Source organism: Aplidium turbinatum, chromosome 1 (genome assembly GCF_918807975.1).
Source record: "Aplidium turbinatum chromosome 1, kaAplTurb1.1, whole genome shotgun sequence".
NCBI classification, from domain to species: Eukaryota; Metazoa; Chordata; class Ascidiacea; order Aplousobranchia; family Polyclinidae; genus Aplidium; species Aplidium turbinatum.
In genome coordinates this window covers 20912086-20968327 of record NC_137472.1, presented here as the reverse complement: position 1 = coordinate 20968327, position 56242 = coordinate 20912086, and the positions used below count along the sequence as shown (strand labels likewise).

General features: G+C 39.3%; 1 protein-coding gene across 2 annotated transcripts; it reads right to left on the bottom strand.

Annotated features, from left to right (window-relative positions):
* Positions 1–2503: 2503 nt before the first annotated feature.
* Positions 2504–54160, bottom strand: LOC145769454 (cadherin-4-like). Of its 2 annotated transcripts, none has more exons than XM_082581099.1 (16): positions 54029–54160; positions 53690–53750; positions 38861–38970; positions 25696–25884; positions 25457–25568; positions 24854–25078; positions 19040–19212; positions 17831–18031; positions 17276–17439; positions 16421–16563; positions 15885–16124; positions 15496–15649; positions 14829–14959; positions 8999–9135; positions 8665–8805; positions 2504–7291 (listed from the first exon to the last, which is right to left on the bottom strand). In XM_082581099.1, exons 1-16 carry the CDS (start codon positions 54062–54064, stop codon positions 7082–7084), a joined length of 2427 nt encoding a protein of 808 aa, XP_082437225.1. In that variant the 5' UTR covers positions 54065–54160; the 3' UTR covers positions 2504–7081. The 2 variants fall into 2 exon arrangements, with proteins under 2 accessions (XP_082437225.1, XP_082437233.1); XM_082581107.1 differs by lacking the exon at positions 14829–14959 and adding an exon at positions 14464–14570.
* Positions 54161–56242: the final 2082 nt, after the last annotated feature.

The following is a 56242-nucleotide window of genomic DNA, read 5'->3' as shown; positions in this document are numbered from 1 at the left end:
CTTTGTGTTCCCGAACCTCTTGAAAAGGTTCCAGGCCTCTAAAATTATCCGGGGCTTGGTCCAAAAGTGGGCTACACCCTGAACCTCTCTGTCCACAGCAGCTATGTGTACGTTAAATTTTTCTCATTTGATCAATTAATCTAACAGAAGTTCGGTTCGAGATCTTGGGTTGTAGGTTTTTAGGATTGCTTTTACTGAATGTCGTGTTTGAAATCAGGCATCAAAAATTATTTTCACACACACTCAATCCCAATTTGAAACTACAAGATAAGCCTGAATTTACTCAAAAACGTCAGAGTCGATGGTGGTCAAAGTTAATACTTTACGAGCAACAAAAGTAGGCCATGCTAAATTACCTATAATGTGTGGGGTAAAAAGTAGGAGGGATAAAAAGACTGAAGAGTTGATGAATACGAGAGGCAGCATACCATTAACCGACTTGCAAAGGAAAATGGAGAGGTTGAATGGGCATGTGCAAAGAGGAAGAGAGTTTTTTTCAGATAGGCATTGCACAAAAAGTGCATTGGCTATGAACAGGGCCGGGTGTGTACCATCTTAGGCCCCCCTCCGAAATATATCACGAAAGCGATGGCTATATTTTGCCGCTTATTTCAGTTTATAACCTATCTTCATTAACACTGAAATTTATCAATTTAATTGTTGATTAACTAGGCTATTTGAGTGAACAGAGTTTACTTCGGAATATTGCATTATATTTTGAAAAAAAATATTTGTTCCTTCCACAATTTTGAAGTACGGTAGCCTAGTTTCTGCTGTAATAAGAAGCAAGTGAGAATGAGGTGCTGCTGGTTAGCTTATCAAAAAAAAGTTGATTGTTAAATAACCACGATGCACTACTGCGTCTGCTTCCTTTGGTTGTGCATGGAATGACTTGTTGCAACTTTACAGAAAAGCAGACAGAGTCTGCTACTCTGCTCTAATGCCCCTTCAAAGCTTTTACAACATCTTTAAGTAAAATCAAACGAATTGTTCAGCAACAGGGTTCCACTTCAAGTTTATGATTGAAAAAAGCTTATTTTCTTAAAATACATAGTCTATTTTTACGAAATGATCAACTTAATTTTAGAATTTTAAGCGGAGGTGTAAACGGATGATAAAAGTTTTAAACATACTTTCTTAGCCATTTTTTGTAACATTCCCGGATAATTCTAATTTCGTTCAGAAGACCTGGTAATCGATCTATGATTAAAAAAAGAGGCTGGTACGCAGGTACACTGTTTGTTACATTAAGATCAATTTTAGACGATTTCGATTTTTTGGCCTATGGGACCTGCTGCCATTATGGAAAAATGGCCAAAACTCACTATTCCCGAAGAGGAATCATGGGGCTTTTTTTTGGTGACACCACATCACCAATCGAATCTCCTGACAAAGTTTCAGCCTAAGATTATTTTTTTCCGGGTCAAATCATTCAGCGACTGGAGTATGATTGGCTGCATCAGAATCGCTTTTATGTTTTAGCGTACACTTCGGAAAAGGAGAACGCAAACAAGACAGGCCTCGAAATTCACGGCGGACATGTCCGCCGTCACAGCATGTGATGTCCGCGGGAAGTACCATGTAGATCGGTCATATTTGTCCGCCGAGAAATAGCACAGGAACTAGCGATACAAACCGTCATTGCATAGCACAAACAATTGTTGCGAGAATATAATTTCCCGCGCATCTACAAAATGTGAATACTGTAACCCTTAGCTTCCATTCAAGCAGGAAAACTTTCGATTTTTACGTTGCTTCAACGATTGATGACATTGAATCAGCGTAACAAAAGTGAATTCTTCGCTAAGAATCGATGGGAGTACGGGTAGGCTACTTCTAAACTAATCACGCGCAATTTAGTTCAAGTTTTACGTCACAATGTCTGGCTTTGATCTCCGAGCAATATTGATAAGGCAAGGTTGATTACAAAATTAGATTATACGAGTAATCTATTACAGCAAGATGCAGCAAATTTGTTAAGTTTTGGTATTACAGTAAGAAATAGCCCAGGAAAAATTCACTTTCGCTCACATGACACGCAAATAAACTTAGCAGAAAATAGCAGCGTTAGTGTAGAAGTTTTCCGACCCTTCCCAGAGCATTTTGGCGCAAGAAGCCACACGACCTCGTTCGGTACAAGTTAATCAGTTATGCGCTCTGACACTTCAAGCGCACGTCGTTGGTCTGATGAAAGCCTTTCAAAGTGACTTCACTGAAATTTTAAAAAGCCTTCTAAACCGTAGCTATAGTTCTCAAATGGCGAAGAATTATCAAGATAAAGTGATTAAGCATGACGATCGACGTTAAACTAGTGTGTCCACCGTGAGACTAAATTTGTCCGCCGAGATAGCTGCTCAGATCGGACACGTTTGTCTGCCGTCAACAAAAACGAATTTCGAGGCCTGCAAGATCGTGAAAAATAATGATAGGCTACTTGTATTCACATTTACGCACTGATGCGTTACCCCTACTCCAGCGAGGACTTCACTGAACAATGCTGCTATTAACTCGAAGTTGTTTTATTGGAAAAGGCACAAATCATTGAAGGACACAGCCTCCCACTAACTTCGGGCAGCTAAGCAACTTGGATCTAAACACCGAGACTATATGTACAACCTATTAAAAAGTCAGCTTTCAAATTGCATGAAAAACCAAGGAATTTCAAAACCACCTGTAAAATTGTACAGTAGAATAGAATTGAAAGCTTCTGTTTGGTGCTGGTGCATACTTATTAGGGCGGGTCACGAAATCACTTTTTTTTGATATCCATCTGCCTCGTACGGATTTTGATAGATAGACACCTAAAACTGTTGTATACAAAATTTCAGCTCATTTGAACAATGGTTTAGGATGAGGAAATCGCGTTTAATTTTTGCCGAAAATCGCAAAATTGGGTAAAAATGCGAAATTTTAGATTTTGTTCAATCTATCTTTTTCAAGTGAAATTTATTTGCTGTGGCCTTATACTTATTTTTTAGACAGTTATGGACTTGCTGAAGTAAGTTAGAGCTGCAGAGATTGCATTTTATTGTTTATTGTAGTAGTATTAAACATTGAATTTTTTTCGAAAATTACAAAAAACGCAAAATTTTGAATTATGTTCAATCTATATTTTTCAAGCGAAATGCGTTTGCTGTGGTCTTATACTTATTTTATAAGACAGTTATAGAATTACTGAAGATAGTTGTAGCTGCAAAGATTACATTTTATTATTTATTGCAGTAGTATTAACATTGAATTTTTGTCGCACATCACTAATCTTAATTTTGTATTTTTCAGATTTATTAATATTTAATTATTAAGTAATTGTACATGAAATAATACCTACAAAACTGTATAAACGGAAATGCCGAGAACTCTAAGAAGTACAAGATATAAAGTTTGTCATATTGTCGGACCATCTAAGCCACTTCCACTGGCTGAACTGCCTACACTAAGAGATGTTTTTAATTACTTAAATCTTTTGAAAGAGAGATGTGTCGGGAATTTTAATGAGATAAAAGAAATTGAAAATATCATTCAACCCATTAAGAATATGTTTATCAAGGCTGGTTCCAACATACCTCTCAAGGATGATAAATCCATTCGGAATAAATTGGTACGTCACAGTAAAGATTATAGCAGTTTGAAGAGAAAAAGTCTAACCGCAAAGAAGAAGAAATTGTTTATGGAACGATTAGATAGAATTGTAGATATCATCAAATGTAATTGTCCGATTTGGCTTTGTAGTGATTATGGTTGCGATGGTTGCAAATACAAGGCTCACACAAGATGCAAATGTGCAACAGATGCTAAACTCCCATTAGTAGACCTTCATTTTGTTATGGATCAAAGACTAAGAAATTCTGATAGACCTAGCAGCTATCAGATACAGAATATTCACCGTGCTGAAACATCACATCTACAAAAAAAAAATTATTCTAAAGCTGTGGAAGGATCACGTCAATCAACGCAGGCATATAATAACGAGCCTATTGATAGTTTTTCTGATTCATCAAGTTTGGCATCAATTGTGAATTCAGAATCAGAATATGAAGCAGATTTTCCAACAACATCACAGAGTGAAGAAAAAAAGAGATTTGTAACGGACTGGCATCAAAACATTTTAAGGACTACCGTGATCGAATCGGAGAGATTTGGCATTTCGAATCGCGCCACAGCAGCCATCTGTACTGCGCTCCTTGTTGATTTGGGCGTGGTCACGAAAGATGACACACAATTAATAATTGATCACAACAAAATTAGAAGAGATAAAGAAGCAATAAGAAACGAAAATGTTCAATCAGCTGTATGTCCATTGCAATATGTTTTACATCAGGGCTTATTTTTTGATGGGAGAAAAGATCTAACAATGGAGAAAAGGCATGAAACTGGTGGACACCATCTCGTAAGAAGAGAACATTATACAATCGTAAAACAGCCTGGTGGAGAGTTTCTAACACATGTGACTCCAGACAGTGGACGCAGTCAAGATGTAGCTAATTGCATATATGATGTGATCAAAAATAAGAATATGACACGATGTATGCATTTTATTGGTTGTGATTCAACTAATGTGAACACAGGAAGATTCGGTGGAGTAATTGCTCTTGTTGAAAAAGAATTAGGTCACAGATTAGTATGGTTGATTTGTGAGTTACACACAAACGAACTGCCATTTCGACACTTGTTTATTGAACTGGACGGGCCAACCACTGGAAATGAATCATTCAAAGGACCTATTGGTCGTCTTTGTAAAAATGTTGAAGATTTGTCTATCAATAATAACTTCACCCCAATAACTGTTGATGCTGGGCTTCCACTTCCAGAATTACCTGGCGATGTTGTTAAAGATTTATCATGCGACCAAAAATATTTATACGAGATCACACACACCATTACAACGGGACAAATTTCACCACATATTAAATAAAAAATTGGGCCACTAAATCATGCTCGCTGGCTTACACTTGCATCCAGGGTTTGTCGTTTGTATATAAGTCAACACAATTTGAATGAAAAATCTAGTGAGAATCTTCTACACTTAGTTAACTTCATTGTAACAAATTATGCTCCATTGTGGTTTAGGATCAAATGTCAGCCACTCTACAAAGATGCTCCGTGCCATATATTTGAATCACTGCAAAGAGTTAAACTGCTTCCAGAAAAAATTCAAAACATTGTAAAACCTTATATGCAAAGAAATGCATACAGTGCCAATAGCGAGAACCTCCTTCTGGCAATGATCGCTGACAATGACCCAATAATACGAGGAAAAGCGGTCGATACTATAAGAAAGATACGTGGTCAAAATAGATTTGGAGATGACAGTGTGAGACAGTTCAACGTACCAACACTCAATTTTAAAGCGGAGGATTATACCAAAATGATAAACTGGGAAAATCCAACGGAACCAGTTTTAACAACGGAGCTTGGATCATTTCAGTTGGAAAAAATCAGAAAGGTTCCATTACTGTTTGGTAAAATTGCGAATCACACCCAGTCAATTGAAAGGGCTATTAAGATTGTTACAGAAGCAAGCAAAACCGTTTCTGGATTTAGAAGAAGAGAGGGAATGATTCTTTCCCAATTGAACTCCCGAAAACTCCATGCATCATCTGAATCAAAGCAGGATTTTATGTCACTGACAATGACAGCCAACACTTGACACTCTAAAGTTTACTGTTTTTGATATTTTCGACAAAAATTCAATTTTTAATACTGCCGCAATAAATAATAAAATGCAGTCTCCTGCAGCTATAACTATCTGCAGTGAGTCCATATCTTCCATAAATAATAATTTAAAGTCATGCTTGACTTTAAAAGTATAGATTGAAGACAATCCAAAAGTTCGCATTTTTACCCAATTTTGCGATTTTCGGCAAAAATTTAATTTTTAATACTACTACAATAAATATTAGAATGCAATGTCTGCAGCTCTAACTTACTTCAGTAAGTCCATAACTGTCTAAAAAATAAGTATAAGGCCACAGCAAACGAATTTCACTAGAAAAATATAGATTGAACAAAATCTAAAATTTCGCATTTTTACCCAATTTTGCGATTTTCGGCAAAAATTAAACGCGATTTCCTCATCCCAAACCATTGTTCAAATGAGCTGAAATTTTGTATACAACAATTTTAGGTGTCTATCTATCAAAATCCGTATGAGGCAGATGGATATCAAAAAAGTGATTTCGTGACCCGCCCTAATACTTATCCACGTGTGGACCAACAGGAACAGATCCATTCATTTATTAAACATCCCGCCACCAAGTGACGATACCTGCCATTGTAATCAGATAGGCGACAAGCGTTAAAACAAACAGAAAGCTGATACAAATCGCATCTAGCTTCATTAGTTCAATAAAAGGATCAAGTTCTGCAATTCAATTAATTACAATAAAAATAGCGACAAAATATATTGAGCTAGCAAAACGTCACACTCAACAAGCACACAAAGCCTCTTATCTAAGCAACGCAAGACAAGGGCACGTTTAGTTTAAGATGTTTTCGTGGTCTCGACTTGTTAAGTATAAAGTAACTGATTATTATCATATAATCACAATTCATCATATACAAAAACATAACGCAAGATACAAGGAATTATTAGATTGTCGTACAAAAAGATCACATACAAATAATTACAATCGGATATATCGCATGGCCGTACAGTGGTGCGGCGTTGACAGCCGTGAGTGAGCTTCGGATCAAATTCGTTAAATATCGGAGGCAAACTTGTTCTCGAACTTGATCAACGTTTTCACCGTCCATCAGACTATTTCAAACATGGCCCTGTGTCGTCGCACAGGGTACCTCAAGTAGGATCCTAAGTAATTTTTGGTGAAGGTTTTAATCGCAGCGAGTTGCCATTGAAACGACGTAGGGAATGGGGGACAGACTTACAAAAGAAATAACTACGCCTTTGTTTAACCATAAGCTGCGCTCCTTCGATGTGTACGGCTAAAGTGTGGTAGTACTAAAAAGAGTGCTTAAAGCGGTGTATACACGGAGTTCTTGAGAGATTCGCTCATAGTTTATCGGGTTTTTAAAAAATGTCGGAGACCATTCACAAGATACAGCGCAGGTCACGTAACAGGTACTAGTCGCTTTCTCCTCCTCCGTACATGTCTGCTAGCTTCTTGAATCTAGGACCCCAGTTGTTGAGGTAATCATAGTCCTGCGATGCATCGGTGGTTCCGGAGTTGAGGGAGCTCAGGGAGCCAGCGTCACTGCCTTGGCCTTCGTAGTCGAATACAAGCAACGAGTCGAATGGTGGTGCTGTGGGGTCGTTGTCAGCTTGCCGTTTAGCCTGAAGCAAACGAGTGTGACGTCACATTAAGAACGGTGACAAGGTGATCAAAGTTAAACATCAAGAACTCGCCCGCTATGACGTGATCCAAGTCGCACGCACCAAAACACTTAATCACGACGTAATGTCAAACTCATAGCAATGAAACTTTAGTAGATAAACCACTATCAATATAACCTTGTCAGACTGTTTCATCCAAGTGAGAACTTTAAAAATGTCTAATTCTTGTAAAATTCTCCAAACGAAACCATTCACTAAGAATGAAGCACATTCTCAGTGAAGTAAAAAAAACTAACAATTCTGCACCAAACCCAAGCTGTTCAAAATTCTCTCACAAATGCCAATGCCGAAGACACTTACAAGTTTATGTCAGACATTGTCCATATTGCTAAAATGGGCGAAATGCAAAATAACTTCCTAATATGGAGTCGGGTACATCTATCAGCATATGCCTATGACTCCACAGACGTATTTATTAGCGTGATTTATATGAAACCAGGTATGTCGCTAAATGACCTGGCCATATAATTACAGAAGCAAACCTAATCGCCAAAAGGCAGAAAGAGTAAAATTCTCCATACACAAATATAGAGCGATTCATTACATCACCACCTTCCAATGGTAGGCGATTGTTTGCTTTTGCTTCGTCAACCTCCATTACAACGAACTAACGTTTCTCAGTGTGATATGACGGCACTTTCGTCATCGCCCGAACCACTCAACCATAATGTTTCGTCGCTTGAATCATTGCGAAACTTCAACGAACAATGTAATAACTGTGTTTGTTAAATCGACGTCTTCCATTCGTTTATTAACGTCATATCGTTGTGATGACGTGCCGCACATACACGTTCGCGATGCAGCGCACTTTGAACAACATGACCAAGCCAAGACTTTGGTCTCCAACCATGGAGTGTTCGTTAGCGACCTGAGAGGCTTTGTGCTAAAGTACTCGACTGTAAGCAGCCGCCATTAATTCAAACTTTCTTGTTTACACAGGACAACGTTAAGAGACAACGACACAACGTCTTTCCTCGGGTGCGATTCAGCCAAGAAACTCGATCTTGTAACCACAGCCTCGACTACACTGTTCTAGGTGGTGTACGTTCTAATCTACAATACGGAACTTCGTAAAGTTAAGCTTGCAGAAAGAACGTTGTTTTTGTCATATAAGCTGTTTCGAAACCCACAGTTGAAAAACAACCTTACGTCGCAACGAGCATAGTATGACGAATTGTAGCTGTGTACAAGCCACTGAACAAAGTGTGCATTATGACGCTACAAGGAATAAAATGACATTTATCGTACACAAACATCAAAAGGCTTTACTGAGATCGCAATCGCATGATAAAAAGCACTTTGTTAAAACTCACGTCATTGATGTAGTCGCCGATGTCGGTGTCTGGAGGAACTCTTGATCTTGGTTGGGGTTGTGCTCCACCTAATGGTGGTTCATCTTGACGCTTGGGGGCTATCAGCGGAGGAGCTTGCAAGGCGCTGATGTCATAACCGTCCTACATACAATGATGACGCAGTTAAAGAAATAGGTCTCAAATTCGCAAAATAATAACGCGACGACTACGAGTAGTCTCTTCGTTTCTGGCAATTTCATCGGCAACGGAGCGGTACACTGTGCATTTTACTGTTACAAGTGTATTCTGTGGGTTAACAGGGAAAACACAAGCACGGCAAGTCCATTGTACTAACATTGTCTTCTTCACCGCCTCCCTCGTCGTGGTAAGCTTGGAGGTTCTCTCGAACATCGTCCTCATCGTCAAGCAATGGAATCTTGCGAGCGGCGGCCTCGTTGCGACGTTTGTAGGCGACAACCGCTAATACAATGACTGCGCAAAAGTAGAATTAATTGCCTGGTGATCCAGCGCAATGCGTTACTTCAACCACCCATCAGACACCATGCAACAACCAACGCCGATTAAGAAACAAAAACATGTGTGCATTCTTGCAGTAAACATTCCATCGTATTGGCACTAAAATCCAGTGTTAATGATGGAATGAGGATTTTGGTATTGTTCTTCTGCTGTTGTAAGGTTGGTGTTGCGTAATAAATAGCCGTGAACACTAACGGCAATCAAAGTGTTGACTTAAAACTTTTGTTTAAGATGGAACACTTACACTTACAGTACCGAGAAGTAGATTACCGCGGAGTTGTCTGAAAATGTCTTCACAACCACAAACAAAACAACCGATTAATTAGAAATCTGTGCCAATCAAACCATGCACAATTGAGCAGGTTACAAGGAAATGCTTAATTATCATTATTGGAGATTGGAGTCATTTTTACAAAACAATCATTTCGGTGAAAAGTTTCCATGAAATATTTTGTTTGCAGAATGATAGATGATTTATACCTGTCTTGACTTGACGTTATGTGTTCTATATATATTTGTTAAAGCTGATATAAAGCTATTGAACAGAGCATTTATTTAACATTCTAATGCTATGAAGTTCACAATGCAGGTCGAACAATTTAGGTTAGAAAAAACACTCACAAAAAAATAAATTGAGAAAAAAAGAAAAGTCAAAAAATACTACAAGGTTACTGGTTTTACTGTTTTGAAGAAAACCCAAGAAACACTTTTAGTCCAGACTTTCAAGACCCAGTTTTACAATAGTGAAATCCCGGTTGTCCGAAAAATGAGCTGCGACATGCCAAACTACTGTAGATAATGTCGTGTGGGGAAGCCCCATTAAGTTACACTGCAGTGTAGTTTCGACGAAATCAAGCAAACCACATATTACTTGCAAATGCTGTGAAATGCGGTATGTATGTCACCAAGCGACAAACATGTCGGAACATGATCACAATAGTCCGGCAGAAGTATGACTAAACCTGGAAATTTTATGTAAAGTTTTTTTTTTTATTGATTTTGGTAGCCTAGAGTCTACTCTTTCAGAATTTGCCGGGTGCACTCCGCGCAGCCTTGAGCGTTTTGAGAAATTCAAGATGGCGTCCAAAATGGCTGCCGTTTCAGATAACTCCCTATAACTCAGTTAGTATTTGACTTAGGATGATAGTTTTGGTGTCTAACCATATGTTTTGAGGGGCAAGGAATACATTGAAACTATTTATTTGACTGGTTGGGGATTGCATCATGTAGAAATGCAATAATGCCGCCAATAGGGCTGCCATATTAAAAAATTCAAACAAAAACAAACAAATTCACTTGTATTTGGTCTAGAATGACAATTTTGGTGTCTATCCGTATGTTTCGTTGACAAGGAATCCATTTAAGGGATTAAGACAGTTGCATATGAATTACATCGCAGGAAAATCCAAAATGTCTGCTGATATATTTGCTGAATACTTATAGAAAATCATTATTTTTGCGACTTTTGCTTGTGAAATACCATCTAACATATAACATCACTCACAAATGTAACCATTAGTTATCACAAATGTTACCATTAGTAATGTACAAGCCTCTCTCACAGTCACAAGACAGTCAGTTGTGGTTATCATCTCGTCATTAAGTCACCTAGTCCATAAATCTGTGATGTTGTCCAATTGAATTAAAATGCTAAGTAAGAGTCTGGCTGAAACCTGCAGCATAACACGCACAGAATATTGCACATTTCAAACCAACCCTTGTGCAGCTGCAAGAAAGCGTTTTGCAGGGGTTGTCACTCTTGCATCCACATCTGATCATGACAGTTTCTGGGGTGAGTTCAACATTTGCGGGAATGAGGACCGGTTGTAGCGTTTTAAGTTTCGAGTCTTTCACCCATCCGTACATTTCTGCATCAAGTTCAGACGGATTGCTGTCTTCCAGTGAACGCCACACAATGGCTTGGTGATGGGCCCTTCTTACATTCTCTTTAAAGGCCTCACTTGTAGGAGGAAGGGAACAAAGTTTTGGTGGTACCGCGGAGGCCCGACCCGTTTTGGATGCCCATATCCTCCAGCGTGCTTCGGACATTGATTTACTCGTAGTATATGGACTGTAACATGCTGACATGAATGTGGTTGCCTGCGCAATCACTGATTCTATGAGAGAATCAATGACCCCTAAAAGTGACAGTGAGTGACCATCTTTCAGAACCTTCAATGCAGTACCTTTGCCAACCCCACAGCAGCATGCTACCGTATCACACCCAGTAAGAGCATGGGGCTGACAGGAGTTCATTCACAAAAGACACATGCTTCTACGGTTTTTTCAATGTCAATGACTGTTCGTTCCTTAATTGGTGATTCCATGGTGATACGATTTTTCATGCTTCCAGGGTGATAATAATGAAGCAAGAGAACGAAAACGTCAGTGTCATCGGATATCACAGTTATATCACTCTCTTCATTATTTCGAGCAGACAGCATCACCTGTTGGACAATGATATTGTCCGCTTCCTCATGACTACTTGAAAGGTCTGTCCTTCTGATCACTACACCACCATGGCTGATCTCAAGTGGGGCAACGTCCTCAACAATCACTATCAACTTGTGAGTTTGGGTGTATTCATGGAATGACTCGTCTTCAATCAGAAGTTTGACAATCAGGTTTATCAACTGCTTCTTGTTTTCGGTCACCGTCAATACAGTCTTTTGAGGTGGTAACTTGGTGTTCAACTGCAGCTCGTGGACTCGGCTAACTCCAGTGGCCCTAGCACTTCTGGTGACTCTCTTAGTACTGTAATCGTAGTACCGATCGAACACTAGGTGAACGTCCCCAACTTTTAGTCTCTTGGCAATGGCGTGTTTCAAGTTGTTTGCGTAGTCTGTAGTGGTGCCCTCTGCAGGCCAATAAATCACCCAGAGTAGGGCTGAACCATCAATCACAACTACTGAAGTGTCACTTGCTGTTGTCCGAGCAGATACCTCAACCTGAAACTGTCGCTTTAAGGAAGACTTTGATGTTGCAGCTTTCATTTCTTCTGTGGAGTCAAACATAGACGTTGGTACTGGGGCCACTTCGTAGGATAGGACATCTTTTATGTCAACATCACGCCCACTAGCCTGTTGGCCTATGACCCTGGAGTAGATGACATTCATGTCGTACACTTTACTACCTCCCACATTCACATGTTTCTTTGTAGCCATCATGGTAGTCATGGTCTTGTGAATTGTTTCATGTAAGCCATCAGGTAAATTCTCTCCAAATTCGCACATCTGTTTGAATCCTTTCTGCACAGCCTCCTGCATATTCACTGCCGGGGTTCCATGTTGACCAATTGCAATGTTCACTAGATCCTCTGGATGTTTCTCGGGATCAAGTGGATCCATACATTTTTGAAGCTTCGTCCTGATGGCTTGTCGGTCCTTGTTGTCATTCTTTATCCGTGCCTTCTTTTTTTCCTTATGCCCACTTCCCTGGTCTCCAGAATCTCCAAGCATTTCGCCCAGAGCAGCCTCCACAGTACTACATGTATGAAGACTCAATGCCCAGATCTTGAGCGTGTCCGGCTTCAAGGTTATTCCTATGATGCCATTTGGGGCATGGCCATATCTCATGAAAGTAGTTTCTATAAACATATCACACCATAGGCCATTCTATAGTCCGCGTAGGTGCCTCATTACATGCTCCCCTTTCATGAACCGGACTAGTACCTCTTCTGGGAGGGATTCCATTGCCCTTAGGTAGCACATCCTATACCTTGCATAATGCACATGACCAGCGGCAAAGAAATAGGGAAGCATTTGTTTGCATGCCTCAAGATCCAACAGCCAATCAGAGCCCCGATGCAGTCTATGAAACTCATCAAAAAGTGCATACCACCCAAGCGCGGGATGACATCTGAAAACCTTTCTGGGTAAGCCCACTTCACATGTAATGCAACTTTATATAGTTGTAAGTCACAGGTAAATAACACAAACTTTTGGTCAGCATTATGTGTCACCTTTTGAGCTTCCACCATTGTTGTCATTATTATATCTGGGTGGCATGGCACAGGATCAACCAAAGGCAGGTATGCCGTCTTAGTCTTAGATTGTTCTGTTTGGCCTTGATTGCGTGTAAGAGCTGTGTTGTGGCCATTGTACTCGGGACAATTCTGTTTCTGAACATCCTGAAAGAAGGCGAAGTCAGTTTCGTCCGCTCTTTGTTTTAGAGTAGCCTGTTGCGTAAGTAACTTGAGTGAGAGAACTGTTCTAACAGCAACACTCTCGGGCATTTTTGGTTTCTTGGAACCATTGTATCTCTGTATAGTGACATCACATTCTATTGCCTCCGACATCTCCTCCTTTAAAATTCGTGGCATTGTCTCTCTATGGTATCGATCATCATCAGATGGTGATTCAGGATGTGTAACCAGACCAGCTAACGAGTGGGTGGAAAGTTTTCCGTTTTGCGACGAGATTTCAGCATCAAAAGTATCGACAACTACTTGTACCAAACCGTCTGATGCATCAGATATGCCAAGACAGGATCGTTCCATTGTTGCAGCTTTCACAGCTGAACGCTTAAAGCGTAATACCTCGTTATAAGAACACTTTCTTACTTTCTTACTTCTCTACTTACTTTTCTTATACTTATTTCTTTATACTTATTATACGATATTTCTTACAAGCCTGCTGAGACGCAAGTTCGCACTTACCAGTCAGAAAGCAAAGTGATTACGTAGCATAGTGGGAGTTCGAGATTAAGAAATTTACAGTAAGTATATATCAGGCAAATATATCAGCAGCCATTTTGGATTTTGCTGTGATATAATTTATATGCAAATGTTTTAAGCCCTTAAATGGATTCCTTGTCAACGAAACATACGGATAGACACCAAAATTATCATTCTAGACCAAATACAAGTGAATTTGTTTGTTTTTGTTTGAATTTTTTAATATGGCAGCCCTATTGGCGGCATTATTGCATTTCTACCTGATGCAATCCCCAACCAGTCAAATAAATAGTTTCAATGTATTCCTTGCCCCTCAAAACATATGGTTAGACACCAAAATTATCATCCTAGGTCAAATACTAACTGAGTTATAGGGAGTTATCTGAAACGGCAGCCACTTTGGACGCCATCTTGAATTTCTCAAAACGCTCAAGGATGCGCGGAGTGCACCCGGCAGATTCTGAAAGAGTAGACTCTAGGCTACCAAAATCAATAAAAAAAAAAAACTTTACATAAAATTTCCAGGTTCAGCCAAAAAATTGGATTTGGCAACCGGACTACAAAGATTTTTAAGTTAAGATCGGACACCAGTTAAGACATGCACTTACTGAGAAGTAGAAGTATAGCAGCTATTATTGCGATAAGAACGCCAACAGGGAAACCAGCAGCTACCGGCACAAAAGTGTTGCAATCAGGAACGAAATCTTTGTTACAGCTAGAAACGTAACATACGGTTAATGATCACGGCATTGCATTAGAATACCAAGTGCTTTGTTACAAATGTTATTTCCATTCAACAGTGCCTTGTTGAACATTGAGCATTTGTGATATCACATTGCTTGAAAGTTGTTAAGGTGATGAACAAAGTAACATATCAAGTGCTGCCTAGTCATGCGTGTCAGTGATTATTATCGCCATAGCAACCAACTCAATACATGCCCTGGTTCGAGGCAATCCGAGCAGCGGCACTTACTGAGCAATATCAGAATGACCGCTATAATGAGGACAATGATGAGCACATTTACACCTCCAGGTGTAACAATAGCGCCGGGACTGTCGTCGCATGTGAACCTCTGTTTCTGGCTGCCTTCCACGGTTTGGCAACTACACACCAAAAGAATCGTGGTCATGCATCGTTGGATGACCGGCATGAGGTGGTTCACGAAGTGACACACAAGACTCACGAAGTGACAAGAACAAGCCGGAAGGTGCTCGGTTGTGACCACGAGCAAGGTCGCACAAATCGGATCCACAACGAACGGCAATCCATGCATACGCGATGGCATCTGTTCGGGTCAACTAACGCTTTTTCCTCAAAACCGTTTAGCGAATAAAATGTTGTCTTTCTTTAGTAGCACGATGTCGGCACAAACACAAAATTTGTATCCTGGCACTTCAAACAATCTTTGCATAGACTACTTACACAATCTGCAGATAAAACGAAACAAAAAAGTGCATACTGCATAGCTACAATCACGAGAGGATCAGGATCATCCATTTACCCACAATATTAAAAGTGTAAGCCCACACATTCGTTGGCACGACTTAACCCTTCCAAGCAACACAAATAAATGAAAATACAGAATTCGTTGCACCATTCATGTGAGTAGGTATCCCAACTCATTAGTTGATCAACTGACCTGCACACCCTCACTGTGAGGGTATAAGTGCTGGTCTGTTGTATTTGCCCACTCGCAGGCGAGTCCTTCAGTTCGATAGGAATCTCATAGGGTTCGACGGTAACTTCAAAATCGTTTTGAAATGTTTGCACTTTCGCACCAGTAATAGGCGTCACTGCAATATAGTGAACATATGCAATATGTATCGTATAGATATATTGTGGAGGGTGAATACTGAATACTTTAAGTTTAAAAAGACTTTACAAACCAAACTTTTATGAATCCGTGTTCGTTTAGGACTACATTTAGTGAAATCACCATCTTTATGTGTATCATTACAACAAAAAAGCTTCCCCATGACCAACCACGCCACAGACGAAGTGGATTAAATGCGGCAACTGTTCACTTACAAGTTTCTATGAAAAACGGCGTTGGGTTGTTCGGATCTTCAATTATCTTGATTTCGTATGGAGACCCGTTGTCCGCCGAGTCCGGGTCCACCACATTGATGATAGTGATGTTACTCTTCATCGCTGAGCTGGGATGCTCACACATAACTGCGTCCCAACCGGTGCCGGGTTGTGGAGCGTTGTCGTTCACGTCGCCGATAGTTACAATCACAGATGCATATGAACTTGCAGGTACAGAGTCTTAAAGTAACAAAGAACATGTACCAAAGACAGTTATAAATAACTGCTAAACAATCATTGATGTTCAATAAACAATCATTGATGTGAATACTGAAAAGTTTGGGTGTTCATCAGGACAATCGTTTCTAGCACTAGCTATATATCTTATCAGATGAACCATAACATTGCAGCAGGATTTTAGATGCAAAAAAGAAATGCAGTAAACTCTAATCTGGAAAAGGAAAAACAGACTTCATTCACTGCATTGTTAATGCTAAGAAAACATAGTGCTTAAGCTGCTGTGAATATTGACTTACAATCGTCGGTTGCACGAATTCGAAGTGTATATTGGCTGGTTGTCTGATTGACAGACGGATGCTCGCGATCGACTGGATTGACAGCCGATATCACCCCTTCGTCCGAAACCGCGAACCAATTTTCATTGTTTTCGATGTGATACCTACATAAACGATAAGCAAATGTTCTTTAAGACCACCACATACAGTACACAACCAACTTGATCGCATCTAATGTCTTGATCAGAACTGAGCTGTCGTCTTCGATACCAGTGATCCAACTACTTTGTATTTTTATAGTATCCTTAGAATCTTAACAGTTTTCGCAGAAAATCAAAATTTACTGTTTTCTTCACGTCTTTTTGGAGGAAACTTAACTGCAATAAATGAAAATGTATTGAAGCATAAGCAAAGTGAACAGAATCCATTCTAACCTACATTGCATGATGCTACGACATAACTAAATAAAGGCAACACTAGCAAACTAGAAGTGAAAGAGCAGTCATATGATGTTCGAAAGAATGCAGTTATCAAGAATGCGCTGTATCTTCGTAAAAAATTTCATGGCATGCCTAAACATGATCTATGGCACCCACATCCACCGGGCATTAGCCTGGATACGACGAAAAACCGAACGCATAAATTGTACAACTATCTAAACTAGCTGCCTGTCTTGGTACTATTGGAAGTGAAGCCCATCAATGCACTGGTCTCAAAAATATGACTTGAAATTTTACTTGAAAATTTTTAGCTTAGCTGTAATTGGCATGATTTCATCGCTTAGTAGATTGAAAGCGTTACAAGTGGTCGAGAGCAACGTCAAATTTAGCAACAAATCAACAGTCTGTGTGATCGTTTTTCAGGGATGACACTTACGAAACAATCTGCACGCCGCCAAAGTCTTTATCTTCAGTTACCACTGTCGCAATGTTATCTACTGTTTCTTTGATATTTTCGCCGACGGAACCAGAGTAGGGATCGCCCTTAAACACTGGCGGCTCATTTTCGTCAGTGACTGTCACAGTCACACGGGTTGATGCCTGCAACGATGAAACAACCTCAATTAGCGCAGGTAACAAAGTTACACTAAACCAAGGAATCAGTAAGTTCAGCCCCATGAGATGTCAAACTCAAAGCGATAAAAATATTTGCCTCAACAAAAGGGATATAAATTAAAGAGGTGCAACCAGGTACAAGAGTCCATTCCTTCATTGAGTGCCAAGCAAGAACAAGATTTAATGCTACTTTAAAAAGTCTTTGATGTAACCCGCCACAACGATTCATGTCAACTGATTCCGATGCGGACATCTAAATCTAACTAATTAACAGATCCAACCTCAAACATACATACCAAACACTCTACTGTAGTTGTTGCAGCAGTCAACAAGAGCTACACTGGATACGAAATGTACGACCAAGATGGTGATTTACCTGATAAGCTGTATCATCTGGGTTGTCAGAGTCTTTATTGTAAGCAACAATATCCAAATCATACTCCACGACTCCACTTTCATAGTCGAGACCTTGCTCAAGTATAATCTCGCCTTTGCTTTCACCTCCAGATTCGGAGCTGGGCATTGAGCGAACAGAGAAACGTCCGTCAGAATTGCCTCCAACAATCTTGAAGTAACCCTGCGTGAAATTGTTTTCAAGAGGGTGAAACAGAAAACTAAAAACGAGATATTAATAAAATAATATAATTCGAGATACAGTGGTAGTAACTAGGGTTGTGAAGTCGGGCAAAAATGTACGATTCCGATTTCTCGGTTTATTACTGGCTGACTCCGGTTTCAGTGTTGCCAGATTTTTCAAATTTTTTAAATTTTTGTAAGAATTAATTCCTCGTAAGTTGTGATCAAAATTGAAACGGCTTCTATTTTCTGGAGAAGTGTTGAACCGCAATATAAAGAAGAAACAATATTTTGAAAAAAGGTACAGTATTGCAAATTTTTTTTATTGTTCATCATTTTGTATCAAGCGGAGTCGGCCTTCTTTTGACGACTCCGACTCCACAGCTCCGGTAGTAAAAGCGATTATTTAAATTTACTGTACAAGTAAACATTTAGTCCATAGTGGGCTGGCTCATTGTGATTTAACTATGACTAAGTCTGGTTGTACGCAAATAATTTTGCTGCAGCTTCATACTGGAAGTTCCGCATGCTGGAGACTTTTAAAGTTTGATCCAACGGCAGAGGCCATGCTTTTAAGTTATCAGTTTTACATTTTAGTTTATAAAGAGTTGTCGCTACCCTACTCGTAAACTATTTCATTTTCAGCAACGGGAAATGCATTGACCAATCAATTGCATCCAATATCGTGTGGCCAGATACTTCTAAACCTATCGGCCAATAACTTAATTAAGAAAATTAGATTATGAATAAAATTATACGTATTTTGTATAACAAATGAAACGTTGACGTAACGATGATACCAAGACACTATTTGAAGGTTCATTTCCACCTACTTATAATACACACTTCTCAAGTAAAAGCAAAAATTCGTAGGATACTAAACTGAATCATTGCTTTACTTTTTTAGTCAACCTGCTTTCTAAAAACATAGCGGTAAAAATTCCCACAATGGACTCACATTTCTAATTTAAACCAATCAATTTCCTATGTTGAACAACAAAAAACTTACTGCTGCATTAACTCCCTCATCTTGATCAGTAGTCGATACGGTAGTGACGACCGATTGAAGTGACAAAAGTTCACCAACTTTTTCGGAATAACTCGATGAGCCAAACACAGGGGCATGATCGTTGGAGTCAGTGATGGTTATGGTCACTGTTGCTTCCGTTGCATGGCGAATAGCTTTTCAATCCAAGTGAGTGTGTTAGCAAAGTTGTTTTGTTATAGTTCAAGTAGCTCACTATGCAACCAAAATGAAATCAAGTAGGCGCGGACATAGAAAATAATCATAGGCGCCGGGTTTTGAAAATCGCCGGGGGGCGAACTTTCTAGCCGACTGATTGCTTGCATTCAAAATGCTGATGTTTGTTTGTCAGCATTGATGTCTGTTTGCGTCTATATGCCATTGTATATCGCCAAGCTTTATAATGTAGGCTCAGGCCTTAAAATTCACGGCGGACATCGGACATGTCCGCCGTCACAGCATGTGATGTCCGCGGGAAGTACCATCTAGATCGGTCATATTTGTCCGCCGAGAAATAACACAGGAACTAGCGATACAAATCGTCATTGCATAGCACAAACAATTGCTGCGATAATATAATTTCCAGCGCATTCTAGCGCGCATCTAGAAAATGTGACTACTGTATCCCTTAGCTTCCATTCAAGGAGGAAAAGTTTCGATTTTTACATTGCTTCAACAATTGATGACATTGAATCATCGTAACAAAGGTGAATTCTTCGCTAAGAATCGATAGGAGTACAGGTACTTCTACAGTCTACACTAACCACGCGCAATTTAGTTCAAGTTTTACGTCACAATGTCTGGCTTTGATCTCCGAGTGATAATGATACGGCAAGGTTGGTTACTAAATTAAATTATACGAGTAGGCTATTACAGCAAGATGCAACAAAATTTGTTAAGTTTGGGTATTACAGTAAGAAAGAAAAGACCCAAGGAAAATTCACTTTCACTCACATGACACGCAAAAATAAACTTAAAGAAAAAAGCCTGTGAAACTTTGCACAGCAGAAAATAGTAGCGTTAGTGTAGAAATTTTCTGACTCCTGCCCAGAGCATTGTGACGCAATAAGCCACACGACCTCGTTCGGTGGAAGTTAATCAGTTATGTGACGTATTGACCAGCTACACGGCGCTTTGACTCTTCAAGCGCAAGTCGTTGGTCTGATAAAAGCCTTTCAGAGTGACTTCACTGAATTTTTAAAAAGCCTTTTAAAACCGTAGTTATAGTTCTGAAATGGCGAAGAATTATTATCAAGATAAATTGATTAAGCATGACGATCGACGGCTAAAACTGGTGTGTCAGCCGTGCCCGTGAGACTTAATTTGTCCGCCGAGATAGCTGTTCAGACCGGACACGTTTGTCCGCTGTCAACAAAAACGAATTTCGAGGCCTGTGGGCTACTTCAAATTATACGCTGGTCACTTTGAACTTTAGCTCTGAATACACGTAGATACTAAACTAAGCAAACAGCAAACCGCACCTCGTTATTGACACTCCCAAGAAAAAACAAAGCGGAAGAAATCAAGAAAAACGTTTTTCAATCATTGTTACCATGCTTCAACAGCACCATGCAGGCGTTTATCAGCTACCGTACTTCTGTTTCTTTTGTTATCTTAGGAGCAGCGTTCTTGTTGCAACAAGTACATCTTTTAATTGAGATCGATCCGCAATGAAGGTCAAACTAACGCAAATCTGAACTTAGAAACATTTGATTTAGGATTTTTTTTAAATAATTTGCGGGGGCAGCCCCCCCGAGCTAAATTCACGGGGGGCGCCGCCCCCCGGAGTCGGCGCCTATGAAAATAATGTCTATTGCAGTATATAACATTACAATACAGGATCACCAATAATTAACATTAATGTATAACTTCAAACTGTATTTAACAAATGGTAGACAATTTTTGAGTAATAAACATATAATATTATTGTCAAATTTTAAATATTTACGAAAAACAAGTTTTACTCAATCATATGAGGTCCACGTCTTTTAGGCGCCGGTCAAATAGGAGCACACACTCAGGGCTGGAAAAAATGTTTAGCTTCCCGGGAATCTGTTTTTTAGCGAAAAAATTTCCCGCGGCTTGCAATCACGATAATGACGTCATAATTTCACCGTTTACAGTTTTCCGGCGAAAAGCCTCAAGCAAAAAATATAGACGGCCATTTGTAGCTTCATATTTCCAATAAAGAATCTTGGTATCCTATTCGTAAGCAGGCATGGCGCACTGTTTGTGCCTGATGTGCCCGCTTTGATCGGAATACATTGGCCAACAACAATAGCTTAATAAATTAGACACCGCATGCTTACAAATTAGATTCACTGACTCACCGACCACCGTGTGAATGTCATGAAACAATGCGACATCACGAGCCGCTTGTTACGTACTTGACAAGTTAACAATATGCTTCATGCTCGAACGGGTTGATAGTATGTGCATGAATAGCATAACTAATTATTAAGCGATATAGGCATATAGCACAAAAAAACGGCCAGACGGCTGAATTTCACAACAAGTTTCGCTGAGTGAGAACACAAGACAGGCCTCGAAATTTGTATTTTTTTTCCAGCGGTCAAGCATGTCCTACCGGACTGGCCCTTTCAGCGGACATTTAATATCTCAACCGGACATATTTTTTGCATGTAGATTTTGCACAAAATCACACTACAGTATTGTGTAGTCGTGTTTGTAGAAGAAGATTTTCTACAGCAGACAAATGTGTCTAACACCCTCCCTTCTGTGCAGAAATTCTATTTCTATCAGTATCAGCGTGAATAAGGTCGCCACATTCGCCTTAGCACGTGCGGAACCCAGCTGAGACTTGCTTCTCTGTGACGTTTCTTTTTAACAAACGATCAATGTAACGAAATAATCCTCATTGTTAAAATTAGAATACATATCCTGCTGAAAAGTTCAGACAACTTTATTTCAAGGCAACATTGCAAGGCGTTGAAATGATGTAAAAAATGGCTACTTTTGCCATCAGCTCGTTAACCACGCCACTCTAATGTGATCTTTAAAACAATTGCCTGTAGCCTCCTATTATTGTTACAGCTCCGTATTTGTTCAGGTTAAACAAACAATTGTAACAATTCAAATTTAAAATATATTTTTGCTGTATTAGCTCTATTTTTGTCAGGAATTTTGCGGCGGTCATTTATGACCGACCAATGAGTCGGATTCGGCAGACATTCGAGGTCATTTCGGAGGTCATGACCGCCGGATATTTCGAGGCCTGCAAGACGTTGGGAAAATTACTTCTGTAATCTACAAAACAACCAGTCGGTTACACGAAGAATAACGAAACGCATTAATTAATTTGACAACAAAATCAAACTTACGACGTTAAAACAGCTGTTTTTGTAAATCAAAGAAACCGCAAGCAAGTTTTGCCCATGCGAAATTACTACAAATACATTACCAGGACATAAAAAATGGTGACGATTTCTTGTTGTTTGGTCTATCTACCACAGCAGACACTTTGCACATTTTCGAGCGAACGCCATTAGTACTAAAATGCCATAGTTTTCCTTTGAAATGTAGGTCAAGAGCTTGTTTCACGATGCTATTACACTTGCTTATGTGAGGCCCATTCCAGTGAAAGAGCAGCTCGTTGCTAATGTCTTTATTTTTTATTTGTGGATGTTTTTGTACCTCCGCAAACATTCGAATTTTTTCAATTACACTTCCCGTGCTTTTTACGACGCTTTCGGGCGGACTACTGCAAAATATTTGCGCAATTTTGCTAAGAACTTGTTCAGCTCGGAGGTACAAGTCGGAAATCGTAAATACGCACTACGCAGTGATACGAATCAGTGTCGGAACTGCAACGTGGTAGCAAATTACGATGACGGTTGACGGTGAACGAAAGACGTTAGTAACGTGATTCTTCCGGTAAAAATTTCCCGCGAACCGACAAATTTCCCGGGAATGTCATTCCCGGATTCCCCATTTTTTCCAGGCCTGCACACACTGTGGCGTCTGGATATTTAGGTGCGGAGCACTGTGGTGCCCGTTCATTTAGGTGCTATTCCTAGTAGTCTGCAGATTGTATCAGCTAGGCAGGTAGGGCAATGCTTTTCACACAAAATGTTATATTGAACAGGAAAATATGTTGTTTTATAAATGCGCGTGTGGAGATGAGGTGCGAGACAACGCTCTATTACTCTTGATATTAGCACATCTCCACAGGACATTTGCTATGCATCCTTGCAGCCAGATGGAACCTTATTTAATCTGTTACCTTTCGCAATTACTTCTACTCAGCATGGATTGGTCGTGTGGCGAGTACGTATGACAATGCTCTACTACATGAATACATTTCTATACGGCATAGGAACCCTGGCTACAAGTTGCAAGCATAATGGTGCGACTTTGCTCGTTATTAAACCTAGTCGGGGTTTTGACAAGAAAACTAAGTTACTCTTTACTCAAGCCTACCACCCGCTTGAATATAGGCTACAGTATATTTTTTACTGATGTTTAATGTAGTTATTATTTGACTCACTAAAAGTGAACTCAGTCATGTTCCGAAACTTGAATAATTTATTGATAAAGCTTCCGCCGACGCAAACCTGGACTAACAACAAATAAATGCCAAACACGCGTATTAAAATACAATATATTTTTCTGTTCAATATTACATTTTGTGTGAAAAGCATTGCCGGTTTAAGCAGCTTCACTCACGGAAGCCATGACATATTTTTCTGTTCAATACAACATTTTGTGTGAAAAGCATTGCCCTACGCCCCTACCTGCCAAGCTGATACAATCTGCAGACTTTACTAGGAATAGCACCTAAAGTTTAGGTCTTAAATGAACGGGCGCCACAGTGCTCCGCACCTGAATATCCAGACGCCACAGTGTGCGCGCCTATTTGACCGGCGCCTAAAAGACTTGCTGCCATCATATGCGTCCGCCATTTGCGTCGATAACAAGTCGGAGACGTTTCGAAAAGGACCTGCAAGAGTCACGAATAATTCTTTGAGGTATCTTGGCTACTTTTTTCAGATTAGCCTTCAGCGCTTCCAAACTTTGGTTGTGTTTAGTCGAAACCTTGTTCTCCACGTAAGACCAGATACCAAAGTCCAGGAGGTTCAGGTCTGGGGATGAATGAGGCCATTCTTCCTTGGAAATGAAGAACGGCACACTATAGCTGAAAGCCAGTTTTGCGTTCTCTTAGCTCCATGTGAAGGGACAGAATCTTGTTGGAATGACCAATTACGTTTTTTGAAGTGTTTTTTTGGCCAAGGCAACAATTAACCCTCAAGAATATCATTTCGGTAGTTTTCTTGGTTCAATTTCACCCCTTGGTCTACAAAAATCAATAGATTCCTTCCTGATTCGTTGACTGCGGCCCACACCATCACTGATGCTGATGTCGCCCCTTGTTTCCGAGTGACGACCCGGAGTTCCCCGTCACCATCTCTTGACCAAACACGATCATTCTGACTGTAAAAATGATGCTGGACATCAAATTTCTTCCCATCGCTGAACACAAGGTTTGGCAGTGTGCCCCTTCTTATTCAATGCGTGAGAGCAGAATTATGGATCTGGAGACTTGGAGAGACGTTTCTCAATGGTATTAGCATTTAGCAACTGTTACTTCATGTGTTTCAATTGGCTCTTCAAATCCTTGAGAACTGTGAACATGATTCCATAGACCACGTTCGCCTCCTTTGCCAGTTTTTGAATTGGATCTCTTGTAATGTAACGTTAATTATATTGATGACCCAATCGACCCATTGACCCTTTATATATATATTATGAAGTGAAAATTGTTTGTACTTCTGAACCTACCGTTGGGATTATCCAATCCGTCTTTCGCGATGACAACAAATGTGATCTCGGGAGCACTTTCTCTGTCCAGTTCCCCAACGACTGTCACTTCACCAGACTCAGCAACAGCAAATCGAGGACTGGAGGCGGCTGGGGACTCATTGCCACCATAGTAATAGCGAACTTTAGAATAATCTTTTTCAGCACCATCAGCATCCTTGGCAATGAGACGCATTACCAATCCACCTGCGCAATTAGTATCAAATAACCTTGAGTTGAAATTAATTATATAAGGTCTACTGCTGAGAGATTACACATACAGTTAGCACAATTCACTTCCTTTAAGCCTACCGACCAGTTGTTGTTCAATACATGTAGTGGTACGCAGCGATCGTGGTATATGCATTATGCAGTGGTACTCAGTGCGGTACGCACCCCACAGCCCATTTGTCACATGTTACAGACTGCTGCATTTCATTGCAAACAACAAGGCTGCACTTAAATCAAACACATCATGACCTCACATCTAAGCAAGTAAACCACACCAATAAAACTCTCAAGTCAATGGGCTTGGAAAATACTTCAAAACCGCTGCAACATTTAAAAATAAGTGGCGCCACCTACCTACGGCCTTATCTTCAGGGGTGTCTCCAAAAAGAGAACTTTGAACAAATATTGGTGCGTTATCATTTTCATCCCTTACATTAATCTCGATTTCCACGTCAACATCTTCCACCTGATTTAAACATTAAAACAAGTTTATATAGAAGCCAGAAGGGTAGCACTTGCAATCGAAAACCTGAAGAACCAGAACTCAATTGAAAAAACACTTATTTCTAAAATGCATTGTTAAGGAAAATCACCGGTTTTCCACTGGCATCAACTGCTCTTGCATAAATTATGTATTGTGCCGTTGCTTCTCGATCTAAAGGTTTTTCTTGATATATGTCTCCAGCACCGGCGGAATTGACCATTGAAAATACATTTTGCAAAACGCCAGGAGTGTCTTCCACCAACTCATATCTGCTGGCAGAAGGAGCATCAGATGAAATCTGAAATATCAATTCAACACATGAGCAACATTGTAGTTTGCCATTTGGAGATGCATATTAACATTTTAATAATTGAGAACTATCCTTCACTAATGCAATGAAATGTATATACTTACAGTGAGTGAAAATATATATCTATGTACATTAGGGTGCGGCTGATGCCCCGACCCGAATCAAAACACCCTAACTTTTTTTTATAGGTGACACTTGGTACAAAAACAATATTTATGAAGTTTAAGACCAATCTATAAATGTTTAGGGGGTCCAGATTTGAATTGAGAAATTGGGTACTTAATTGCCATAATCGGGTAGTTTTACACTGCTACATAGTCCTTCATTTATCATGGTAAATTCTGTATGTAAGGTCATCCATTATTATGTTCCATACTATTTTTTAACAGGTAAGGTTTTGCAAGCAGACAGCCAAACACTATTTTGAGAAGTAATGTGACAACCTATTGCAAAATATGCTTGATGTATTTGCTGGAGAATGCAAGTATTAAGCAGTAGAACAACATAGTCTGTGTGTTAACCAGTACAACACACAACTTTTATTAAATGTGAGTGACTGAAATCTTCCTGGTCACTACTTGTCAGCTTTACCTTGAGAATCGCTAAAAGTGGAAACATGCCTATGTGATGTCATAATACCTTCAAAATGACTTCCACTGTTTAGCTCAGTCAAATACCTCCAGCTTCAGTCTAGTAAGTGCAGATCATTTCTAAGGCATTGTTCCCAGGTTCAGAAAAAGTTAAATGTAAGGAGTCGTTGCAGAGTCAGACTTAAATTATTGGTTGAACTAGAGCACTTTTCCTATATCAAGACAAGGCTCCTAACCATTTTAATTGTGATAACTTAGGAATGGTGAATTACCTTAGACATTTATTATGCTATGTGGTGAAATATTCATAGAATCGTATTTATCAATTGCAGAATACAGTCCAGAATCAATACGTGTAGTTTGTATTCAGTTGGTAGGCTATTTAATCGAAAAAAGTTTGCTAGGCTACCGGTATGTCTTCTCATGCACAACATGACCCTCGGTATGTTCTACTCGCTACGGTTACCACAAAAGCAGATCAAGGTAGCCTATCAAACGTAGCAAGTTACCAACCTACAAGCAAGTGATATTCAAATTAATTCAAACAATTTTATCAGGAAGGCAGGTAATTACAGTAAAGTTAAACAAGTTTTCACGTTTTACTTGTGAGCTAACGTTTCTACAGTTGCAAAGAAAAAAATGTCAGAAAAAATAATTTCTTTTTACAAGCAAACATTTCAAATGAAGATTAAGAGAGACAAAGGCAAACCACTAAAATATATACAGGAATTTCAGAAAAAGCTTAGCAAAACCTTTCCTTTCTGGCCACGCAATGTAATGAAAAAAATAGCAATGAAGAAGACATGCTATTCCTTATCAGTATGCATTATACAAGACAACCGGGAAGCAAGTATGGTCAGTACCAGGCGACAACAGCAAGATAGATGAGTAGCAAAGGAGGAGACCCGAGTTAGGCATAAATAATGCTATTGATTTAGAAGCTGAGGATGACATGGACAACGAGCCATGCACAATGTGCATTGCACATCTTTAATGATTTGTGAGATAGAGGAAAAACGCTCTCATGAAAGAAGATCAAAAACAGGAACAGCCATGTTCTTTCCTCATGACATAATGAAATCTCCAGGATTAGTCTCTGCAGAAACAGCATTACACCAACTGCCTTATCTCTTACTCTCCATTTTATGGTTCAAGGCTGTTCTGGAGATGCTTTGAAGCTAAATCTCCATCCATCTCAGTCACCCAGATACAGAGTTGAAACAGCGCAACATATTTCAGAAAAAATTCTCTCCGCGTGGCGCGTGGTCACCACCTGCTGTTGGTGCTTTACATTGGGATGGAATACTTCTGGAGACTTTAACCAGCAAGTAAAAGCAAGATGAAAGGCTCCTAGTTTTGATATCTGGCATCGGTGGCATTAAATTGTTGGGTGTTCCAGTAATTATTTCAACCCATTCAACAGAAACAGCTGGAGCACTTGTGTCCAAAGTCACTATGCAGTTGCTTGAAGATTAGCATTGCAAAGATTTTGTTACATCTCTTGTTTTTGACACAACAAGCTGTAATACAGGGCATTAAAACTGGTGCTTGTATACAACTTCAAGAAGATATAGGTCGCCCCTTACTTTAGGCTGCATGTAGGCACCATGTGGGTGAAGTAATTCTTTTTAAGGTAAAAACCTGTGGTGAAATGATATGCAATTATATATGTATCATAGAGTACTGAAACACAAATGTTAGAATGTCACTTCGTAATATCTAAATTTTAACTCAAAAGCAACAAAGGAGTGCTTATATTAAATTAAATTATGGTTAAAGCCTACACAGCGCTGTGGTAAATGGCATTAAAAGTAAAAAACACTGATTTTCTAGTGTCAGTTATGGTTTGTTCTGAACAGAGTATTCATTCAAAGAATTTGCAATCCAAAGACACCATTTTTGAAAGTTTTTGCAAAGTATGCTTCACAAATTTTGCCTAAACTTAGAAAGTTTGCCAAAATTCTGCAAAAATTTCAGAAATTCCATTGCACGAAGTATGTAAAATTACCCCTAAATTGACACGCTGGTTCTAAGTGAAATCTAAGCTGCTGTTCACAGCATAAAAACTATAATTTGCAATAATTTACAAAAATTAGCTGGTATCACATGAACAATGAACATAAAAATCACTCAAATTTTTTTTAAACATAAATCACTCAATTTAATGTCAAAATTGAAATTTGGGAAAATTGATAATCCTATAAAAGTTTGATTGCAATCTGGGCCCCTAGACTTTATTTAATTTTGCTGAAACTTCATATGTAAGCTTTGTACACCAAGCCTCACTTCCAAAAAAAAAGTTAGGGTTGTTACAATCAAGTTTTAAATTTTACGGGGCATCAGCCGCACCCTAATGTACATTGCACAATTGTGCATTGTATAAATAACATAGAAGACCACTTTAAACTGATATAGGCTACTTAGCCAAACAAACATCAAATGAAGGTGAAGTGTGCAACTGTTCAGGTATAATGTTAATATATATGATGGCTGAGAGCAGAATCATCAGAACTCAAACAGAACATAAACCAAGACAATACACAACTAAAATTTCATAAATGCTATCAATCAATTCCACATTTAGCATATGGGAAATAGTCACTAGAAAAGTTCACTATGCACTACATTGAAGATAATAGTCCGGTTGCCAAATCCACTTTTTTGGCTGAACCTGGAAATTTTATGCTAAGTTTTTTTTTTTATTGATTTTGGTAGCCTAGGGCATAGGCGCCTAACTATTTTTTTGACCGTGGGGGCGAAAGCGTGTTTCATCAGCAGCAACGTAAATTCAGCAAAATGTCACGCAGATCGATGACGTAATTATGCCGTCACACTAAGATTGCTTTTATTGCCACACTCGGAGTTATCGCTACGTTCGACCTATCGTTAATTTATTATAAACAAAACTCGATCACTTCGGTTAAGCAAACACATGCCATGCGTCTGCTAGAAGTTGATGGACTGCAACTCTTTAAGCTAAGCACAACATAAAGTTCAGCAACGAACTAGATTTATTAGCATGAAACACGAGACGAAAAGGCAAGCCTCGAAACTGAAGGCGGCCATCGTGGCCATGGCCGCGATTAACCTACAAAAATCGACATTTTGTCCACCGGGTCTCACCCTTCCGTCGGCCGCATTTGTCCGCCATGACGTTCCGAGACGATTTTACGCAAGCAGCCTTGTGAATAAAGTACCTTGCCACTTATAATCACAAAGGATTAGAAAGCAGTCAAAGTACCCGATAAATCACAATACACACTGTCTATGCTTGAATTGTTAACATTATTGATTGACCAAGCAGCTGATGTCTGACATCCGCAGGATGCAAGTGACATCACAATACACTTTATTGATGCGACTATTCAGTCTTCGAAATTAGCGTCGGCAATAAAAATGCCAAGGTTACACGAGCGCTTGTAAGGTTAGGATTAGACATTCCTACGAGTCGTTATGGCACAGCCATAGATTTGTTCCTTAGTCAACACCCTGATGGATCTCTATGAAAAAGGAAGAGGCGTGTGGATTGGTATCAAAGCACGAAAGCCGCAAAACGTGGACGCTTCATTGCGAACGGCAAAGACGTGATGACGCGACAACCTCGTGCTCCGATACAGCATCTGATGATTCCGATTCTGACAGCTAGTTCTTTATCAAACAGACTTTGTGTTGTTCGCAGTATCCCAATTGTGCCGAAATTATGTTAGTGTATACGTAAATCTAGGCAATCTTCTCGCAGGGAGCTATTAATTTGTTACTGGTACCTGGTTGAGCAATTGACGTTATTTTATGATAATTCAACGTTGCTAGATGTCGAATTAATGCAAAACAAACGTAACTTTCTTATTGGGCATTGTTGTTACGCAATATAACCCGCCGGGAAAATTAAATCGATTTGTGCTGACTCAAACGTTGAATCATCCCAAAATTAACTTACTTTTCCGCCCGTGAGTTATCGTGAATGACTGTAACAGCGTGCGACGTGCGTATCTTGTTGCTCGCTTTATCGCTAGTTTTGGCATTATTACATCACAACAAATCAAACAGTGCGGTCGTGATAGACTACTCTAGTATATTTTTCGCTTCTGCCAAATTAAAAATGTGCTAATTTCGAAGACTGTATGTTGATGCGTGTCGAAGTTCCGATGGCCGCCACGTGCTTGTGATTGGCCGCCGAACAGCTTGCTTCAGTCGGACACGTTTGGCTGCCGGAAAAAAAAGTTGTTTCGAGGCCTGAAAGGTTTACTAAAAGGTATACTGTATTAATGGAATGACAATGTTTTGAAAATGGAATGCAAATACTAACTTGATCATACGCTTGAAAATATACCTGTTGAAAGCAAAATCATTCATGTTTACATCAATTCAACAGCACGTCACCTTGAATAAATTTAGAAGTGGCTGACATCCGTAAAGGTAAAGGTGAGTCCCATACTTGAATCCAAGCATTGGGGGATGAGAAGATAAGGTTCTCATTATACTAAGCCATCGGCACTAACGAGAGTAGGGTGGCCAGTTCCTTTCTCTCGGCCGCCTTTACTTCAGCAATTACGCCCACCCAATTTATTACACCCTGGGTAGAGGTGAGCGGTGTTTGTCAACAACCAGCATAAGCCGGGAGTCGAACCAGGATTGCGTGATTGGAAAGCGAGCGCCTTATCCGCTGCGCCATCCCACCCAGCCCTTGAAAATAGTTACGGAGAGACGTTTGATTAAGTTTTCCGCTTGACATTTCTCACTTTTCACTACAATGTCGCAACTTATGACTGACCTGCTTTCAATTCGCTGTCAAACGCCGGTTTTCGTGTTGTAGATTCGTGTTGTAGATGCGGTTTGTACCAGCCCTTGTTGCGCTGGGTAGTGGTTACCTCGGGCCGAGACTTCGAGTTCATTTTCACAGCGAGCGATTCACTGCAGAGGTTTTAACTTTCGAAAGCGACATCGAGTCTGTTTGCAAGTGCATAAAGCTAAACGCACGCTCCGTGTCTACGTAGCAAATTGTGTTGTTTTTGGGTGCGTCTGCAGACGTTAAATCAATGTAAAATGACAGATTTTGTTGTCTGGTGTGGGATTGTAGCATCGCTGCTCGTTCTGGTGATTATTTATCGCGAAGCTGTTGTGGTGTGCATTTAAAAAATGTTTTCCTGCTGCCGATCGCTAGTTTATCTATTGTTTTATGTACCAATACAGCATAAAAGTTGCCCCCACGGAGAAATATGCGTGGGGGCTGGGCCCCCACGGGTTAGGCGCCTATGGCCTAGGCTCTACTCTTTCAGAATCTGCCCGGTGCACTCCGAGCATCCTTGAGCGTTTTGAGAAATTCAAGATGGCGTCCAAAATGGCCGCCGTTTCAGATAACTCCCTATAACTCAGTTAGTATTTGACCTAGGATGATAATTTTGGTGTCTAACCATATGTTTTGAGGGGCAAGGAATCCATTGAAACTATTTATTTGACTTGTTGGGGATTGCATCATGTAGAAATGCAATAATGCCGCCAATAGGGCTGCCATATTACAAAATTCAAACAAAAACAAACAAATTCACTTGTATTTGGTCTAGAATGATAATTTTGGTGTGTATTCATATGTTTCGTGGACAAGGAATCCATTTCAAGGATTAAAACAGTTGCATATGAATTACATCACAGCAAAATCCAAAATGGCTGCTGATGTATTTGCCGAACACTTAACCTACTGTAAATTTCTTAATCTCGAACTCCCACTATGCTACGTAATCACTTTGCTTTCTGACTGACAAGCGCGAACTTGCGTCTCAGCAGGCTTGTAAGAAAGATCGATACAGTGTTCTCTCTTTCGAAGCAGCAGTGCTTGTTCTAATTCAATGTTCTAGTTATAAGCAGTCAGACTGTCAGAGAAGTAAAATGAAAACTATGTGAATATTTAGTTAGGATGAATGATGATTATGCTTACTTCTGTTTGTTTTTCAATTTAAGAACGTTAGTTACTGTACAGTATAGTGAATTAAACTGATCTTTGAGTGCGCAAAAGAGAGAATTTCTCAAGCTTAGGCCACTAACGGTACGTACGAACCTTCTTTGTTGTGTATTTGTGGTGCTTCGATCATACATTTGTGACTATAACTCCGCGTATCGTTAATGCAGATTCAATTTCGAAACTATCGAGATCAATTCGGAGACTCTTGGGCTATGACGGACCATATTCGGTAAATACCCTGTATGCATTCCCACTTTCGTGTTAATTATTCGTGATGGAATCGTACCTGAGTGCCTTTATTTATTTATTTTAGAAAACCGTCCTCCAGCACGAGGTTAGAATTGGAGGAGAGAAAATGCGTCTTCAATTGGAAATTCAGCTGTGACGACAAATCAGAAAGACTTACTGAGGCAGGCTCTGCCAGAATTCAGAACATTATTAGATGTAGCAGGATCTACGATGACGATGTACACATTTTGCTGCAGGAAAAACTTGAGAATAATGCTAACTTAACCATTGACTGCCATAAAAGCTGTGTTTCTAGTTACACATCCACTCATCATGTTAAAGGGTTTAATAAGCGAAAACATTCCCAAGAACCATCATCCTATATTCCCCCAAAGACAAGGCAACAATCGTCGGCTTGTGGAAAGTTTGATCTCCTTCAGGACTGTTTGTTTTGTGGAGAAAAATGTGAACTCCAGAAAGACAGTAAGAATCCATCACGTTGGAGAATTGCTTATAAATTCAGACAAATACTCAGTCCAGATAGAAAGACGACCCTGAAGAAATCGATCTTAGAGACATGTGTTGTTCGAAATGATTACTTGGCTGAACAAGTTAGACTCCGCATTCATGGGATTGTGGGTGATCTCCATGCTGCTGAAGCAAGATACCACACAGACTGTCGAATAAGCTTTCTGTCTCTCGATCACGTAACAATTGCAGCAGCTAAGTCAGATAAACTTGAACAAGATGATCCTGCCATGGAACACGTCATTGGTGTGATGAAGAAAGATCAGTCACAACTTTGGAATTCGATTGACCTGTACAAACTATACACGGAAAATGGGGGCAAAATTCAGTCACGGAAAACGCTGCTAGGAAAATTGTCAGATTTCTTCGGTGATGATCTTATTGTGTTGCATTCAGCAGGTTTAGCAAACATTGTTTGTTTCCGTTGTCAGGCGGCAAAATCCCTAATAGACTAATAGATGAGGATGACGATGATACTGATGTGATCTTGAATAGAATTGCGAAAAAGGTTAGAAGTGAAGTCAAAGGCATTCACTTGGATAAAAACCATTACTCAACAACAATTAATAAGGACATTGCAATGAACGAAGTAAGTGAAACATTGATGACATTACTAGGACTTGTATCCGCAAAACTAGAAAGGACTTTCCCAGCCATAATGATGGGATCAATCTTGACTGGGGCTGTCAAGAACAACCCAACGGCTCTGCAGATAACACTAGGTTCAAAATTGGGCAGATCAAAAAATATCATCACAACCATGCAGTCATTCGGTGTGACATGTTCTTATGACGAGGTATTACGCTTCAAGCGTTCAGCTGCGAAAGCTGCAACAATGGAACGATCCTGTCTTGGCATATCTGATGCATCAGAAGGTTTAGTACAAGTAGTTGTCGATAATTTTGATGCTGAAATCTCGTCGCAAAATGGAAAACTTTCCACCCACTCGTTAGCTGTTCTGGTTACACAACCTGAATCACCATCTGATGCTGATCGATGCCATAGAGAGACAATCCCACGAATTTCAAAGGAGGAGATGTCGGAGCCAATACAATATGATGTCACCATACAGAGATACAATGGTCCCAGGAAACCAAAAATGCCCAAGAGTGCTGCTGTTAGAACAGTTCTCTCACTCAAGTTACTTGCGCAACAGGCTACTCTAAAACAAAGAGCGGACAAAACTGATTTTGCCTTCTTTCAGGATGTTCAGAAACAGAATTGTCCCGAGTACAATGGCTATAACACAGCTCTTACACGCAATCAAGGCCAAACAGAACAACCTAAGACTAAGACGGCATACCTGCCTTTGATTGATCTTGTGCCATCCCACCCAGATACAATAATGACAGCAATGGTGGAAGCTCAAAAGGTGACACATAATGCTGACCAAAAGTTTGTGGTATTTACCTGTGACTTACAACTATATAAAGTTGCATTACATGTGAAGTGGGCTTACCCAGAAAGGTTTTCAGATGTCATCCCGCGCTTGGGTGGTATGCACTTGTTGATGAGTTTCATAGGCTGCATCGGGACTCTGATGGAAAACAGTGGACTGGAGGAAGTTCTGAGAGATGTGTTTGGAGGAGTCGCAAAAATGTTGACTGGAAAGAAATTTCCGCAGAACGTTCGAGCATTGAGAATGCTGGCTGAGGAAGTTCTTCGAGGAGTACTTGATTGCAATACACTTGAGTCAAAGGAGGATTTCGTGGAGGTCTTGGAGAACATAGCCAAAAGGAGTAAGACTGCCAAATTGTGGGTGGACATGTTAATCAAACCAGTGTTCCTTATCATGAGATTTGTCCGAGCTGAGCGGGAAGCTGATTGGCTGTTGCATCTTGAGGCATGCAAACAAATGCTTCCCTATTTCTTTGCCGCTGGTCATGTGCATTATGCAAGGTATGGGATGTGCTACCTAAGGGCAATGGAAGCCCTCCCAGAAGAGGTACTAGTCCGGTTCATGAAAGGGGAGCATGTGATGAGGCACCAGCGCGGACTATGGAATGGCCTGTGGAGTGATATGTTTATAGAAACTACTTTCATGAGATATGGCCATGCCCCAAATGGCATCATAGGAATAACCTTGAAGCCGGATACGCTCAAAATCTGGGCATTGAGTCTTCATACATGTAGTACTGTGGAGGCTGCTCTGGGCGAAATGCTTGGAGATTCTGGAGACCAGGGAAGTGGACATAAGGAAGAAAAGAAGGCACGGATAGAGAATGACAACAAGGACCGACAAGCCATAAAGACAAAGCTTCAAAAATGTATGGATCCACTTGATCCCGAGAAACATCCAGAGGATCTAGTGAACATTGCAACAGGTCAACATGGAACCCCGGCAGTGAATGTGCAGGAGGCTGTGCAGAAAGGATTCAAACAGATGTGCGAATTCGGAGAGAATTTACCTGATGGCTTACATGACACAATTCACAAGACCGTGACTACCATGGTGACTACAAAGAAACATGTGGATGTGGGAGGTAGTAAAGTGTACGACATGAATGTCATCTACTCCAGGGTCATAGGCCAACAGGCTAGTGGGCGTGATGTTAACATAAAAGATGTCCTATCCTACGAAGTGGCTCCAGTACCAACGTCTATGTTTGACCCCACAGAAGAAATGAGAGCTGCAACATCAAAATCTTCCTTAAAGTGACAACTTCAGGTTGAGGTATCTGCTCGGACAACAGCAAGTGACACTTCAGTAGTTGTGATTGATGGTTCAGCCCTACTCTGGGTGATTCCTTGGCCTGCAGAGGGCACCACTACAGACTACGTAAACAACTTGAAGCATGCCATTGCCAAGAGACTAAAAGTTGGGGACGTTCACCTAGTGTTCGATCGGTACTACGATTACAGTACTAAGAGTGTCACCAGAAGTGCTAGGGCCACTGGAGTTAGCCGAGTCCACGAGCTGCAGTTGAACACCAAGTTACCACCTCAAAAGACTGTATTGACGGTGACCGAAAACAAGAAGCAGTTGATAAACCTGATTGTTAAACTTCTGATTGAAGACGAGTCATTCCATGAATACACCCAAAGTCACAAGTTGATAGTGATTGGTGAGGACGTTGCCCCATTGGAGATCAGCCATGGTGGTGTAGTGATCAGGAGAGCGGACCTTTCAACTAGTCATGAGGAAGCGGACAATATCATTGTCCAACAGGTGATGCTGTCTGCTCGAAATAATGAAGAGAGTGGTATAACTGTGATATCCGATGACACTGACGTTTTCATTCTCTTGCTTCATTATTATCATGCTGGAAGCATGAAAAATCGTATCACCATGGAATCACCAATTAAGGAACGCACAGTCATTGACATAGGAAAAACCGTAGAGAAGCATGTTTCTTTTGTGAATGAACTCCTGCCAGCCCATGCTCTTACTGGGTGTGATACGGTAGCATGCTGCTATGGGGTTGGCAAAGGTACTGCATTGAAGGTTCTGAAAGATGGTCACTCACTGTCACTTTTAGGGGTCATTGATTCTCCCATAGAATCAGTGATTGCGCAGGCAACCACATTCATGTCAGCCTGTTACGGCCAATACACTACGAGTAAATCAATGTCCGAAACACGCTGGAGGGTATGGGCATCCAAAACGGGTCGGGCCTCCGTGGTACCACCAAAACTTTGTTCCCTTCCTCCTACAAGTGAGGCCTTTAAAGAGAATGTAAGAAGGGCCCATCACCAAGCCATTGTGTGGCGTTCACTGGAAGACAGAAATCCGCCTGAACTTGATGTAGAAAAGTACGGATGGGTGAAAAACTCGAAACTTAAAACGCTACAACCGGTTCTCCTTCCCGCAAATGTTGAACTCGTCCCAGAAACTGTCATGCGCATGATCAGATGTAGATGCAAGAGTGACAACCCCTGCAAAACGCTTTCTTGCAGCTGCACAAGGGATGGTTTGAAATGTACAATATTCTGTGCTTGTTATGCTGCAGGTTGCAGCCAGACTCTTACTTAGCATTTTAATCAATTGGACAACGTCACAGACTTGTGGACTAGGTGACTTAATGATGAGATGATAACAACAACTGACTGTCCTGTGACTGTGAGAGAGGCTTGTACATTACCAATAAATGGTAACATTTGTGATAACTAATGGTGACATCTGTGAGTGATGTTAGACGGTATTTCACAAGCAAAGTCGCAGAAATAATGATTTTCTGTAAGTATTTCGCAAATATATCAGCAGCCATTTTAGATTTTACTGTGATGTAATTCATATGCAACTGTTTTAATCCTTGAAATGGATTCCTTGTCCACGAAACATATGGATAGACACCAAAATTATCATTCTAGACCAAATACAAGTGAATTTGTTTGTTTTTGTTTGAATTTTGTAATATGGCAGCCCTATTGGCGGCATTATTGCATTTCTACATGATGCAATCCCCAACCAGTCAAATAAATAGTTTCAATGGATTCCTTGCCCCTCAAAACATATGGTTAGACACCAAAATTATCATCCTAGGTCAAATACTAACTGAGTTATAGGGAGTTATCTGAAACGGCGGCCATTTTGGACGCCATCTTGAATTTCTCAAAACGCTCAAGGATGCTCGGAGTGCACCCGGCAGATTCTGAAAGAGTAGACCCTAAGCTACCAAAATCAATAAAAAAAAAAACTTAGCATAAAATTTCCAGGTTCAGTCATACTTCTGCCGGACTATAAACAACTCTTTTTCTTGGCATTCTTCCAAATTGCCAGACAACTAAAAATTGGGCAGATTATATGAAAGATTATTCTGCGACACTACAAAACCTATCACCATTCACCAGTAATCAGTACGCAATATGCATAATCATTGCGACTAATAAGAATCACAAAGTTTAAAAATGCTTAGGCCTGTTCAATGCTCATATGATATAATAATTATATATGATACTTGTTCTATTACTAAATTATATATATAATATATATCATTTATAATAAATACATGTTTTGAAAAAAACTGAAGCATAATTACATAACATGATACTTTTTTGCTGTGTTACATCTTGGTACCGGTATCAGTTATATTGCATACGTTCACGTTCTTCTGTGTTTTGACAATATATACGGTTTATTTTTTTAGCTAATATGGTTGTAGTGCTAGTTCTAAGGGATCAAGACCAAATTTTGAGAGTTTATTCTTCTTAGATTGCTGATATTTTACTGTAGTTGTAGGTCCTCAAACTGCGTGTCAAGATGCCCAGGTGAATCATTTGAAATTTCCAAGAGGGTCATATCTCATTTGCTCTCTATGCTGAACAACAATTTTATCTACACGGTTTTGCGATTGTATAAGTTCAGTTCAATTAACTTTGTTGCTAATTTAGAAAAATAAAAGTTGAGATATTTGACATCATCTGTTTAATCACATAACCTATAAAAAGTGCTACAATAATTTCAAGAAAACTGAGACCCTAGTGAGTTGGAGGGCGTTCTGTATAACCAAAATTTTACAGACAAAAAAAGGAAATTAAAGGGGTTGCAATTCAGAAAGTTGGTGTTCGGCAATTACAAGATGTTGAAATTGATAACTAGCTTTATTTGAGACATTACTTTACCAAGAGGCGGAAACAGATACAAGTCTAGGCTACTTGTTTGGTAGCCTATATTCTGAATACAAAAATTCAATGTCAATTCCCAGATACTATTGTACCATACCGTTAGAATGGACTTTCGAGTAAAAGGAGCTCCTTCCAGTGTCTCGTCAACATCAATGGGAGGATATGACCAGGCTCGCTTAACTCGAATCCTGTTGAATAGTGACCGAGCTGCATATAACAATAAACTGGATAAAAATGTCACCATATCAAACAGTTATTGCTTTCACTATTTTAAGAGCGTTATTATTAAACTCTGATAAGGTATAAATTTACATCCTTACAACAGCAGTTAACAATTTCTGCCATAGAAAGTACAAGATAACATTTGACAAAAAATTTATCGACAACTTCAGCAGAGAAGAGAACTTGCTAAGGATCGCCTTTTTAACCCTTTGCTTTTCAACGTTTTTTTAGAAGTTAACTGCTCAAGGGGGGGCCGTTTTTGGATCAAATTCAATCAGCTGTTACGTGTTATCCGCTGATGCTATTTCAACAGAAGTTGCACTGGTGTGAAAGCAAATCATTTGTCTATAAGTGTGAAAACTCATTATTTTAAAATTTTATATGTTAAACTTGATATTTCAATTTTTGCAAAGGTACCCAAAAACGACAATTTTGATTTAACTTGCCGCCTTTAATTAACCGTGCTAATCCGATTTCATGCAAACTTCTAAATAACAAAGAGCTCGATCGAACGCACGAAGTGTGTGTGCGGTGTGCCGAATCATTGCATTGATTAGAATTTACGACTTGCGAGCAAATCTTATTGTAAGCTACTCACTGATTCTAAAATAGTTACAATCAGAGTAATAGTGTTACACGAATTTGAAAAAAACAAAACTGCGTTTGTTGTCTTACATTTTTATCCTAAACTAATGCATTCCGAAACTCATGGCTAGCTTCTAGTTTTATGGAACCAAATTTCTCATAAGTAACACCTTAGCCTGCTTGAATAGCTGTTTACATCTTCGTTTGTGTATTTTAGGTCTACAATTGTGTTTGTAGTATGAATATTTTTAGTAGAGAGAAGACAATTGAACAAGTTGTTGAAATAATCTGGAATTTCTAAGTTCAAATTAGGTGCTTTTGAAATTGTGGATTTGTGTCAAGTCGCATCACAAATATCATGCAGGCCACATCATAAGTCATTTCGCTTACGGGTGTTTATAAACATGACTCATAAATTACATCCACAAAAAATACAGCATTTACATCAACAAAGCTAAGTTCGAAGCTCACTTTTTATTGAAGATTGTGTCAATCAATTTGAAAATACATTTTTAGTCAGCCAGTGTCGAAATAATGCAACAGCGAATTGAGGAACATGCGTAAACAAAGGAAATGTGAAATAACCCACAGTCAGCAAATCTACATAAATTTAACGTTTACAAATGTTGAATCAATGTAAAAGGACTGGATTGCTGACTGGGTCCTTATTGTTTGAAGCACTAAAAATACGCGTAAAAGCGACAACGTCAGCAAGGCAGTGATTATGTTTCTGGCCAAAAAAAAAATAACTTTTGACTTCAAAGAGATAAATGATTACAACGAAGCTTCAAAGTTTGTCGTAAAACATTTTACTGAGATACAATAAACATAATCATTCTGTGCCAGATTGTGAGAAGACTTCCTAGATTATTTCCAACCATTTGCATGATTGCAAATTATTTTCTATAACTTTACATTGCTAAAAAATGGATTTTTTGTTGAAACAACGTGGCTACAATTCTATAAAAAATTCTTAGGCCTACTACATTGAAGTAATGAAATTTTTTTTGTGATTTTGCTGATGACGTTTTACAATATCCGAGAAGTAAAAAATAATAATGATGAATTATTTTACAAAACCGTGGTTTGCAAGTGCTTCACAAAAAATTGTTGGGGGAAAATTTACTATTAGACGTAAAACGTTTGTAACAGAAAATTGTCGGTTTACGTATTTATAATGTTTATTGCGCTGTTATCGAATTATAAACTGCCTGTAGGCTATTGTCTACCTTTGTGGTTGCCGGCCAGCTTAGAGCAGCATGCAAACTACTGCATCGTGTTATGATTCTCGAAAATTTCCCACAAGGTCTTTATTTTTATCGTGATATTTTGTGCCTCTTCTGTCCTAAACTTGAAGTTATTGTGCAGCACTATCCACATCGGTTTTTAGACTCAGTCTTCATTGAAAATCTTTTGTGTGGTGCATCATTTCAAGTAGTGTCTTCCCCTAAACTGTTCCACAAATCGCCCAGAACCAGGTTGATTATTATGTATCTTACAGCAGTTGAGAGCCCGTTATTGTATGTGTGGAATTATTACTGTAGATGTCTGACTAAATTCATGCCAAAGTCGAGCAAATTCTGCTTTCGGGATCCTTGCCGTTATTTACTGTATTTTGTGTTGATAAGTTTAGGCAGCATTTTTCCAAGATAAATGAAGACATCGGTATTGTTTGTCACTTAGATTTAGTTTTCTCAGCATTATTTATTCATTCTTTGATCCACTAGTTTGTCCCACTTTTGGTATAATCGGATCGTTTATAAATGGCGGGTCTTCACAATAGCCGGCCTCTTATACATTGGCGCAACGTATTCAGATGTTGAATCAATGATGAAGAAAGCTGATTTGTTGTTTGTCTTATGTGACGCCTAAATTTATGCCTCGTCTACAGTACAAAATATTTTGTAATGTACATTGTGTACAACTGTACATTGTACATTTTGTTTGTAGGCCTACATTACAAAATATTTTGTAATGTAGATGAGGCATTTTCATCTTTATTTTGCGCTCTTTGGAACAAAACACAGTGCACTGTGAAACAAAAATACAGGACATAACAACAAGTAGGCGACATAAAGCAGTGAAGGGACGCCATCGAGTTAGCTGCTACGTGTAAATGGAGCCTATCTCATAATTTTGAGTGTATCTCACAATTACTGTTTGCAAAAACGCTATTTCTCCGGCTTCTCCCAAAAGCATTTGCAGTGATACATTTCCTCAATTGCAAGTTTTGTCAATGAGAGCATTTCCATAGAACGTTTATTTCGAAACCAGGTTTTCGTGTCTTTATCCAAGAGAAGATTTCTTATTGTAACGTTTTTTATTCGTCAATGAATATTATCTGCTTGAAACAACTGTTTTGAATAGTTTGTGGCCTCCATAGCCTACTATTTTGATCGTGGATTGCTATTCTTCTTTGTAGAGCTGATAACGCAAAAAAGCTTGCTATTATTGTTTCTAAATAACAGCTTTGCGATCACTGGCTTTTCTTTGTAGCATAAGAAATAACGAGCTTTGTATTATTGAGGTCAAACCAAAAAAAGAAAGCAAGAGGATGCTTCTCTCTGCTCGCGCATATCGATGCACGAAGCAATTATGAGCTTATGGCTTGTCATCGCAATGTAATCCATTTCACGCTTTGCTGGAAGTTAGCTAGAAACAGCAAAAATTCACCAAAATCTTGAATTTACAAGAAAACTACACAACTTTTAGCATCAAATTTAATATCATCAGATCCGCCTGGCAATTTTAGGAAAAGTCAAGAAAAACCAAGTGCATGGCGTTACTGTGCTTCAAATAATTAAAGGAAATATGAGGGGGGGGGCCAAATCTGGCCTCCCTTTGAGGAGCAAAGTGTTAAGATTGACTCAAAAAATAACAATGACATTCCAACTTCAAATACTAATGTGAATTTTTGTTAAGTAAATGATTGTCCACAAATTAACACTTTTCAATGTGGACCACTAAGTGCTGTATCACAGAAACTAATAACATATTGCCTGTAGGTTTTCTTTTGCACATAGTAAAGTGAACATAATTTGTATTTTCCAGTTGACGTTCCTAGAGCGGATCTGCTACTATTCGGCTAGTCTGATTGGGCTATTACCCTATTCGGCTACAGCCTGATTCGGCTAGTCCGATTGGGCTAGTTTCCTATTTGGCTACAGTCTTTATCAGTTATTTCCCTATTCGGCAATTTTTTGAAAATCCAACGATAATCTGTGTGCGGCTGTGTGCGGCCTGCAATGCTATATGGAAGCGAGACATGGATATTGGATAATTGGATATTGAGAGAGAGTGAACTGGCAATCCTGAGAAGAACGGAAAGGTCAATGGTGAGAGCAATGTGTGGGATGAAAACGAGAAGGGAAAAAAGGACTGAAGAATTGTTGGATATGCTAGAGATGAGAGAGACCATAGACCAACTGGCAAGGGCAAATGGAGTAAGATGGTATGGACATGTGATAAGGAGGGAGGAAGGAAGTTTTCTTAGAAAGGCACTAGATCTAAAGGTGGATGGGAAGAGGAAACGCGGTCGTCCAAGAAGAACGTGGAAACAACAAGTGAAGGATGAATTTAAAAAAGTCGGACTGAAGGAGGAAGATGCAAGAGACAGGGTGAAATGGAGAAAAGGGATTAAAACAATTGCTGCGCGGAAACAATCGGCCACCCCCATTAGTGGGGAACAAACCGACGATGGATTATGATGATGAATCCTTCTGTAAATCCAACGACGCCTTCTGTTTATTTAGAGAATTTTGTATTTTATTCCACAATAGGCTATCCCAGAGTTGCCAGATTGGGCTACTTATCGCGAATTGGGCTACTTTTAATTCGCTTCGCGACTTGACTTTGAAGGTTTGCGATTTTTTGACATTTGCGACTTTTTGGGCTACTTTTTACTTCCCAATGCCTAACAAAGATAAAAGTGGAATGAATCACAGAATAATCGACTTGCATCACGTCTCTCACTTTCGAGCGTTTTTACGTTTTTCTCTTCTCTCTTTTTTTTGGTAAAAATGGCGTGATGACACGTCCAGTCGTCCACGTGTACTGTTCCTAGCCAATGGGCGACTTGCTGAGTTACCCAGTTGTTTTGTTTGTTAGTTTTTCATATCTTTATCCTGCATAGCGGGAAAGCGGACGAGCGCTATGCATCGGTGCACGCCTTCCGACGTGCACCTGACCCACGCTGCAGCCGATGGCAATGTCTGTTTCCTGGTTGTCTACTCTACTTATGACTTAAATTTGGTACTACCCATTACTCGAAATCGATCACTGGATAGAGGCAATTATCGTAAAGATTCTTGCCCAGAGAAACAACAGCAAGTGCGGGACTGCGGGTGGCTGGAGTCGAACATGCAAGCTCTCGACTGCGAGCCCAATGCGCTAACCACTCGGCCACTGCTGTATTGTAGGCTGAAGCCTCTATCCGGTTTGTTAAAATGCAGAAGTTTCCCAGGGGTTTTTGTAAGTAGTTGCTATTGTTAGACTTAGAGAGTGAATTTTGTGATAGACTTATCTTTTGTAGTTAAGAGTTGGGTTTAGGTTTGAATTAGTAAACTTTAGACAAGATATGTATAGTTTAATTAGACAAAGACTAGAGGTGTAGTGGGTAGTAATGTAGCAAATCTTATTAGCCTAATGTAGGCTAGCTGTGACAGTCTTATAATATTTTAAGTCAGCAACAATGGTAGCACAATAAAGGGAGCTGGTATAAATGTCCCCTCCTCCCCCCCCTGGTAACTCATGACAAAGAGGAATTGACCAAAACATGTGGATTGAAGTGTGTGAACAGTAAAGCAAAGGTAAAGTAGTTTCACCCTATATGTTTGGTTAAGTCCTGTCTTTATCATGAGTTACCAAGGAGGGGGGGACTTGTATAACAGCTCCCAATAAAGCTAATAGAGTGACGTTAAAACCAATTTTGTGACCAGTTTTCCTCTGGTTAGCGCTACCCAGCGCTAAACTCTTCTCGTTAATCTTTATTGTTGGTGTAAGCATTATTTTGCATATATTTCTGCTCTTGTAATTGATAGTTCTTGTGATCTTTCCGACTAGCCTACTGAATTGATCTACACTCGTGGGGGCACCTTGACTTAGATAACCGCATGGTTTTTTCGGTGCCTCCATGGTGTAGTTTCCATATCAAAAAAGCGATTTGTTATATCTACTGATGTGTACATTGAAAATGAATGTGGAGCCATACCGAAATAAACTTGATTGATTGACTGTAAATATAATCTTTTTTCTGCTTAGGTAATGGTTGTAAAGTTTAATTGTACAGTAGGAACTGATATACTAGGCTATATCTTACAATTGGGACATGTTGGAAAATTATGCAACATACAAAATGCAATTTTTCTTGAAAGAAAAACATCATGCAGAAATTGGGCTACTTTCAAATCCATTTTGCTACTTTTTGTGAAAAAAATCTGGCAACTCTGGGCTATCTTTTCTTTTGCATTCTTGCATTTTATCCAGTGTTTACTTTAGTTTTGAGTGCCTTTCCAGACGGCAAAAATAATCATTTTTGCATTGATTCAACGTCTGCAGACATTAAATTTATGTAAAAATGGCGGATTTTACTGTCTGGGTGAGCCATGTGATAAATTAAAGCCTTCGATTGGGTCATAATCAATTGTGTGTAATTACCACCCCTTGACGGAGGAGCAAGACTACACGCAGGTATTTAAAAGAGAATAGCTGAGAAAAAAATGGGAAGCGAGGTAAAGTTGTTTACCATAGAAATGCTTGTCACAAAGCAATAACGAAATTCTGGAAAACCTTTTCAAATGCGCTGATTAATCATTTTAATTGGGAAAGAAAGCCAGAAGTAGAAATTTTTTTATTCAGGTTAAAGTGAAACCACTTTACATTGGACTAAAGTTCAAAGTAACTATCAAGTTGCCTTGCAAAGCGGAAGATCAAAGTTCGCAAAACCGGTCGTAAAGTTGATTTTGCCCAAAAATTAGGTCGTTGTAATCATGCTTAATTACTCGTAACTTTCACGTGATATAGGCCCAATTTTTTTTTGTAGTCAGAGTGTAAAGATGGAGGTTTGATATTATCGAATTGAATCGCCGGTTAATACTTACCGCCGGTTAATTCTCTAAATTGATGGACCGTGCATTATCGTAAAAACTGTCCGTCCGCGCATTTGCCACTTTGACTATGTATGGTAATATATGACTTTGTTTTAGAGCATCAAATTTATGCTATCTAAGTAATTAATAACTCGTATGTAAGTTTTTACATGTATTTTGAACATAGGCGCCTAAGCTGTGGGGGCAACTTTTTATTCTGTATTAATACATAAAACAATAGATGAACTAGCGATCGGCAGCAGAAAAACATTTTTTGAATGCAAACCGCAACAGCTTTGCAATAAATAATCACTAGAACGAGTAGCGATGCTACAATCCCACACCAGACAACAAAATCTGTCATTTTTACATTGATTTAACGTCTGCAGACGTTGAATCAATGTAAATATGATTGATTTTGCTGCCTGGGATATACCAAAAATCTACCATTTTGTGTCGATTCAATGTCATCAGATGTTGAATGCACCCAAAAGAAAAACATTTCGAAAGTCGACGCTTTCGAAAGTCGAAACCTCTGCACTGCAGTGAATTGTGCGGTGCCCAGTGAATCACTCGCTGTGAAAATGAACTTGAAGTCTCGGCCCGAGGTAACCACTAACCAACGCAACAAGGGCTGGTACAAACCGCATTGCGCACGCGCCGCATAATCAACGCAGTAATGGACTCACGCAAACTGAATGGCTCACACACGACCGTTGCCATAGAAACCCGATCAAAGGCGGAATATGCGCATCTTTTGTTTCATCTGCAACGCGAAAACGGGCGTTTTACAGCGGTCAGTCATAAGTTGCGATATTGTAGTGAAAAGGGAGCAATGTCAAGTCGAAAACTTAATCAAACGTCTCTCCGTAACTATTTTTCAAGGGCTGCTTACGGAAGTCAGCAACTTTTAAATTTATTCAAGGTGACGTGCTGCTGAATTGATGTTAACATGAATGATTTTACTTTCCACAGGTATATTTTCAAGCGTATGATCAAGTTAGTATTTGCATTCCATTTTCAAAACATTGTCATTCCATTTACAGTGTACCTTTTAGTAAACCTTTTCGTCTCTTGTTTCATGCTAATAAATCTAGTTCGTTGCTAAACTTTATGTTGTGCTTAGCTTAAAGAGTCGCAGTCCATCAACCGCTAGCTAACGCAGACGCATGTCATGTGTTTGCTTAACCGAAGTGGTCGAGTTTTGTTTATAATAATTAACGGTAGGTCGAACGTAGCGATAAAGCCTGGTCTACACTACAAGCCCGAAAAGCGCAAACGCCTGCCTTGTCAAGCCTCGACTGACTAAAAACTGTCTACACTGGCAATTATGATCTTGCGACCGTGTGCATTCAGGGTCTGCTACTATTCGGTGAGTCCGATTCGGTGAGTCTGATTCGGTGAGTTCCTAACTTCTAACCCCTAACCCTAAAACGGCAATGATAATTAGGCTACGGTACCCGATAATTTAAAAAAAAAATTAAAAAATCCCCCGTTAAGGGATCGGACTCACCGAATCGGACTAACCGAATCGGACTCACCGAATCGGACTCACCGAATCGGACTCACCGAAACGGGCCATTCCGGTGCATTCAAGCGCTAACAACGTCACTTTCTGCTTGGTTACGTCAACTGGCTGGAAATTCACCTTCAATTGATTTATACTTATCAATCAAAAGCATCCATCGCTGTACTGACACAGTGTAATAGGTCAACTGAAAATAATCTAGAATAGTATTGTAGACCTAGAGCTATCCTTTAACTTGTACAGTTGAACACTGCAATCAATGCAAGGCTAGCCGGTAGGCCAACCCAAGTGCTACCTGAACCTGACCAACAGCTAAAGATAGTTTGAATCCGTCTAAGAGGTAGGACCACCATACTAGCTGGAAGGCCAACTTTAATCATACCAAAAGCCTAGTGAAGTGCCACCTTAACCAAACTAGCAGCTAAGTAGGCCAATGTAAGACTTTTTTAAACCTAACCTTTTAATTTTTATCTACACACACCAAGTAACCTATTAACTGAAACAGAAATCTTTCCAGAAAACTGAAACTGCCTTTCCACCAAAGTCCCACAAAATGCCAAGACCTGAGCTCAAACTAAATTTTGAGCCAGAACCTTGGTCAAGCGAATCTCTCCAGAGCATAAAAAAAGGTTGCGATGACCAGACATTTTCAGGCCGACGGCGGCGCTGGTGCCGAGAGAAGCTTTGTCTAAAATAAACAAAGAATGCGCCACGCTCAGCTCAAAATATTTTGTAGTGTAGAGTAGTAGACAGGCTTAACTCCGAGTGTGGCAATAAAAGCAATCCTAGTGTGACGGCATAATTACGTCATCCCTCTGTGTGACATTTGCTGAATTTACGTTGCTGCTGAATGCTGATGAAACACGCTTTCGCCCCCACGGCCAAAAAAATAGTTAGGCGCCTATGATTTTGAACAATAACACACTCGAACAACTAACAAAACACTTCTGTTTATCTCATTAACCTGTATTGTTAATCATGAAAAATGTTGTTTTGATGTAAAACACATATTTTGAACGCAGACAACAAAAATGACGGATTTTGCCGCCTGGGAAGGCACTCAAAAGTAAACACTGGATAAAATGCAAGAATGCAAAAGAAACGATAGCCTATTGTGGAATAAAATACAAATTTCTCTAAATAAACAGAAGGTTGGATTTACAGAGGGATTTTGTTGAATTACAGAAGGATTATCGTTGGATTTTCAAAAAATTGCCGAATAGGAAACTAACTGATAAAAACTGTAGCCAAATAGGGAACTAGCCCAATTGGACTAGCCAAATTGGGCTGTAGCCAAATAGGGTAATAGCCGAATCGGACTAGCCGAAACGGGCCATTCTGTCCCAGAGCATAGTTTTGTTTCGAATACGAGTACCGTACATACAATTGCGACCACATCTTGTGTATGAATCGGAGCTTTTCCTGAAGCTCCAAACTCAAGTTGTTCAGATGTGATGCTAAGTCGATCAGAAATGCCAAATTAGAAACCTAATCTTGATCATGAAATTCTGCTGCATTGATGTTTTTACTTTCAAGAAAGATTGCTCCTTCTTTCTTGGGTGGGTACAGCAGTACACTGTACAGTGTACTCTGTCTTCATCATATCACCTTGACTGTGCTAGGAAATGGTGCAGAAATATAACAAATCCCCATATTGATTACTGATTCTCCGCTAAGTGAAGTTGACAAAATTGACAATAGTTCAACCTTGAGACAAAATATAGTTTACAGTCTTCAGGCGACTACTTGTATCACGTCCTTTAACCCATTCATGGCCGGTGTCCTTTTAAAAGGACATCGTTTTGAATGCATCAGTATTGCATCATCTTATTTTGATTGAATCATTTTGGACTTGCTAGTAGTTGTTTAGGGTCTGTTTTGGAAGGTGTTGATAAATATTTGCAAACAAAGTACTTTTTCTGAATTTTGTGAAAGTTTGAAAATTGTTGAAAAATGAGAAGAGCCCGATAAAGTGAAGTGAGGAGGAACATGTATGTTTTATTGCCTATTGGTAATAGATATGAATTATGTTTCTTCATAGTTTGATACTCTGTAATATTGTGCTTCCTACTACACTCTAATTTGTGTAAGGTTTTGCTTCTTTTATTTGTTTATTTTGCTTTATATTTATTGTTGCCTTTTAAAAGGACACCGGCCACATGGCCACATTTTTTTGGTTGTTTGTAACACTGTCAAAGAATATTGAACATCGTGTAAAAGCAGCACATTGTGCCTATGGAAGACTTAACCATCGTGTTTTCAACAACCATGCTATATTTATCCGCACAAAAATTATGGTCCTCCGGGCAGTCGTTCTATCCACTCTTCTCTATGCTTGTGAAACCTGGACATTATACCGCCGTTACATCAAAAGTCTTGAAAATTTTCAGCAGAGGAAACTGGGTCAAATGCTAGGCACTCGTTGGGAAGATTGTCTCACCAAAGATGCAATCCTTGATCGCGCTAGGTTGCCCAGTTCAGAAGTCACCATATTGCAACACTGCCTTCGCTGGACAGGACATGTCATGAGAAGGAACAACGAGGAGGGACAACTAGAGACAGGAAACCCCCCTCCAGAAGACCAAAAATGAGATAGAAAGATTAGCTGAAAGTCTCCCTCAATCATGCAAACATTGATCTGGATTCATGGGAAAACCTTGCTAGTGACAGATTACTCTGCAGAAAAAGATCTAAGGAAGGCACGGAAATTTTCGAAAAAAAGGGATACAAAAAGCCCAAGAAAAACGAACACTAGAAAAGTTAAAACTACCACGCCCCTCCCTCCATACAATCCTTACCCCTCATACAATGTGACTTTTGCCCACGTCTTTTCCATCATACACTGGCCTCCAAAGCCATATATGACATCACCATCCAAAGCCAAATTCGATTTGATGACGAAACCAATGCTCAGACACGAGCTGGAGCCGACGACTGTCAGTGGCGTATCGCTATGGTTTGTGCCGCCCGCGGTGGACCATGATTTTACACCCCTGAACGCGTGAAGTAGGAACCAGCAAATAGAATACGAGTCAAATCCATTTCAAAAAAGATTTTGACTATGCTTTTTCGTTTACGTTTAAAAATATTCTACTGCCACAAGCTTCCGACCGGGGGAGACTGCCCACTGGGGGGACACCCCCCCACTAGCTACGCCGATGGTTACCGTGAATATAATATGTTCATACAATAACTTTGAAACGTCCTTCAAGTAAGATCTGACAAATTTCTACCGAAACAAACACCTTCTTATGTTAAGGTATCGCGAGATTTACATTTGACTATGTGGCCGGTGTCCTTTTAAAAGGCAAACAAAAAAATGCATGAAAAAAGTAAAAATCATGAAATTTTTTTAAACTAATTCAAAAGTTATGACAATACAACTTTGTGGCTGAAATATTTCCTAAAAAGAGCAACGGGAACTTGTGGCGGCTTTTAATGGGTTAAGTTTCATACTTTTACACACAAAACCTCCTGGTGAATGAGACATTGTAACTTTATGGTGTTGTTATAAATTCTTTGGTCTTCCATGTGTTTTTAAAGCAAAACTACCGCATCTTTGTTTTTTTTGCAATTATTCAAGGAGCTCCATCATTTGTTATTGATACCAGTTTTATTCATATACCGGTATCGTTATTCATTATGATATATTGCTCCAGGATTTTCGATTGACAGCAACCGCTCACATTCAAGTTATTATTTGCACATCAAACAAACAACTAGACATGTTTTTTCGGGTGCAACCTAATTCGTACCCTGAACAACTTGTACCCTGAAAAGATCAAGAGGAAAAATTGAAAAAAGCCGAAGTTGCTGATCGAAGTTTCCGCAAACAAACAAATTGAAAAGATCAAGAGAAAAAAATAGAACAAAGTCGAAGCATTGATCACAGTTTCCGTTTTTCCACAGTTTCCGCAAACATTTTTAAATTTCCGGCAATGATCCTAAGAGTTTGCCGAAGTCGCTGATCGCAGTTTCCGCAAACATTTTAAAAGGGTTAGGGTTAAGGTGAGGGTTAGCGGAAACTGCGGAAAAATGTTTGCGGAAACTGCAATCAGCGACTTTGGGTTTGTGCTACCGTATCTTTTCTCTTGATCTTTTCAGGGGGAAAATTTTAAAATGTTTGCGGAAATTGCGATCAGCGACTTTGGCTTTTTTTGAAGTACTTCTCTCAATCTTTTCAGGGTACGAATTTGGGTGCATTTGTTTTTTCACCCTAGAATTAATAAATGCTGGTGAACCCATTTTGTACTCAATCTGTGCTGAGTATTTGCTGCTTTGTATTAACAGAATTTATTATTTTGTCTACTACCTTAACCAATCTGGCAACGGCCAACAGCAAATTTGAAAACTGCAATAGACTGTTCTTACTTTTTCTTAAACTTAAAATCTGTGTACACAACATTTCTCTTGCAAAAACATTCTATGAGACAAATTGTGTACAGGCCTCGAAATTCGTTTTTGTTGACGGCGGACAAACGTGTCCGGTCTGAGCAGCTATCTCGGCGGACAAATCAAGTCTCACGGCGGACACACCAGTTTTAACGTCGATCGTCATGCTTAACCAATTTATCTTGATATTTCTTCGCCATTTAAGAAGTATAGCTAATAGCTGTACGGTTTAGAAGGCTTTAAATTTAAGCGAAGTCACTCTGAAAGGCTTTTATCAGACCAACGACGTGCGCTTGAAGAGTTAAAGCGCCGTGTAGCTGCTTGATACACCGCATAGGCCAACTGATTAACTTCCACCAAACGAGGTCATGTGGCTTCTTGCATCACAATGCTCTGGGCACGAGTCGGAACACTTCTACACTAACGCTACTATTTTCTGCTGTGCAAAGTATCACTAGGCTTTTTTAGGTTTGTTTTTGTGTGACATGTGATCGAAAGTGAATTTTCCCTGGGCTTTTTCTTACTGTAATACCAAAACAATTTTTGCTGCATCTTGCTGTAATAGCCCACTTGCATTTCTAATTTTGTAACCAACCTTTCCCTATCAATAATACTCGGAGATCAAAGCCAAACATTGTGACATAAGACTTGAACTAAGTTACGCGTGATTAGTGTGTAGAAGTACCGGTACTTCCATCGATTCTTGGCGAAGAATTCATCTTTGTTACGATGATTCAATGTCATCAATCGTTGAAGCAACGTAAAAATCAAAAGTTTTCCTGCTTGAATGGAAGCTAAGGGATACAGTACGGTATTCATATTTTCTAGATGCACGCTAGAATGCGTGGGAAATTGTATTCTTGCAACAATTGTTCGTGCTATACAATGACGATTTGAATCGCCAGTTTCTGTGTTATTTCTCGGCGAACAAATATGACCGATCTAGAGGGTACTTCCCGCGGACATCACATGCTGTGACGGCGGACATGTCCGCCGTGAATTTCGAGGCCTGTGTGTATCACTTATTTTTCAAAGTGAAGTCAACTTTATATCAAGACGGGCAAGCCAAGTTCCCACACTTTTGAGGATGCAACCTAATTCGTACCATGAACCATTCGTACCGTCAGTTCGTACCTTGAAAAGATCCAGAGAAAAAATTTAAAAAAGCCGAAGTTGCTGATTGCAGTTTCCGCAAACATTTTAAAATTTTCCACTGGAAAGATTGAGAAAAAATTGCACAAAGCCGAAGTCGCTGATTTGCACAAAGCCGAAATTTTCGGTAATGATCCTAAGAGTTTGCCGAAGTCGCTGATCACAGTTTCCGCAAACAAACAAAAAACGTTAGGATCATTATCAGAAATTTTAAAATGTTTGCGAAAGCTCCGATCAGCGACTTCATCAAACTCTTAGAATCATTACGGTACCGGAAATTTTAAAATGTTTGCGGAAATTGTGGAAAAACGGAAACTGCAACCAGTGACTTCGGCTTTGTTCTATACCTCTTAAGATCATTACCGGAAATTTTAAAATGGTTGCGGAAACTCCGATCAATCCTAACCCAACCCTAACCCTTTTAAAATGTTTACGGAAACTGCAATCAGCGACTTCGGCAAACTCTTGGGATCATTACCGGAAATTTAAAAATGTTTGCGGAAAAGCGGAAACAGCGACTTAGGCTTTGTTCAATTTTTTTCTTTCGATCTTTTCAGTTTGTTTGTTTGCGGAAACTTTGATCAGCGACTTCGGCTTTTTTTAATTTTTTCTCTCAATCTTTTCAAGGTACGAACTGACTGTACAAATTGTTCATGGTACGAATTAGGTTGCACCTTACTTTTGACATTGGCAAATCATATCTTCAGGAGACAAAATCATAGTATTTTAAGTCAAGTACGGTAGTCTATATTTCTATGCTTCTGTATGGTTTCAGTGTTGTTGTAAATGTCACATTCAGTTGTATTCTCAAGGCAATAACTGATTAACGCAAATTGATGACAAATTATTCATTTAAATGTTCACATAGAAAGCAATACATGGCATAAAGGAAGTCATAAGGAAGTACTTTAAATTACAATGTTTCAAGCAAATGAATAAAAACAATAAAATTTCAACGTACCAGTATACTGAGTATCTTCACCAAGTTTCCACTTATATACAGCGGTTGTTCTGCTAAACATCTAAATAATAGCATTATAATATTAATAGGCTACAACATATATATATGATAACAAAACATGTTATAACAATAGGCTAATGTAATATTGAACAATGAACAGCAGTAAAAAATGTTTTTTTAAGTATTAAAAATCCACAGCATGAAAATATCATATTAGCAAATCATGAAATAAATCACAGCAAACGATGGTTACAGTAATTTATGAATCAAAGTAATAACAACTTTAAACATGGTACGGTAGGTACGGTAGGTCTAAGATAACTTTTATTAACAACTTACCAAAAATAAAATGACAAATGCACCAAATCTACTCATGGCCAAACTTCCTGGCTAACTCTAGCTTCTTTTAAATTCTTTTCATCAACAATAAAAGTGTTTAAAATGTTATGAAAAAACTTTTATTTATTCTTCTGAAATAGCAAATGACATTTTCACAAGTTTGCTTTTCCAAAATAGCTACACATAAGCAAAAATCATTGTCTTATTTAAAAATGTTTGAGTAAACTTGAAAAGATTAAATCAAATAAAAAGAAACAGTTTTGATAGATTAGGTACGGTATAGGCTACCAGCTTTGGTTAGATGACCAAAAAAACGTCTGTAAACCTATCAAAACAGTTGGGCTTTGCCTGAAAAGAATAAACTCCTTTTTTTGAAGCTCTTAAATAAAACATCTGTCCAGCTCGTCATTTGCTGGATAGCAATGCCATCTTCCCATCTCGGGATTTCTCCAAATGAATGAAAGTAACCTAACAAAACCAACCATTAGGCCTACTTACCGTAGCTGTCCAAAAGATGAAAAGCAGTAATAGTTTTAACATCTGACAACTTAACTACTAGAAAAGACATGAGTCCTGAAATTAGAGTAATGGCTAAATTTGGAAATATTTAAGTACAAACGAAGGTGAGATTTCGTTTTCGGCACAAAGGTGAGCGCATAGACGCCATTTTGAAACTCAACACGTAAATTCTGGTCAAATAAAGAACAACCAACGCCTCGCTATGAGGTCATTCTAACGCGTCATTGAGGAGAAAGACATATTTTCGACTTCGTTTGTGGAGCACCTAGCGGAAGTTTTAATAAACATAATGTCGGGACAGATAAAGCAAGAGAGTATCACATTTCAGTAGATTACAACTTCAAAACATAAGCTATTGCAAAAAAAATTCCCAAACTAAGATAAATTCCACGCTTTATATGTTGATAATTTGTGACAAAAAGTGTCAATGTAACATTGTGGACGGAAAATCTTTGTATTGCGTTTTATTCGAAGGAGGGGGGATAATATCATTAGACTACTTATTTGCATCAAACAAAACCTCACTTTGCCAATCTCGGTAACCGGCCCTGCACCAAAAGCCTCCACAAGTATGCAAAATTGCCAGGAATAGCCTACCAAGGCTTTGTCAGTCCGAGGATAAAGGTTCAAAAGCTAAACCGAAGTATGTAGGCTAGGCCCTGGGACTTAGACTAGCTAAAGTCCCGAGCTAAACCGGAATGTAATCGATGTAAACTATAGCAGACAATCTTTATATTTTTTAAGACTAAACAAGTAAACATTGTTCAGTTTTTTTTATATTCATGACCATCATAGCGAAAAAACAACACCTGCTAAACAATAGCAGAGGTCCAGCAAAAGATAAAAGAGATAAAACTCGAACGTATAAAAACTTGGTTGAGTCCGAAAAAGAACTAGACCGTAAGTTTAAAACTTTTATCTCATTTCTAAATTTGCTTGGTATGAATCAATTCTGAGCAAACTTGTTAAACAATTTAGACTGTTGGAAAGAGAAGAAATGCATTTCTTGAAACGAGAGAGTTTTTGTTTGCAGTTTTAGGCCTCTCGTAAGTTAAATTTTAATAGGTTATAAGCTACCCCTTTATCTCAGAACCCACAAAATCACAACATTTAAGACATTTGCGTTTATAGCAGGCTATAAAACGTTTTAAGACTTACCAACAATATGAACTCGAATATGAACTCTCTCAAGCGGGGACATAGCCTTGCTCCTACCATAAAAAGTTGTTTAGGCTAAAACCATTAGGGGAGACTGGGGTAAAGTGTGCAATGGGGTAAGATGAGCAACCTCTGTTTTTGGAAAAACGAGTCGGCGGAGTTTTTTTTCATTTTATTTTGGATGTATCACTCATAATGCCACTTCATTCAATGTATTTGTTTGTTTTGTTTGTTTGTTTATCTTTATCCTGCATTGCAGGAAAGCGGACTTGAGCGCTATGCATCGGTGTACGCCTTCCGACATACACCTGACCCACGCTGCAGCCGACGGCAATGTCAGTTTCCGATTGTCTACTGTACTTTGTTAAAGTACTGTACTGTAACAAAGTACTGTACTGTACTTTGTTATGTCCACTGAGAATTGCATTTTACAATGGCACGCAATTATATCAGATTGTACCGACTGCTGTCTTATATTCGTCACCAGCCATTATTCTGCAGTGCAGTCCAACGTTCTCATAATTCCATAATTCTACT

Coding starts and splice junctions, on each gene's coding strand:
- LOC145769454 (XM_082581099.1), bottom strand. CDS start 54,064: ATGAGTAGATTTGGTGCATTTGTCATTTTATTTTTG. Junction 16,125..16,420: donor AATTCGTGCAACCGACGATT/GTAAGTCAATAT, acceptor TGTTACTTTAAG/ACTCTGTACCTGCAAGTTCA. Junction 7,292..8,664: donor TCGGCGACTACATCAATGAC/GTGAGTTTTAAC, acceptor CGTTTGCTTCAG/GCTAAACGGCAAGCTGACAA.